General features: G+C 37.5%; 1 protein-coding gene across 1 annotated transcript; it reads right to left on the bottom strand.

Annotated features, from left to right (window-relative positions):
* Window positions 1-23,893: 23,893 nt before the first annotated feature.
* fgf5.S (fibroblast growth factor 5 S homeolog) lies at window positions 23,894-66,891 on the bottom strand. The gene is made up of 3 exons (XM_018243551.2): window positions 65,778-66,891; window positions 55,856-55,959; window positions 23,894-25,923 (listed from the first exon to the last, which is right to left on the bottom strand). The coding sequence occupies exons 1-3, from the start codon at window positions 66,079-66,081 to the stop codon at window positions 25,576-25,578; spliced, it is 756 nt and encodes a 251-aa protein (XP_018099040.1). The 5' UTR covers window positions 66,082-66,891; the 3' UTR covers window positions 23,894-25,575.
* Between the last annotated feature and the right edge of the window lie 5,198 nt (window positions 66,892-72,089).

Raw genomic sequence — 72,089 nt, 5'->3', positions numbered from 1 at the left:
ATATAAACATCCTGTAATAGAGGTATTCGTACAATCTAAAATTGTCTAAATACTTTTAAACAAATGTGTGTGATTGTATGTATGTCTATAACCTCGGGAGAATACCTATTATATTTTGTATTTATGATCCATATCTCAGGAATGAAAAAATATGCTGCAAAATTGTAATGAATAATAACCAAAAATCAACAAAATATTTTTTTTTTAACATATTTCACAATAAAACTTTACCAAGCTGATTATGTGTACTAGAGTTCCTTTTTTTCTGCACCATTTTTCATGTTTTTTTTGTTTTCCTGATTCTTCTTCATTCATTTAAAAATCTCAATAAAAAGTGAGATCAGTGTTCCATTCTATAAAGGGGAAAAATCTTGAAAATGGGAATTTAATATAAGCTTCGTCATATCGAAATAATACACTTTCTAAATACAATCAATTAAAAATTCTGTACCATTTCTGAAATAATCAATTTTATCTTCACTATCGCTCTCTCAGCATCTGTTTCTCTTCATTGTCTCTTCATGGGTATCAGATATTCATTGACAGTTAAATCCAATATATCTTATAGAGAAACTTTCTTTCCTAGTAGATGAATCAGAGCTCACTCAAATAACTGATTATAGTACAAACAAAGTATGCATTTAGAGCAGGGGTCCCCAACCTTTTTTTACCCGTGAGCCACATTCAAATGTAAAAAGAGTTGGAGAGCAACACAAGCATAAAATAGTCCCTTGGGGTGCCAAATAAGAGCTGTGATTGGCTCTTTGGTTGCCCCTATGTGGACTGGCAGCCTATAAGAGGCTCTACTTGGTACTATACTTTGTTTTTATGCAATTAAAACTTGCTTCCATGCCTGGAATTCAAAAATAAGCTTCTGCTTTGAGGACACAGAGAGCAACATCCAAGGGGTTGGAGAGCAACATGTTGCTCGCGAGCTACTGGTTGGGGATCACTGATTTAGAGAGACAGGATTTCTGGTGATTTTAATAGAGTGAGCTCTAATACATCTCCTAGTCAAAATGAGCCCCCCTATAAGATATATTGGATGTAACTGCCAATGAATATCTGACACCAAACTCCTGAATGAAGAGAGATGAAGATAAATAGATGCTAAGAGAGGAATAGTGAAGATGAACTTGATTATTTCAGAAACAGTACAACATTTTTAATTGTATTGTATTTAGAAAGTTTCTTATTTCAGTATGATGAAGCTTATATTACATTTTAATTTTCACGAAAGTTCCACTTTAAATTGCCATTAGTAACCATCTGTAGGAGGAGATGCTCATCAGTTTACTGACTGGCCCTTGACTCCTGGAAGCTTCTGTCATGATTTTTTTCTTTAATCCCAGCAATTTACTGTACCAAATTTAGATCACAACCTTTAAAGAGTCAATGCAGAATGATGACTTAAGTTAATATGATAAATAAAAATGAGCTAAATAAAGTACTGAACTATGCTGAAACATGCAATTCTTCTCCAATTTTGCAATCATTTTATAATATACAAATGTGGCATCTATTAAATAAAATGGCCTTTTTCTTGTATGCAGTACAGGCATGGGACCTGTAATCCAGAATGGTTGGCACCTGGGGTTTCCAGGATAATGGATCTTTCTGTAATTTGGATCTTCATACCTTAAGTCTACATTTAAATATTTAGATAAACCCATTAGGCTTGGTTTGCATCAAATAAGGATTCATTGTGAAGTGACCGGCATTAGAAACAATTTTCCAGAAATCCCATCCACAGGGACATCGCCAATTTATTAATAGGCGGAGAGGAAAACTCACTAGCAAAAAAGTTAGTCGATTGTGTATATTTGCACCCTATCGCCAGGCGACTTTTCACTCTGGCGAACGGTTGTTACTCTGTAAATTCACTAAGGTGCGAATTTTACTGAACATTACCTCTTTCACCAGAGTTTACTTCGCCACCTTAGACCAGGCAAACTGTATGCCGGAAATTCATTAAAGTTTTAAAAAACGCTGGAGACTTTTACTTTTTAAAACAGCATTGCCTTCAAAAGTTCAAACTATTAAAGTTTTTTGTGTTAACATTTTTTTCCAGACATTTGAGAGGCATTCCACATATGTTTTAGGTTGGGCTCATGTCTAGAGGATCTTTTATGTCTTTATTATGCTTCCTTCGATATTTGTAATAAAAAGTGGCCACTTCAAGTATTTACACCAACATCACTAAAAAGACACCCACACGGTTTTTATGTACCCGCCCTCTAGCGAACCTTTGCTAGGAAATGCTGACACTGGCAAATTAACTCTTGCGAAAATTCACCAGTGTTCAGGTGCTGAAACCAACTTCGCATTTTAGTTAATTAGCGTAGTGGTAACAAATTGCGCCTGGTGAAGTGGCTTGAAGTGTGGCAAAGCGGTCGCTGGCGAAAATTGGCCTTTTATGAATTTGCCCGATTATCTTTTATCTTGGATCAAGTGAAAGGTACTTTTTTGTTATTACAGAGAAAATGGAAACATATTTGAATATTTAAATAATTTGGATGAATTGAAGTCGACGTGAGACAGCCTTTTTGTAATTTGGAGCTTTCTGGATAACAAGTTTCCAGATAACAGATTCCACTAATACAAAAGATCTACAACAGAAGATCAAAAAATACCAATAGGCATCTTTGAAATGGAAACATATCTATGAAGGAGGGAATTGTAAAATGAGACATGTTTAATAACATTATACTCAGCTAAAAGTATAAATTAAGTTAAACAGGGAAAATGAAAGAAATAAACATTATCGTAAAGCAGCTTAATTTGTTATCAAAAGGCATGCTTAGTATCTGCAACAGATTTATTTTCTATGCAAAAGCACCTGTCATTTAAAAGATCTTAACGGAAAGCAAAACTCTGCCTTGCTGTGTTTCTGCTTTGAAATATTTGCAGTTTCTCCCTTGTGACCTTCATAGCTTAGGTCTCCCATTAGTGACCGTAACTGTGAACAATCTGCTGACAGCCCAACTGTGAGATTCTTTATTGCCACTTTGCTAACATGTGACAACTCAGGCAGTCTGTAAAAGCTACTAGTTACAAGACATATAATAAAGGAGGAAATAAAAATACAAACCCAGAAAACCAGAAAGCCATCATTCATATAGCAGGATGTTTGAAGCATAAATAAATACAATTGAATGAAGCTTTACGAACGTGGACTGAATTAAAAACTCACACAATAAAAACATGTATTGAAATATCTGCATGGATTTCCCCAAAGGGGGATATTTTTAAATCTTAGAAACATTAGCAGTTATATGTATGACATAAGAATCTTTTCTATTTATATATCACTAGCTGCCTGTACTAGGTGTATTTTAGCAGAAAGGATTTAATTGTGAAAATATTGTAATACATGACTGCTGCTTGACTCATGTTGACTCTGTTTTTTATTTACAAAACAGAGGGATGCAATTTACAAATGATTCCTATTAAACTCAAAATTCTTTATTTTTGATTGAATTTATTTTAGAAATAATATGGCAATGGTTTTAATATGGTGGTCCAGATTACAAAAAAATCCCTTAGCTGGAGGAAACTTTAGGCCCCGGTGCATCTTCCAAAACCTATTTAAATATTTGTAGAAAGTTGAGGCACTCACGGATCCAAGTTTTAATGAATTTATTGGATTATTCACATATTTCCCCCATCTACGCGTTTCAGTTCCTTTAGAACCGTCGTCAGGATTCTAAAGGATGTAAAGGAACCAAAACGAGTAGATGGGGGAAATATGTTAATAATATAATAAATTCATTAAGACTAGGATCCGTGAGTGCCTCCACTTTCTATAAATATATATATATATATATATATATATATATATATATTTATATATATATATATAAAGCAAAAAAACTTCCGTACACATAGGTCTTGATAAGTGAAAAAAAGCTGGTAGATTTATTTCAACGTTTCGGCTTACAAACTCAAGCCGTCATCAGGAAGAGCCTATATCAAGACCTATGTGTGCAGAAGTTTTTTTGCTTTATAGATATGAATTTTTGTTCCAGCACCTAGGCATCACCATGGCTATCTGAGTGCACCTATCTAGATATATATATATATATATATATATATATATATATATATATATATATATATATATATATATATATATATATATATATATATATACACAAAATTAAAAATGGTATTGTTACATAGTATGTACAACCATACTATACTATGTAACAATTTTTGATTTTGCAAGACCCTTGGTGCTGGTTTTTGAAACATACATTGATTTTCTGTGCAAGAGGGGCAGCTACAAGGTACCTTTATGGAAAGTGGTGCTGTCCTGTGTATTATATATATATATATATATATATATATATATATATATATATATATATATATATATATATATATATATATGTGTGTGTTTTTAAATTGTGCTTTACCTGACGCAAACCAATAATTGCGTTCTCCCACTTCTATACACTGCAAGAACAGATTGATGACTGGGTGAATGTATTCTCCCACAAGCCAGAGATATTTACAGCTTGTGGTCTGCCCTGGAAATAATCACTTTTCACTGTTGTTTCAGGTTGCAGGAATTTTACCTCCCACTGTGTTGCTTTTCTTAGTGGTAATACCAGTAGTTACTTCAGCTGACCTCATATTGTCATTGCAGTGATTTAAAAGCAACCATATGCGTTTTTCTCACTTGGCTACTTAGGGAGAACTAGTGCACAACAGGTTCAGAAAATGTGGCTTTTACATGTTTTAGGTGTGTACTTAAGTACTTAAGTGAAGAAATCCAACAGACTGAATGTATTAGTGTTTTCCCTATCAATCTATACAACTTTAATGCAGTATGTGTTATTTGTCTAATTGCATGAATTTGTATTATTGGAATCAACCACATGATTATTTTAGAATCTGTAGAACTGACCTGTCTCATTCCTTCCTTGACATACAGTTTTTTATCAGTAAAATTATGATCTATCTCAAAGAGGAATGTTTTCTAGATATAAATAAAGATTTCTAACATGCTTGTAATGAGTTTGTTATTATGATCAAATATATTATTATGTAATAACAATATGAAGAAAATCATATATGATTTTTAGAATGATTTATTGCTTAAGTCTTGGTATGGCCTGGGTATATTGCCATTGAGGCTATTGGCAAAACCTGTTTTTTTCTATAAAATATATAACTAAATACATAAACAAGTTGGAATCTAGTTTGCATTAAAACTGAAGGACATTAGTCGCAGAGTAATACAGCTCCCGTGTCCCCCCAGTCAGTGACCCCCGCGACTTCCAACACTGTGTTGCCAGAGGTGAGCAGACATGGTCGGGTGGAATATGAGGGGGATGTGGTGACGTCTGCAGATCTTTCTGAGCAGCTGGAGGGGCTATATGATAGACTCACCAAAATGATCACAGACAGCATAAAGTCTACTGTTACTGAATTACAGAAGGATATCAGGGACCTGGGGGAGCGTACAGATCAGGTTGAGAAAGCCTCTGATGCGCTGTTGCAGCCCCAAACTTTCCTTGAGGAGGAAAACGCTGAGTTCCGGGAGGAGGTTCATAAACTACAAAATATGCATGAGGATCTGGAAAATAGAGAACGGAGGCAAAATCTACGCATAAGAGAGATCCCAAATAATGTTTCTGCAGCTGATCTGAGGACATATCTAAGATCGCTCTTCTCTACGATTAATCCTGATCTACCCCCTGAGGCCTGGTGCATGGAAAGAGGGCAAGGATTTGACCAGGTGTAGTAACTATCGCCCTATTTCCCTACTTTATTCCGACTATAAAATTTTAACTAAAATTCTCTCACTATGGTTAAATAGCTTGCTCCCTAAACTAATCCATATGGATAAAGTGGGTTTTATAAAGGGCAGGAAGGCTGGGGATAATACACGGAGGGTCATAGATCTGGTTGATATAGCTAACAAAAGATGGGATTCCATGTTACTCCTGAGCCTAGACGCGGAGAAAGCGTTTGATCGCCTGGACTGGGATTTTATGTTTCTCACTTTACAGCGTATGGGTTTCTCGGGTGAATTTCTGGTAATTTTACACTCCCTCTATAAAGATTTAGGAACAAAACTTAAAATATTGGAGAGAGTGTCCCCGTCTATACCCATCACTAATGGTACGAGACAGGGCTGCCCTCTCTCCCCATTATTATTTGCGATTAGCATTGAACCGCTAGCTCAAAAAATTAGGGAAAACCCTGACATACACAGCCTAATGGTGAAGGGGACGCAATACAAAATTGCAATGTATGCCAATGACGTTATTCTCTCGATCACTCGTCCCCAGACATCCCTTCCAAATCTACATGTCACACTAGATGGGTATGGGAGGTTCTCTGGGTATAAAATCAACGAGTCCAAGTCAGAGACCCTACCTATTAATATTTCAGATCCACAGATTAAACTTATGAAATTGAACTTCCCGTATATTGGCAATTTAAATCCATCACATATTTAGGAATTAGATTGACCCCTACTCATAGTTCATTATATGCGGCCAATTACCCTAGGTTAATGGAGGTACTGAAAAAAGACCTACTTGAATGGAATCGGTACAATTTATCATGGTTTGGGCGTATTGCATCTGTTAAAATGAATTTGCTTCCCCGTCTATTGTACCTTTATGACAACTTACCTGAAGCAGTTCCTAGGTGGACCATATAGGATCTTCAAAGAGCAATCGCAAAATTTTTATGGAATCATAAAAGACACCGTGTGGGACAAAAAGTTTTGATGGCTCCTAAAACCATGGGGGGTTTATCACTGCCCAATCTATATAGCTACTATTTAGCGACTCAGGTAAAACAGGTAGCAGGGTGGTTCTCTGAGTTTCCTTTGACTACGTGGGCGGAAATTGAGAGGAATTATCTGCAAAAGGGGTCCCCCGCATGCACACTATGGACAAGATGTAAGCTGCTCATATTTTCCCCTTAGAATCCATGAAACAGACGGCCACCTGTTGGAGTAAGGTGACTTCCCACTTTGGATTCCAACCTCACAAATCTCCACAAATCCCGCTACTCGATAACCAAGACTTTCTACCGGGGATGACGCCTTCTACTAGGGGACAACTAATTTTGGCCAAAACTACCCATCTTTATTCCCTATTTAACACAACAGACGGTACCCTTTGCACCTATAGGGATATAATTGGGAGAGACGGTGGAGGCCTAATTTCTCCTTTTCTATATATACAGTTGAGACATTATGCATTAACCGTATTTCCAGCGGCACGACTTCCACAGAATCACCATGCTCTAGCACTATGCATACTCTTCCCTACACAAAAGGGTCTGATTACAAGGTGGTATCTGGCTCTTAGTGAACCGGATATCGAGAAGCATCCTCATAAGTATATGGCACGGTGGGAGCATATGCTGGGAACTGAGATCCCCCTCTCAACATGGGATAAAATTTGGGAAAATGCTAGGGCAACCTCGGTATGTGCTACCATTAAAGAAAACATATATAAAATTATAATGGGTTGGTATCATACCCCACAACTCTTACACAAACTGTTCCCTGATTCCACTGATTCTTGCTGCTGGAGGTGTGGGGATGTCGGGGGTTCGCTCCTACATATGTTTTGGACCTGTCACAAGCTGAAACGGTTTTGGGATATGGTCAGAGGTTGGGTTGAGAAGGTAACTATGATAGTAGTGCCTCTGGATCCCTTGGTGTATGTGCTGGGTAATAAAATCCCTAAAATACGGCATCCCACACAAAAAATGGTTAATTGCATACTCACGGCGGCTAGGGGATTAATAGCAAAAAATTGGAAGGCATTGGCTCCCCCATCAGAAAAGGAATTCCTGGAAAGAATCAGATATGTTCGGAGGATGGATTATCTAACGGCTCTCAAACATGATAAGGTGGATCAGTTTAATAAGATCTGGGGTAGTTGGGATGCTATTGAGGCCATGTCACACTTTTGAGCTATTGCTGGGGGATGATGTAAACCAGGTTGAGAGGGGATGTCAAATAAAGTCAATACAGATGCCTTGGTATGACGGTTGGGGGTATGATATGTCTGTATGATGGGGAAGGGCAGGATGGTGACTTGCTGGTATCACTGGGAAAAATATTTTGAAGTCATGCATAGGAAAAGTTTTGTTTTCTATGGGTTTGTATTGCTGAAATTCATCTCAAGCTGTTTCTTTTGTAACTGAAGAAAATGTCATGGCCCATTGAGGGCAAACTGTTTGCTGTCTATGTGAAACTTGAAACAATAATAAAAACTTTCTTACAAAAAAAATAAAAACTGAAGGGCATTTGTCATAAAAAGTTGAAAGTAATAACAGTAAAATAACAGTCTGAGTCGGTACAGTCTCCTTCATTTCAAAAATGCTACTTTTACTGAATACACAACTCGCTTGATAATTCCCATGTATTAAATAATCAACATCAAGTTAAAAAAGTACGTTCCCTGCCCAAAATACGTGGTAAGGAGGCCTCTTCTTCCAATGTAATATTGGATAAAAAAAACACATTTTTTCTGAGGACAGTTTGCCAATAACATTCAAACTACTCTGTAGCTGAACTCATTTTAAACTTTATACTGTACAGATTTGGCCTGTCTGTATGAGGATCAGCTACACAGACTTATCTTCACAGTACTATGAGGGTTAACATGTTCACATAGAGTTTCATTGTTAAAATGCTAAAGTTTAAATCTGTACAGACTTATCCTCCAAGTGTGAGGTTAATGTTGCGATAGTGGCAACCTGTCTTTGTGGATATTGGCTGCATAGACAGGTCTCAACACTGTCAACAGCCATTGTGTTCATTGTCACATAGGCTTTCATTGTTACTTATCCTTTCTGTGTTATGGCTAATGCTGTAATTAAACACAATAAATTGCCTGCAAACATTTCTTATTAGACATCATGGTGTACATTCTCAATATGGTACACAGTTAATAACATCATGCAGTGCAGGTAGGGACTACACCCACTTTGAACCATGAATACTGTTCAAAATCATAATGCACATATACCGGTAGTTTGCTCGCAATGATAGTGGGTTTTGTCAGCAGTGTTACATAAGTAGAGGAGGCCTCCTCACCACAGCACCATTTGTTTTTAGGGAAGGGAAAGTACGTTTGAATGTGAATATAATGTGGTTATATTTGTATTGATGTATGATGTTGGTTATTTAATATATGCAAATCAGTCCTTTTGTGTATTTAGTAAAAGTAGTATTTGATGATGGTCTGCCAATCTCCAGAATTGGCAACATAGGGCTTCAGCCACATGATAAAATGTATTAAATATACTTATGATGTACTTTATTATGTATATTGTGTATAATATTGTGAATAATGTATCCCCTATTGTAGATATTATAATTTCACTGAAAGCTGAGTGCTTTTATACAGGTCATAGAACTCCAAAGTGACTCATATTTTACAACAGGGGTATATTATTTATTATAAGAGACAACTTTCAGTAAGTCATGCAACAGAAATTTCCTCACCGAGCACTAATTATAACTGCTGACATCACTAAGCACAGTTACTATGAATACAATTTACAGGATTCATTGGTCTTGTGTATTATATGTATATTATTAAATTATTTGCCATATTCATTTAGGTGAAAATAATGTTTAGAATTCAAAACTTAGTCTTAATTGTCATTATTGGCCATTTGCATGCAAGACCTTACCTTACCTCTGCCTTTGTACATTCAGCTACCAATTTCTTTCAGCATTTCCTAGTGGGTATAGGACCTGTATTTTGTTAAAATTCCATGGTATATTTATTTAAACAACATGGTAGCAATTGTTATTCAGTTTTCCTTTATTTTCTAAAAAAAACTAAAAAAACCACATAATATTCAAAACTGTAGTATTCTTTCTTGATCAATATGGAAATAATTTCTGCAGTCTTTTCACAGTTCACAATACATATTGCAGTTGCATTGCCACATGACATTTGATATTGATACTCACCTTATTTTTAAAACAAGAATGAATTCTTTTACTTGCATTGTAAAATGGCCAAATGCCGTTTGAACAGATTTCCTTTCAGTAAAACCAGACTACAGCCTCCTGCTTTCATCTATCCTAAGTGATCTTTAAGAAACCAGATGTATACAATTTACAACTGTGTATAAAGATGCACATAATTCCTAAGACATCCACGCTGCACTGAATTGATGCCTTTTAATGTGTATTAAAGATGCTGTGTGGCTAAAATATCTCACAGATGTTTGTAGGGATACTTATGTCATGAACACTTAGGAATACACATTCAACCATATACTGTATCAGACAAATGCACAAAGCAATTATATAAATGTCACAAGTAAATTACCTCTTCATGACTTTGGCTGATGGCTTTAAGCTTTAAGCATAAAAAATGTAATTGTAATAAAAAGACATATTAGTTTTAAAAAACACCCTCACCATATACAGTAGACAATCATATGATATTATATTTTTCGTTTTAAAAAGATCTAATAAGTGGTATTTGTGTGTATGATGGTAGCAAATTCCAGGTTTGCCTTTATGCAGGGAAATACTAACTGTAGTTCCCTGTCTTCTAGAGGCTGGTTCCTCTCCTACTAAATGGGGATTGGCAATGAGAAAACAGCTATCAGGAGGTTGAACAGCTGACTGGTCCTACTATGTTTTTTTAGTTACACAGTGTAAAAGGTAACATTTAAAAGGCACTTTTTAGAGGTGTATAATGCAATGGAACATGCTAGTTCAGACCTCAAAGAATCCTGAACAAATTAAGTAAAGAGGTCTGGCAATCTGGCTAAGCTCATTTAGTACCCAGGGATGAGGTTTGTTTATCTTTACATGTTCAAGTCCCTTTTGAATTTCCTCCTTGGGTATATTAAAAAGGAAATCATTTAGGGGGGCCTGCCTGATTAAGTACCTATGTGGATGCACTTTCCAGGCGCTCACAGGGTCCCATCCACAATCTCCTGCCATCCAGGCCCATTGCTAAAGCACCTCAAGGAACCATCTGCTGTTGATTGGGCCCATAACTAGCATCCCAACCAAACCGGACTGGCAATCTGTGTGTTCGGGCAAATGCCTGGTGGGCCGTTCATCTCACAGTTAAAATGGGCTGGCTTGTTCACTAGTGGCTCTGCCTCCACTCTGATTGTATCTTCAGACTTCAGCTCCTGATCTGTCATTTCATTTGATTTAATTGCAAGTGCTGAAAGCATAGGCAGCCTTGCAGTGAGTATTTTTTTATTGCGCAGCCCGACAGACATATGGAGCTGCTGCTACACTAGGGGGGAGGGGGCATCCCTGATGCATTAGACCTCAGGTGCAAGTGCATGGAGTAAGTTTCTTTCTCAGAGGAGGGGGAGTGTGTGTGTCTGTCCGTGTGTGTGTGTCCATTCGCATGTGTGTCCATACAAACGCTTCTTGTGCCTGAGATGAATGGCAGGCATGCTGACTGGCACAGTCCCTGGGCTGCTACAGCAGGAGTAGGAAAAGTTCCTGCAGTCTGCTAGTTGCACTGGGACACCAAGGGGTTTCTTACACATATTGTGCTTCTTTATACGACTTTCAAGTGTTGCCATATAACCCTGGACAAACTCTTCCACCTGCTGGTTTCCTTAAGCAGTGACAGGATGCTGAGAGTTGTTGTTCATGTGGTAGCTGTGGTGCTAGTTGTTTGGAGTTGTAGTTCATGTGGTAGCTGTGGTGCTTGAAGTGGTTTCTCAGCAGGTCTGTCCATCGCATGGGGGATATAAATAACAACTAGGTTTTATCAGTGGAAGCTTCTGTTGCTTCTTCAAGTGACAGCCTTTGTACTCTTTGCAACTCTTTTGCCTGCATGCTGGCTCTTAGGGGGTCACCCGAGCTACCGGGGAGTCATTCCTGCAGGGTTTAGGAAGGGTGACAGGCTCTGATCCCTTGTCTGCTAGTTACGTTCTCTTTTCGGGCAGATGGAATGTGAAACAAAGGGGTGCAAAGGTGTATAAACCCCTTGGTGTTCATAAGGTGCATGCATGGCATTTAAGGTTCATCCTCCCATTCAAGTGTTTGCTGCTCTGCTATTCCCTACTTCTGCAAGGCTCCACAGCTGCCAGTCATTCAGTAGCCCAGTAGCCCAGTCACCCAACAAAAGGGGGTAATAAAGTAGTAAAGGTCCATGTGCACTCTGCTGCGTTACCTCTAGTCTGAGCGTTTGGACCCTTTCTGCTGCCTCCCACGCAGAGGAAATTCCCTCTCTTTGAGCAGTAAATGGAAGGAAAGGCCATCCTGACTGGTGCCCTAGCATATGTTGGGAGATGCAGGGAGTAGGTATCTGTAGCTGGAGAGACAGATGGTCAGGAATCAGCAATGTTTTTCTGGACCTTTGTCTCCAGAGAGTAGCTGTGTAGTCTTGTCTTGCACCGTACTGTGGTCCATTTTCCTTTTCATAGGTCTTTGCCAAACATAAGATGCTGATGCTGCTACAGTGTCAACTTTTTTTATCTGTGTGTTTTTGACTTGTTTTATGGAGCTGTCACATGATATTGCTGAAATTCTTATAATCATTATCATCATTGTTGTTATTTTTATTTGGGCTGGTGGGGTCCCATGAAGAGAAGGCATCTCTATTCTTGCTTGATCAGGCAGAGGCGGTGGCAAAGAAGGATGCAGAAAGTGAGAGCAGCAGCAGTACACATGGCGATTGTGCCTCTGCTCCCCAACCCAGAAGTGCAGCAGGTCGTAGCATCTACAACCTGTAGCACTTGAGTCCTTTTATCCACAGATCATAGATGCTACGATCTGTGGCACGTAAAGGGTTAACCCAATATATAGGTGTGGTTTTCATCGTATTTCCATGTGGGCTGCTTTGATTTTTTTGCCTGGGCTGCTTTTTACTCCCAGTCTGGCCATGATCCCAACACCTATTGAGACCCAAAACACAGTACGTCCTAGCAGTATGACCAAAGCTGTTTACTGACGTAGATCGTAGAGACGCAGCTTGACCAGAACTGTGATCCCAGCCAAAGTTGACCAAAACAATGGCAATTCAGCCCTCTGGAAGGCACAAATGGGCAACACAGCAGCAAGCAGACAATGCAGAAGATACAAAAAGGGATAAGTGACTTCTGGACCCTGGGGGCACCCCATATTAGTTGCAGAGCTGGCTGGCATCCACCTCAATAGTGCATAAAGACCCCTACCAGACTTATATCCCTATCCTCCACCAGACCAAGAACTCACAGGCCAGTCAGGTCACATAGTTTGACATGAAACCTGACCCTAAATTAAGGCCCTCTCTTAATGTGTTAAATAACTCCATACATTTGATTTATAGATATTCCATTACCTTTGCTTTTTAAACTCATACATATACAAGGGAAGTAGAACAAGTTATCAGTGGCCTCTCCCCCCCCCCCCCCGCAGACACACTTATTGGACTTGATACTAGTGAACCCCTCAACTGGTACTTTTTACATGTTACCCAAAATACATAAGGAAGGAAACCCAGGGCGACCCATCATCTCTGGTATTGGAACATTAACTAAGGGCATATCTGACTGGGTAGAAAGCATCCTAAGGCCAATTGTAAGAAAAAACACTCAGCTTCATAAAAGACACCACTGACATTTTAAACAAACTGACCAAGATAGGTCCACTTCCAGAGGGCACCATCCTAGCTATCATGACCTGAACCAGACTTCCTGACAACAATTTACTTAATGCCTGAGACCCTGGCTGCCTAGTGGAAGCAGATTTGGTGGGCCAGATTTCTCTCTCCCCCGCCAACTGTGGCTCCTGTGGCCCCCGTTACACAAATAACGTCAAACAGTAGGAAGATGCCACTACATTATGCATCAGAGTGTGCAAAAGTGGGAAACATCATTTCGGCTGGAGGGCAAGGCACTTCTGGGAAAATAATTCTCTTTGGTCCACAATGTCAAGGCCTTGTTCAGACCTTCCAGACTGTGTTGATGCCCCCAGTTGAGTTGCTTCTGCCTCATCTCATCTCCTGCAGATGCACCAAGGGAATTGGCAGCTGAGACTAATTGGAACAAAGAATTTTACATGGCTGTATTCTATCAGGGACTATATAACAAGCTTAAGAATTATCTTGTGTCTAGAGATCTCCCTGAACAGCTGGAGGTTCTGATTGACCTCAACATCAAGATAGACACTTGCCGATAAGGGTTTTGGCACCGCGTTTTAAAGGAACTTTTCTGAGCTCCCTGCCACAGTCTCCTTCCATCTCCAGGAACCCATGCAGTAGGGCAACTCTTTCTGAGCAGGAGAAACTCAGTAGACACTCCACTGGTCTGTGCTTGTACTGCGGGTGGTAAGTCTCACTTTACCTACAACTGCCCATTGGAGCAGGGAAACTCCAGCACTTTGGATTAAGATTGGGGAGTCTTATCTGGACAGCATTAAACTTTCTCCCCAAAAGAACACTCATAGATTTCTGCTTCCATTGCAGATCCGGCTGGCTTCTAGAACTGTCAATGTATGACGAATGGAAGGCAGCCTTTAACACCAGAGATGGGCACTATGAGTACCTGGTAAAGCTCTTTGGGCTCTGCAACTCCCCTGCTGTCTTCAAAAGATTTGCAAACAACATCTTGCAAACTGCATGCGCAGTAGGAGCATTTACCGGTACTGATCTAATGCGCATGCGCCGAAAGTCACAACTATCATGACTTTCAGTGCATGCCCAGTTGATCCGTACCGGTAAATGCTCCTACTGCGAATGTGCCAAAAACGCCGGTCAAAGCAGGAAGAAGACTGCTCGAGAGGAGATGGAGCCTGTGAACTCCGTGGACAGGACCTGCACAGAGGGGTGAGTAACAAGTTAGGGGCATTTGCTCGGGGGGACAGGTAGGCCAGGGGGGAGGAGGGAGGGGGGAAACACAGGGGAGGGGGATTTTTGCACCCAGGGGGTTTCCTTCTCCTTTAAAAGACTGAATCATCCACAGGCTCATTGGGCACTCTTCTTCACTCACTTTAACTTTGTCATCACTTTTCGTCCAGGCTCCAAGAACAGGAAAGCTGATGCTCTATCCTCCCTTAGGATCATCAAGGTGCGGGTAATGATCTGTTTATTCACCCTACAAAATTATTGCATTCCTGCTCCTGATTCAGTCAGCACATTCCTCTGCACCATCTGACACCCCAATTGGTATGGCATATATCCCTCCTAAACTTCATCAATCTGTATATCAAACTCTCTTTTCCAGGTAGGCTGGACATATAGGTATTAGGAAAACCATGGACTGTTGAGTCATATTATGTGGTGACCGTCTATGTGGAAAGACGCAAGAGACCTTGGGGCAGATTCACTAAAGTGCGAAGTGGCCGATGCTAGCGACAATCCACCAGAAATCTCATCTGCAGGGACATCACCAATTCAGGCATAGAAGACGATGCACTAGCAAACGAGACCATCGCTAGCATTAGTTCATACCCTAACGCCAGGCGACATTTCGCTCTGGAAAACGGCCTTTATGGGCAAATTTACTAAGATGCGAATTTTACTGAATGTTACCTCTTTCACCAGAGTTTACTTCACCACCTCAGACCAGGTGAACTGATAAAACCAAGCTACATCTTCCTCAATCTTATGTCAGTGACATTATATCCTGTATGCCGGAAATGTATTAAAGATGTAAAAAATGCTGGCGACTTTTCTTTTTTTAAAGCGTGTTGGCCGAACTATCAAAGATTTATGTGGGAACAATTTTTTAAAACTAATTTGAGGGGCATGCCACATTTGTTTAAGGGTGGGCTCATGTCTAAGGCATTAGAGGATCTCTTCTGTCTTTATTATTGCTCATTGCCCATGTGTTTGAAAAAGTGGCCACTTTAAGCGTTTGCACCAACATTGCTAACAAAGACTTCCATATGACTTTTTTTGACGTTTGGCTTTGTATCATCGCCTCTACTCAGGTGAAGCCCCTCCATGCCTATATGTACTCCCAAAAATACACAAGGAAGAAGCCCCTCTGAGGCCAATTGTCTGCAGAATTAACTTGGTGAATTACAACATCGTGTGGCCAACATCTTAGCCCCCTAAGTTGGCAACACAGTACACCACATTTAGAACTCCATGGACTTAGTCAACAAAGTGCACGAGGTAAAACTGCATACCAATGGGACTATGGTCTATACCAGTGATCCCCAACCAGTGGCTCATGAGCAACATGTTGCTCTCTGACCCCTTGGATGTTGCTCCCACTGACCTCAACGTAGGTGCTTGTTTTTTAAATCTAGGCAAGTTTTATTTGCATAAAAAATATTTGTACTTCCAAACAGAGTCTTTTGTATGCTGCAAGTCCATGTAGGAGCTACCAACAGTCAATAACAGCTCTTATTTGGCACCTCCAGGAACATTTTGCATGCTAGTGTTGCTCCCCAACTCTCTTTACATTTTGAATGTGGCTCACGGGTAAAAAAGGTTGGGGACCCCTGGTCTATACCCATATCCAAAGCAATTGGAACAGTGAGGAAATGACTGAAACAAGACACCACCCTCAGCAGCAGAACAAAGCTGAACCCAGGATAAGTTTGTTCCTTATTGCACCTATGCCTTAATACCACTCACTTCAAGCACAAGGATATTTTTACAGACAAAAACATTGCTTAACCATGGGTTCGCCTGTGTTTCCAATAGCGAACCTTTACATGGAAGAAGTGGAAAAGAAATCCCTGAATACCTTCAAGGGAACATCACTAAATCATTGCTTCAGATATGTGGATGACACCTGGGTCAAAATTAAAGCACATGAGGTTCCAGCTTTCACTCACTGCATAAACTTGGTGGACAAAAACATCAAGTTCCCTAGGGAAGATGTGAAAGATGGCAAACTGGCATATTTGGACAGTGCAATGGTTATCAATCAGAAGGGAAAGCTGGATATTGAAGGGAGTCAAGAGTGAGTTTATTGTCATTTCATCCATATACGTTTGTACAGTACACAGTGAAACAAATTCAGAGTTGCGAAAGGAAACCAGCGCTAATCCAGCATGAGGTATAGACAACAAGAGAATAATTCTCATATAGTGTAGTATTTTTGTATAAATGTAATACACCACTTTGTGAAATTAGAGTAATATAATAGTGCCCTTTATAGATTATACTGTTTGCCGTGCCACTTGTAAAAATTCACACAGTGAAGTGAATCTTATGTGAGGGTACTCACGAACGTTTAAACGAGGTTTTGGCGTTTAGAAAGATAGTGTAACAGTCCTCCTCTCACTGCTCTCCAGATTCTGTAGCTTTAAAACAATGCGCTGACATAGTGTAAAATCATCACTTTTTTAATCTCAAAATAGCATTAAAAACACACTCACAATGTGGATGTTAAAATATTCGCATAAAACAAAGTCACCACTTCGCCGTCTGTTGGAGTCACTAGGCAGCCAATGTAGATGGAATAGCCGGCGTCTCGGCCGCCTCGTGTGTCCCAGTGCGCTTGTGGATGACGTCACTGCCCGACGCGTTTCGTCTGCTGACTTCCTCAAGGGCTTCAAAGTTGTCATTGCGCATGTCACCTTATGAAGGAACGGCGGATCCGGTCGCGTGTTCCTCCCTTCCGCTTCCTTCGTTCTATTTGTTTACATGTTGCTATAGTAACATCTACCCAGCTCGGAGTCATCTTTACGTAGCAACAATACCTAACAAATAACTTCCATCATAGAGGGAGGATTTTAGCTACGCTCACCGATGGATCAGTAAATCTCTATGTCCAAAAAACTTTGCACCCACTTTTCCATAAACATATTTAGCAATAAAAAAAATTTTTTACATAACATAAACAGCATATATATAACTTTAGGACATTTGGACCATTTCATTAACATACTACTCCTTGTTGAACTTACATTATAAAAAAGCTCTCAGATTAATGTCTACATTAAGTCCTTTGGGTGCAAAGGTTTCTAGGCTATAAATCCAGCGGCTTTCGCACTGTAGGGTAGTTTTTACCAAATCTCCCCCTCTCCATCTATTCTTCACTTCTTCCACCCCCCAGTATTGTAGACAGGCAGGATTCATTCCATGAGCATCTTTAAAGTGTTTGGAGACACTATGTTTCTCATTACCTTTCTTGATGTTATTAACATGTTCCCTGATCCTGTCCCTCAATTTCCTATTTGTTTTCCCCACATATTGTAGTCCACATGAGCATTGTAAGCAATAGATCACATTTTTTGTTGTGCATCTGATGCTCTGTTTTATTTCAAATTCCCTTTTGTTTACTTCTGAGATAAATTTTTTCTTTTTTTTCCCATATCTACAGGCCGTGCACAAGGAACATGGGTAGAATCCAGCCCATGTGTGTCCCTTGTGAGTTTTTGTTTGCCCTTTTGTGGTACAGTGATTGTTGGTTAAAATTTGTTTCAAATTGTTCGCTCTCTTAAATACAACTTTGGGTTTGTCTGGGATAATTTTCTGCAATTCTGTATCACATTGTAGTACTCCCCAGTGTTTTTTAATAATTTTACCAATACCTTTAGCCAATGGATTATATGTGGTTGAGAATACTATCTCTTGTTTTGTCTCCCCTTTAATTTCCTTTTCTTTTCTTGTCAATAGGTCAGTTCTTATTATTTTGTCCACCTTTTCTCTGGATTCTTTTAAAATTTTTTCTTTATACCCTCTTTCACGAAATTTGTTGCTCATCTGGTCTAGTTGCTCCTCCAGCACTTTATCTTCACTACAGTTCTTTTTTATCCTGCACATTTGGCTGTAAGGGATACTTTTTACCCATTGTGGGTGGTGGTTACTGTATGGTAGTACATAATTATTCGCATCTACCTCTTTAAAAAAGGTCTTAAAGTGCAGTTGTGTGTCTTTTGAATATATCTCTAAATCTAAAAAATTGATTTTTTCATGACTATAGGTAAGTGATAGATCTATGTTCAGATCATTTTGATTTAGAGAGGCCACATAATCACATAATGAGCTTTCCGAACCCCTCCAGACAAGCACTATGTCATCTATGTAGCGACGCCATAGGACAAGGTTAGCCCCCAGTTTTAGGTATGGGAGGATATGACATTCCTCCCAATACCCCATGTGCAAATTTGCATAACTGGGCGCGAACCTCGTTCCCATGGCTGTCCCACATGTCTGCAGATAGTACCTGTCCTGAAACCAAAAGAAATTGTGTTCCAGAATGAATTCAATTCCTTTTAGAATGAACTCCTTCTGGAGGGGTGGAATTAGTTCATCTTTCCCTAAAAAATGCGCTGTAGCTTTAAGTCCCTGGTTATGTCTGATTGAAGTGTAGAGAGATTTGACATCCAGTGTTGCCAGCAACATGTCTGGCATCCATTCCAGACTTTGTAATGTACGTATAACCTCAGCAGGGAGCGGACTACCAAATCCTTTGATATCCTTTTACTACTGTGTGTATACACAGTGAAACAAAACAACGTTCCTCTAGGACCATGGTGCTACACACAACATAGATGTACCGGACAACAGACAAAAAGTGCAAGTGCAAAAATATGCAACTCCTGCAAGACAGGACAGCATAGTGCAGGGACAGGACAAGACAGTGCACACTCAGTAGATGTAATATGTTAAGTGAATAATGCTAAACGTCAGACATGATGGGTGTATCATTGTGTTATGATAGTAGTAAGAACATGATAAAGAATATGCAGATATGCTCATAGAGAACAATTGTATCCAATGGCTATTTATTTATACAATGGCGTACAGTGGCTGTGTAATGTTGTGGTATATAGTAAGGTCAGATGGAGTGTGTGTGTGTGAGAGAGAGATCTGTCCGGTCCTTGAGTATTCAGGAGGCCTATGGCATGGGGGAAGAAACTATTACACAGTCTGGTAGTGAGGGCCCTAATGCTTTGGTACCTTTTTCCAGATGGCAGGAGTGTGAACAGTGAGTGTGAGGGGTGTGTTGGATCAGCCACGGATGCAGCGAGTGGGGTATATGTCCGTGATGGAAGGAAGAGAGACACCTATGATCTTCTCTGCTGTCACAAGAAACCCACTCACACCAATCAGTATTTGTTGTTTGATTCCCACCACCCTCTTAAACATAAACTATGGGTTATAAGGACTTTACACCATTATGCTGAAACTGTGACAATCAGTGCAGAAGTGAATGAGAAAGAATAAAAACATGTGAAAGGAGCTCTGAAAACCTGTGGATACCTGGACTGGGCCTTTATCAAAATAAAATAAAAGCTAAGCAAAAAGACCAAGAAATATAGGGTAGGAGCATAGCAGGCAAACCAGCATAGTCATCCCATATGTGGCCGGAACATCAGAAAAAATTAGGAGAAAGTTCAAGAAACATCACATTTCTGTATATTTTAAAACTAGCAATATCCTAAGATAGAAGTTGGTGCAACACCAAAGCACATGAAGAGCAATGTTATCTATGCTGTCCAGTGTAGTGAAGCGCGCTCTCTATACATTGGGGGGCCAAAACAAGGGGCTAGAAGGGCTAACTCCTCAGGACTAGACTCAGCAGTCTATCTGCATCTCATCCTTTGAGGCGATAGAGAGGAAAGATGGTTTGAAAGAGGGGTGAAAGAGGCCATTTATGCCAAAGTGGAAAAACCATCCCTGAACAGAGGATTGGCCTCCGACACCGCTTGTCATCAAGTACAATGCTGCTTTGAAACCTTACCCTGGGGGCTTCACAACAATTCACACTTCCAGTCATGTACATTGAAAGAGTAACACCTGCTTCAATGAAAATCATGTTACCATTATGACTGGATAACACTTCTGTGAGTTTCAGCCAACACCTTACTGAAGTTCAATGGAACCATTGTGATTGGATAGCGGCGACTTTACTACCTGTAAGGGTATAAATGCTGGGGAATTCCCTACCATTTCAGTTGAACTGAAGAAGTCACTCAGATGAGTGGTGAAACGTGCTCAAGAAAAAAACTCTACATGTCCAGTTGCCTTTGAATTAATTCTACTAGATACTGTGATGTGAAAGTATTCTCCTACCTGTACAAACCTGCACTTGACCCAACATCAATTTAATACCATTCTACTAGATACGGTATTGTATTTTGTCCATTTTGCATTTGTTGTTAAAATTAATAAAACTTACTTTTTAAAAAAAGGAAACCCTCAAAGCTGGTTCCTCAGTTGTGCAGACAGATGAAATAACAGAATCTCTGCCTTTTCCCTGTTCTCATAGACCAACTGACTCCATCAGATAATAAGGGTCAATTCCTTCTTTATCTTTTACTATTTACATATTTATAGAATAATTTTGGATTCATTTCACTCCTTGCTGTGAAACCCTTTTCCATCTATATTTTAGTTTGTCTGATCACTTTTTTTTGCATGCATTATTGGCTTTCTTGTACATGATTAAACTTTCAGCTGTCCAGCTAACTTGAATGCATTAAAAGCAAGTTTTTTGTTACCAACACCAACACTTCACAAACGTTTTGCTTTGAGACAACATTCATTGTTTGCAAGTGGAATATACTGCCATGTATATTTATTAAGCAGCATTTCTTTCCAGAGATGCCCTACACTTGTAAAGTTTGTATCTTTAAAATTTCATGTTTTAGTTACTCTCATATAGAGTTGTGTCTGCAACATAATCTCAAAGGAGACCATGTTATGATCACTATTACCTTAATGTTCACCCACGCAAATGCTAGAGATGAGATTGGTATAATTAATTATTTTCAGGTCCCATAGAGAATAATTTCTAGTAGAATCTGGAACTACCTGAAAAGCTGTCATCTAGCATATATACAAACTTGCTAGATTTTTCTGAATTCACAACCCCATTACCCCAAAATCTGTATAACTGAAGTCACCCTTACTAAAAATTTTACTTACCGTAGTTATGGAGACATCTCCATTTGTAATAGTAACTGGGCTTCAGTCTCCTTACTCATACTGGGTGCTTTGTAGCATACATCAATGATAACATTTTGCCCAGCTGAAATCTTTACCCAAAGGGATCCTATACCATCCTGATTGCTATCCATGATAATTTCTTTAAAGCATGGCTTTAATTCTGACTTAAAGGACCAGTAACATCAAAAAAAAATTCTTTAAAATTGCACAGCCTTTATTAAGAAATAACTTAGCGAAACTCCACTTACACTCCTCTTCAGAAAAGGCGATCCGGCGATTCATCGTGCGGCGCTCGATTTCTCCTCCCGGCCTTCCTTATAGGAGATAGTCAGGGAGGAGAAATTGAGCGCCGCACGATGGATCGCCTTGTCGCCTTTTCTGAAGAGGAGCGCAAGCAGAGTTTTGGTAAGTTATTTCTTAATAAAGGCTGTGCTATTTTAAAGATTAATTAGTCGTGGTATACTAACAAATTTGTTTTACAATTTTTTTGATGTTACCGGTCTTTTAACATGAAGACAAAATCATCCACCCTTTTTAAACCCTCTGTCCCTCCTAAAAACAGGGGTTTATCGCTTAAATTCACAGTCCAGTCACATTTAATACCACCAGGTCTCAGTAATTATTTCGTAATATTCAGTACATTTAGCATAATATTTAGCAATTAACACCAGCTCTACAATTTTACCTGAAAAACTGGCATTTGCCAACATACAGTGGTAACTACTTTTCTCCTTTGACATTTACATTAAATAATGAAGAGTTACTGTAGATCCAAGGTTACTATTAGACTGTGTTCTTTGTAACACAGGGATCCCCTTAGCTAGTAAACTGTATGCCCCTGCCCAGTCTACCCTAGGTTCCCCTAGAGGACCCCCTTCCATTTAAGGTAGATAGATAGTACCCCAAGGAATAATCAGCGCATTGCTCTAGTCCCAAACCTCTCTTTCCTACAGCAAGACTTTAGCCACACATTTAGCTCCCTACCCTCTGCTGTATTCATAAACTTGCACATGGCACAAGAAAAATTTCACAAAAAATCATACCTTCCCTTAATCTTAGAGACGAGATCTCTGAACTCACATTTTATGGTCCTCCATCTACTATTGATTTTGTCATTAGTATTAATATATACCAAGACAGTTGGGCCATGCCCAGCTTTATCCAATAATCTGCCTACTTGATCAACCTCATGCTGAATACTTACACCAGGAAATTGTTCAGTTGTAGTGATGGGCAAATTTATTCGCCAGATGCAAATTCACTGCCAATTTGCCTGTTTCCCCGCAGGTGAATAAATTTGCGAATTTGTCGCTGAAAATCCCAGTCCCCTAATTTAGATGCCCATTGACTTTAATAGGCACCGGTGTCAACTTTGACTTTTTTGCGAATTGTTGCCAGCGTCAAAATCTCAGTTTTGCGGCGAAGCGAAACGGGACAAATTTGCCCATCACTATTCACTTGTAGTGATCTAGATAGAGGAATCTGAATACCGACTTTCTTTCATCAAGAGCTGTATTTATATACTTTTTATAATGCTTTTTATAATGCTTGTCTTGCGTGTTGTTTTCACTCAATGAATCTTAAAACTTCTAACGCTAAATAAATATGTTTTGCTACTCTATAACACTATTTGATAGCATTTCAGACTTCCTTTGTGTAAAACTTAAAATAAGTAAATGATCCATTAAAAAAAAGTAAGATGTATATTTCATGAATGCGCATTATTGATTTTTTTTGTTGTGTGCTTTTTAAGAAATGATCACAACAAAAGTCAAACTATAAATAAACTATATTTAGAGCAATACTATTATTGAATTATAACCATTAAAAGTTTCTGACCTGGCTATAAATGTAATTTAAACTGTTAACACAGTTAAAAAAACCCAATAAAATATGCTTGACATTTCAGTTTTTATAAAATAATAAAAAAATGTAATAATATTAAGGCAATCCTATTTTTTCAGGTAAACAATATAATATAATTCACACAAGCCAAAATATGAGAAAAGAGATGCAGTGCATATAAAAGCAATCATTTAATAAAATAAATATTCTTCAAAAACGTACACACTAATAAGCAATATGAAATCATTTCAGGTTACTCATTGGGTAGGTGTAAAAAAGATTTGCCGTTTCTGAACTAAAATTGTAAAAATATGATTATCAATATTTGCCTGAACAATTATCATTGTCACAGTGTGATCAGATTTGCATAATGAAGTTAATACATATATTAATACAATATTATTACAGACAGATCAGGTATTAAAGGACCAGTAACACAGGAATTAAAACTAAAAAAAACATATATATATATCTATGGGCATATTTATTAACCTGGAAGAAATCAGAGCAGAAATACATGTTACATTATTCTTGCAACATGACGAGAGTATATATGTTGTACTACACTGAGCTATAATGCACCATTAATACGTGCTTGACCTGTAAAACATTTTTACCAATATTATTCACTAATGTTACAGTATTGATGTCATCCCAAAACAAATTGTTTTACAGTGCTGTCAGTTATACATAACTGGTTAAAAAAATAAAAGAGGCAATAAATATTCCTTTTAAATAGAGATTATAATGTGTTTGTATCATTTATAAAAAAATAACAGATATCTTTTGTTATAAAATATTTTATTAAACAACACTTTTCACTTCTAATGCAAATTAGATATGGTTTTAAATTTCTAGGTAGAATTTCCTTGGTTGCACTGTATGAAAGTATTTGCTTTCAGCCTCATCTACTGTGTGACATGGGCGTTATTGGCAGAAGAATTGCCAGGGAATAAATTACTCAGAGGTTGCTACCTTAAAAAAATAAAAGTATTATATCACTTATGATTCATAAGTGATATAATACTTTTATTTTTTTAAGTTTTTTTTGTTAAAACAGACAAGGGTATTGAATTCAGCCACTCCATTGAGTCTATGGCTGATATTTAACTGGTTGCTCTAAAATGGAGCAGTATGGCTACTCCCATTGATATGATTGAGGACTGTCCAGCTGATTGCCTTGATATTAGACTTGCCTCTCTTAGAGATTCTGACTTGTAGTATATTCATGCCATATTTAACGATTTTAATATAATCTCACTCTCCAATGTGGTATTTCAGGTAGTCAATGAAATACATGAGAAATGTTGGAAAACAGATTTATATAGCTCTTTATAGAATTAAAGTGTTGCTAAGCCAGACATAACCTATTAACATCTATTAAGCTTAATGCTTTCTTTCTTTCTTTCTTTCTTTCTTTCTTTCTTTCTTTCTTTCTTTCTTTCTTTTTTCTTGCATAGTGGGATCATTAAAAATGGAAACTCATGGGGAATACAATTTCAACTGTGCAGCCAAGTACCAGTCCCTTGTCAAAATAAAATAGCCTATTACAAGAAGTTTAATCAGTCAGTAACATGAGATGAACCCTATCCCTCATATGAATACTCAATTAATTATTGCTTTTGCTTATTTGTAGAGATTATGGCAGTAGTATTTACCATAATATCAGTTTATTGAAGGATATAAAATAGTGAGAGCACCTTTTTTTTTGGCTTCTGGAACTTAATTGAATCTCCATCACTCAGTGAAAAAGTTGCGTAAACAAAGCTAAACTCTTCCTCAAACAATATCAAATTGGAACTTTGCTTCGTTCATGGATTGATGAACGTCTCAACATGGTTAATACCTTTTGTGAAGTTAATTAATCTCATAACATGAATGTCAGTATCAGTACAGACAGATCTCTTCATCCAAAACGAAACTTCAACCTGTATCTTACAGGGCTGCTGTTCTTCTTAGATGCTGATAAAGTCTTTGTTTTTGAAGGAGAAACCACCACTTTTTTCTTTTCTGGAACTGTGACAGTAAATGAGAGTTCTGGTGGCTCCTGTTGTGTGATCCTGGGAAGAAAATGTGTGGATATGTGTTGAGGCTTTACTGTCGGGCTGCATCCTCTTTTTGCTTTACCTCTTTTGTTTAATGCTACATACCACATTCTCCCTGTTTTTTCAGTTCTGTAAGCAGCTGAGGCATATGTGTTATAGCTGTTCTCCTGGTACCTCTCCAGGAATTTGCATTCTTCTGAAAACATTGGCTGTAAAACAAAAATAGTTTATTTAGCAATTTGGTATATAGTAAAAAAGATGAGTACCTAAAGGGGAAAACACTCCATTTTTATGAGCTCATTCAGTTTGGCTTATATAAAAAGGTGATAAACACTTCACCATACCATTTATAGGAAAAAAATTATGTGAGGGTGTGACCACAAATCATCTGCACTCAACCATATCAATATTTTTAATAAGTTTTAATAAGTTGCAGATAAATCTTAGTCCCTGTGGAAATGCCTAAAGAAATGCTAGAATTCTTAATGAATCAGATGAAAGAGCATGTAGGATTGACATGATTAAGACATGCTACAGTTTGCCAGTTTGAATATATTGCACTATATGGACAAACAATCCCTTTTTGCTTAAAGGAGAGGGCATTTTTTGAGTAGCTATATGCACAAAATGTTCAGACTGTTTCAGATATTATTTTTCATAGTAATTATCTGAAAAACTTGAATTTTTAGAGGTTTTGTTGTTTTATTAAAGTTATTGTTCAGGATTTTTTTCCATTCACTCTTTTTACATCTGGATCTTTTAATAACTTTAATGGCATTTGTAGCTTTAGAGAGTTTAAATGTGGTTTCAAAAATCTCTGAAACCACTAAAATTCGACCTTCAATAAATAGGCCACCTCATTGCTAAAATGCTTACATATACTGATATTGTGAGAGCAGAGGATTTATTTCCTTTCCTTGTAGGATGCTTGACAAAGGGGTTTTATTCCCCGAAACGTTGCATCGCACTCCGCATTGAAATACATTTTTGAAGATTTCTCACAGTCCTGTGTGCTGTTGGAATTCCTTTGCTGTATTTTGCTTGTAGGAGCCATATCCTATTTTAATTTTCATTCAACCCCTCCTTCACATTTTGACAATTTAAGATACCTTTTGTGATTTGAAGTCCATCTGGTTTTCATAGTGAGCAGTGCACAGACAAGCAGAGAAATGTAATAATTCAAAAATGGAATGGAAGAAATCCTACCAAATCATATTAGGACAACAACTCTTTTAATGAGGTTAAGTTAATATTTTATTCATGTCTTTGGAAAGATTGTAACTAACTAAAAAAACAAATAAAGCAATGTGATTTTTGTTGGCACAAGTCATAGCTAAAAGCATTGTTCTACTATAAGTCTGGGCAAAAGATCTGACCTGTCAAAACAGCGTGGAAAAGGCAATGCCACTAAAGCATGTCTAAATGTAAATTTCCATTTGTAACAACATTCACCTTTCTTTCTCTATGAAGGTGAAAGTCACATCATTATTTTCACATGTGGTAGATAGCTTTAAAAGTCTGGGTTCTGTTTTGATGAATAAAACATAAGATAACTCTTATTATAGACATTGTCAAAAGCTGCTCCAGGTACTGATCCTATTGTACTTGTTTTTTTCTGTAAAACTGTTGGACCCAGTCAGTCCACATCTATAATACAAGGCCAAATAGCTGGCGTTATTTATTGAAATATGAGATCTCTATATAAATCTCTGCACATTTATGACATCATGGATGCATTTCTTGAAAAAGTTTGGTATATGCTCTCTGTTTTTTTTTAACAGAGAGTCAAGAGGTGTAAAACTTTGCATCTCCATTACAAGAGGGTGATGGGCTGGAAACGGCATTGATTCAGAATACAGAAGTAATGGTAGAAAATATAGATGGAATAGAATAGATAGAATGGCATGGACATACATTTATATACATTTATATACTGTATATATCACAAAAAGTGACCTATTAAATAATCTTTCCAAATTGGAATACATATATTGGTAAATATTGGCCTTTAACATAGTTTTCCTTGAACTGCCATTTTGTGATGGTCTGTGCGCTGCCACAGAGATCACCTGACAGGAAATAATGCTTCTCTAACTGTACCCAGGAGCGATCCTGGGCCTTTTGCCACCCGGACCCCTCCCCACGGCCAGAGGGGGTCGGGGACTGTCTACGTCGCTAGTGCAGTTGTGCGCTCTGCACTACAAGAGCCGAATTTCCTGGTTTAAAAACAGAAATTCGGCTCTCAGTTACCAGGAGCAGCATTTTTGCCACCCTGGCAACCAGGGGGTGCTGCAGCCTGAGGCGAGCGTCTCAGCTCACCTCATTGGTGGAACGTCCGCGACTGCACCAGGAAGAAGAGTGGATGTAAAAGACAGATTTCTGTCAATGCACTGGCCAATGTAACCTAGAATTTATTCTTGGTTTGTTTACGTGACCTGTAATTCGTACGAGCCCGGGGATGGCCCTTAGCACATAAAATATTCTATTTTATTCTATTTAATTTTCTATTTATTCTATTTATGATTATTCAATGACACATACTGCTAGAAAAGTATAATTTAATAAAAACATACGAAGCAAGGTTTTATGTGCTATATTTTATAGAGCCAGGGGTAAAGTTTTCCTTTAAGCAAATGTTAAGCAATTTGCACAATTTTGGAAGTTAATAACATGAAAAGAACATTTTACAACTTCTAAATATTTTCAAATATGGATTATTTCTTTCATAAATATGAGTTCTCGACTGTGACAGTTCTATGACACAATGCACCTTTTTTATTTAACTAATATCACTTAAAAAGTATATATTGCAATAACCAGATTCATAAGTAAATATATAATATATAATATTAAACTGATCACTAAACATTATGTTGTAGGTTGTTACTAAACATGCATAGTGTTTGAAAGTTAAAACTGGCATATTAAAAATGGCACCAATCCAAGGCATATATGCAAAGACAACAGTAGAACTCGAGTCTTTTATCTGCAACCTCTATTTTATCCTAGAAATTTCTGGGGTTTTTTCTATTTTGTATGCTTGATAACTGTACAGCATACAATAGTACAAATTTTAATTTTGTTTCCTGTCGACCATCTGTCTACACTACTGTATATAAGCATTGTGTTCCTTTGTCACATATGTTTTGGTTCCTCATGACAGGAGAGAGATTTACAAAAGCTGTCAAAACTTGCTTGTCTGATAAAAGATCTTGTTACATAGTAAGTTTAATTAATATGTTGTTATTGCTGATGACTTGACAGGTTCAGGGTTTTCATAATATTTAAACTTTGTGTCTAACCCCTTCTAATATATGCACAGTTAATCTGCCTTAAATAAACAGAGAACAGAATAATCATCTACAAATGGTCTGCAAATATTTTCAAAATTAACCATATGGATTTGCTGTCTCTAAGGTCAGTTGATGTTAGGAAAGCAGCACATACACATCCTCACTAGTGATGGGCGAATTTATTCGCCAGGCGCGAATTCGCGAAAGGCCCGCGAAAATTCGCCGAAAAAATTCGCCGGCGTCAAAAAATTTTTCTCGAAAAAACGGACGCCGGCGTCAAAAACGGGCGCCGGAGTCAAAAACGAGACGCCGGCGCCGTTTCGCGAATTTTTCGCCGTTTCGCGAATTTCGCGCCCATCACTAATCCTCACTATGTAGTTTAGCAAAAGTCAGAGATTGATGGGATAAACACAGCAAACTTGAAACACTTATAGAAGAAAATGGATTGGAAAAACTTATATCAACTTACTTATATTAACTAAAATTTATTACAAAATATACATTTCAAAGTTTGGATGGGTTATGCAGTTTTTATCTTTCATTATCTTAAGGTGTCCTTAAGTTGTCCATCCATGAACCCTACAGACCAAAAAAAAACCATATTGGTCAATGTGTGAGGCCCATGAGTGGGTCTGCTACAAATCTTTGCAAATTTGTAATATCTTTTTGTTAAGTAATCAAATTTGCAAAGTTTGCTCCAGGTCTAGTACACCATTGCAAACAGTTAGCAGGAAGTATGATTGGTTGCTAGGGGTTAGGTGCAAAATGTGTGAATTTTTCTTTAAGCTGATTGTATTTACAAGGCTTGTACAAGATACAATTGTCTGATTGTCTGTTTCCAACTTCGCAATCAGTGTCTTACTGAGCCCTGAACTGAAATCAGTGAGGGAGGTTCCAAACACCAAGCCAGTTAGGCTGACTTGGTTAGGAGTGACCAGGAGTCACCAAAACTCAGCAGCTAACATAATTGACCGATGTATGGAGAAGCCACACAATAGCATACTGCTTCTACAGTTCAGATGTTTTTAATTCACAATTAGAAGTTAAAGTACGAACTTTATTCTCTATACCCTTCCTGACATATTTATTCATATTCCCATTGCCTATTGTGAAAATCTATTTTACAGCAGGCATAGTTCCATCAAAAAGGTGTCAGGCACATATGGCTTTATCATAATTTGGCAAACTTGTTTTACAACACTGACAATGTTTCTGTAATGTTTCTATTTAAAGGTTTGCAGAACAGACATATTAGATATGCAGTTGATAAAAGCAAAGGGAAATTGATTATTGGGGTAAGTCAACAAAATGCAGTTCCTCTACACTTTGGCCAGACACATCTCTTCTGCAGGAAAAAAATGTGTAGAAAGCTGTGTAAAATAAATGGCGAGTTTATCAAGGTGTGTGTAATTTACGCCTTGCGAATGCCAGATTTGATGCAGTTATTTTACATTGCTTCTAGTGGAAGTCATTCTAAGAAAAAACTGTTTTTTACATGCCAAAGCCTGGTGATGTGTAGTGTATTGTACCACTGTTTTTACACAGCATAATAAATATGCCCCTTAAAGTTAAAGGTAATGGTATTGACCAGTATTATAAGAAGAAGAAAGCAAGCACATACTTGAGCTTGCAATGGCTAAAATAAGAATTCATTTTCTCTTCTCTTATCTTCTCTTTCTATCAAATTATCACCACAATAAAATAGGGGAACTCTCCTGATTTGCAATTATCTTTCTGCAGAAAAAATGTATATCCTTGTTTCTCTTAGAATGCATTATGTTATTGTTCTATCCTAATTTTGGCACATTTAGGGGCATATTTATCAAGGGTCGAATTTCGAATTCAAATTCAAAAAGACCAACCGAAATTAAGTCAACGTTTTTTTAGCAGGTCCCCCATAGGCTAGAACAGCAATTTGGCAGGTTTTAGATCACGAATAGTCAAAGTTGAATTTTAAAGAGACAGTACATGATAAATTTTGATATTCTAATTTTTTTTCAAATTTGAATCGAATTTGGACTATTCCCTAGTCGAAGTACACAAAAAATAGCTTGAAATTTGAATTTTTTTCATTTGAAAATTCACCTCGACCTTTGATAAATCTGCCCCTTAAAGTAATCAAAAGGACATAGTATTGAGCAATTCTGATGTTGCAAGTGGTTTTCTTTAATGAGCACAACAGAGCTACTTGCACATTTAGTGGCAATTTGTTCCAAAGTAAATGATCCTCGTTTTTTCATGATAAACTGTACACAAGGGGCAGATTTATCAAGGGTTGAATTTCAAAGTAATGGGAGAAATTTGAATAAAAAAAGACCAACCAAAATTTATTAAAAAAATCAAAGTTTTTTTTGTGGGTGAATAGGTGTAAGATCATATTTGATCGAATTGGATTCGAAGTATTTTCAAAAAAAAACTTTGATTTTTCAAAGTCTACTAATTGACTCCAAATATGTTCTAGGAGGTCCCACATAGGCTAAAACATCAATTTGGCAGGTTTTAGATGGCTAATGGTCGAAATCGAATTTTTTAAGAGACAGTACTTGATAACCTTCAATATTCGAATTTTCAATTTTTTTCAAATTTAAATAGAATTTGGACTATTCCCTAGTCTAAGCCTAAGTACACGAAAATAGCCCGAAATTATATTTTTTTTACTTTGAATTTTCAATTCGATCCTTGATAAATCTGCCCCTAATTAGACACTTCATTGTATCTATGGATAGTAATTGTCTGGTTAGAAGAGGCATGTAGATAAATAGTAGATAGATAGATAGATAGATAGATAGATAGATAGATAGATAGATAGATAGATAGATAGATAGATAGATAGATAGCTCTTTATTTGTATGAATATTTATAAAAAAAATATAAAACATCTCAGTAATTTAAAATCTTGTGATGGAGGCAATAAGTTCTTATAACATCAACTTCTGCTAGACATATTTGAGAAGTGTTAAATGTGTGGATTTTCACACTGGGTTTAAGATGCTTAATAATGAAAATAAAGAGTCACATATGCTGTAATATGCAATGCGATACTTTCTCTAATTTGAGATTGTTAAAAAAAAACATAACATGCTTTGCAATATCATCCATATCACATTGCTTTTTGAACATTCTGTGGCTCACTGCCAAACTAGATTTGACTTTTTGATACTCAACAATACTAATGCCCATAAAGCCGCACTAGATTCATCAGCCTTCTCCCAAACACTCATTAAAAGTAATACCAGCCATTGATTTCTTGAAAATAAAATCATAGTTTTAGCTTCATGCTGCATTTTATTAAGACATATAATATGCCAAAGTAGATCTTATTTTTCTTCTTCTTCTTCTTCTTCAATACTGATCTTACACAACTGAAGTTAAAAATAAGAATGGGACAAAAATACAAAGTACTACATATGATTGATCACAGTTGGTAAGTGCTGCCTCGTTAGGTGGACTGTTATTATACAGAGAGTCATATTTTTGCATTGTACAATATAGGCACTAATATTTCCACTGTTGAAAAATACAGGAAATGAATGGTCATTTTAGTAGTATAGTATTTTTTAAGGAGGGGTATACTTTAAAATATACTATATAAAGATATGTGTGTATATATATATACAGTATAATATGCATGTTTCAGTGAGCCATGTGACAAAAAACACCATCACTAAGCACTGTGTATACTGCAACTGATGACATCATTAAGCATATTATCATAATATATTTACAGACTCAATGCTCTTGTGTATTACATTGTAATAACTATCAGACTGTAGTAATTAAGTCTAAACTGCTGTCTCTTACATTATTAATATCACATAGGGTAACATTTAAAAGACCATGGGGCAGATTCACTAAAAGGCGAAGCGTTTGCACCCTATCGCCAGGTGACTTTTCTCTCTGGTGAACAGTAGGGATGTAGCGAACGGCGGAAAAAATGTTCGCGAACATATTCGCGAACTTGCGTCCAAAAATGCGAACGGTTCGCGAACGTCGCGAACCCCATAGACTTCAATGGGAAGGCGAATTTTAAAAGCTAGAAAAGACATTTCTGGCCAGAAAAATGATTTTAAAGTTGTTTAAAGGGTGCAACGACCTGGACAGTGGCATGCCAGAGGGGGATCAAGGGCAAAAATGTATCTGAAAAATACATTGTTGACACAGCGCTGCGTTTTGTGCTGTAAAGGGCAGAAATCACACTACGTCACTCAGGTGATGTTTCTGGACACGGAATGTGAAAAAGCTCACACAGCTAGGTGGCACTTGGTTAAAGACTGGGCAAACAATGCCTGCAAGGGCAACGTATACAGTAGTTGATACGGAATATATTATTGCTGCTGTAAAAACATCACTCAGGTGATGTTTACGGACACGGAATTATTATTGTTATTTAGACAGAATGTGAAAAAGCTCACACAGCTAGGTGGCACTTGCATACCTTCCAACTGTCCCTCTTTTGACCACTCAACCCCCTGTCCCTCTTTTTTACTGGAAAGTCCCTCTTTTCTCTGCACTGAACAGCCAGAAAAAAAACAGTTTCTAACTTAATTAGCTTTTGGCAGAGAGCTCAGAACAGCTAACAAGTGCAAATAAGATACTTTGTAACAATTTTGACTCTGGTTGGTGCTGGTGGTGGTGAACTACTAGGAGGAGCAGCACACCAGTCCCTCTTTTCTCTGCACTGAACAGCCAGAAAAAAAACAGTTTCTAACTTAATTAGCTTTTGGCAGAGAGCTCAGAACAGCTAACAGTTGCAAATAAGATACTTTGTAACAATTTTGACTCTGGTTGGTGCTGGTAGTGGTGAACTACTTACTAGGAGGAGCAGCACACCAGTCCCTCTTTTCTCTGCACTGAACAGCCAGAAAAAAAAACAGTTTCTAACTTAATTAGCTTTTGGCAGAGAGCTCAGAACAGCTAACAGGTGCAAATAAGATACTTTGTAACAATTTTGACTCTGGTTGGTGCTGGTAGTGGTGAACTACTAGGAGGAGCAGCACACCAGTCCCACTCCCCAACACAGCTAGACTAATAGCACTGGGCTCTTATAGTAGCAAAGTAAAAAAAACAAAAAAGAAAATAAAAGCAGTCCTTACAAGGACTATTGGGTTATTACAGCAGTCAGCAGATGAGATCAGAAGCAGTGCCCACAGCAGCTACATACAGAGCACTGCAGTAGAAGGTAGATTACTAGTCAGCAAAGCTAACTAACCTAAACTCACTGTCCCTCAAATCCCTGCAGAGTTCTGTCCCTACAATACAGAGCAGTATCAAGTAGATTACTAGCCAGCAAAGTTACTATCAACTGTCCCTCAAATCACTAAACAGCTCTCTCCCTACACTAGCTCTTCCAAGCACACACAGGCAGAATGAAAAAACGCTGCAGGGCTTCAGTTTATATATGGAAGGGGAGTGGTCCAGGGGGTGTGGGGGTGGTCCAGGAGGGAGAGCTTCCTGATTGGCTGCCATGTATCTGCTGGTCTGGGGTGAGAGGTCAAAAATAAGTGCCAGCTAAGGCGAACCCAAATTGGCGAACGTCGCGCGACGTTCGCGAACATTCGGCGGACGCGAACAGCCGATGTTCGCGCGAATTAGTTCGCGGGCGAACAGTCCGCGACATCCCTAGTGAACAGTCGTTTCTTCGCAAATTCACTATTATGCAAATTTTACTGAATGTTACCTCTTTCGCCAGAGTTTATTTCGTCACCTCAGACCAGACAAACTGATCAAACAGGGAAATCATATCCTGTATGCCAGAAATGCATTAAAGTTGTAAAAAAATGCTGGTAATCTTTTTTTGAAGCAGGATTGCCTTCAAGTCCAAACTATTAAATATTTATGTGTGAAGAATTTTTTAAAACTAATTTGAGAGGCATGCCAAATTTGTTTAAGGGTGAGCTCAAGTCTAGGGCAATAGAGGATCTCCTCTGTCTTTATTATGGCTCATTGGACGTGTTTGAAAAAGTGGGCACTTAAAGCATTTGCACCAACATTAGTATTAAAGACATTATCCATTCTACTTTTAGGTACCCGGTCCTATTCAAATTAACCTAAGCGCAAAAGTGCAAGCAAAGTTTCGCTAGCCAGAAATGAACGCTAGCAAAAATTCGCTATGAAATGCTCGCCCCAGCAAGTAACGATAGCGAGAATTTGCCAGTGTTCAGCTGCTGAGACGCAACTTTGCATATTAGTGAATTAGCATAATGGTAACAGATTTGTGCCTTGAGAAGTGGTGCGAAAATTTGCCCCTATGACTGTGATTTTCAGCATTCACTTGCTATTATCCCCTAACAGGAAATTACAATTAGAACAGTCATGAATATGAAGTTAATTTTGAATACACAATGGGAAGACAGAGCACCGTGTATAAAGTTTAAAGAAAGTGGCTGGGGATGACACATAGGCATCCCCCTCCCACCCTGTACCCATCCCCTAACCTGCAGGTGATTCAGATGCGAAAATTGGTGCAAGTTGATAACCTTGCTTCAGGCAGCATTTTACTACAGCTGGCGAAAAAATGCTCCTGGTAGTTTATAACTGTTTATTTAAACTGGGATTTCAGCTCATAGGTATGATAAGTGCAGTTGAACTCTCCACTACAGATCCCAGCTTCCATGCTTCCATACTAGAAGAAAAAAAATGAATAGAAGACTTTCCATTGGAAAGAACCTAGTTTTATATAAATATATGGTAGTTAAACTATATTTAGGTTTAAGATATTTGTTATATCTTGAATATTTAGGATTTTATATGTCCCAAATGATAAAAATAACAAGTAGTAGTCAACTTTAGTGTTATTTCAAATTTTTTACAGGGGATTACGTTTTTAATGTTAAACAAAGGCACTGATCCAAACTATGGACTATAGCAAACACAGGACATACCTCTTAGATCACAAAATGAATAGCAACCTGATCCTTTTAATAACATATCTTATTACAGTTCATAAATGCTGCACAAACCTCACATTCATTAAAGGACTCAAAATGTTGGCAGCATAACTGTAAAGCATATGTATACCACATGTATATGTAGCCGTTACATCCTAAAAAATTAAGTTTTAATCACAAATGTTTAAAAATCTATCCTGCGTGCCTTGTTGTTGAAAATAATAAGACTGATAACCAAAGTAGACAGGTGCAGAGAAATATAAATAGCAGTGACCAGGCACAGATTATTTTCAGGGCACACAGATATCTAACTCTTGCTTTAAAGGAACAGTTACACCAAAAAATGAAAGTGTTTTAAAGGAATGACAATATAATCTACTGTTGCTGTCAACTCTTAAAACTGGTGTGTTTGCTATAGAAGTACAACTATAGTTTATATAAATAAACTGCTCTGTAGCCATGGGGGGCAGCCATTCAAGCACAGGATACACAATAGATTGCAGATAACTTCTGGAGAATCCCATTGTATACTACACAGCTTTATCTGTTTTCTTCTGTGTATCCTGCTCCTTTTCTCCTTTTTCAATTTTGAATGGCTGCCCCTTTGGCTACAAAGCAGCTTGTTAATAGTGATGGGCGAATAAATTTGGCAGGCACAAATTTGCGGCAAATTCACGCATTTCGCCGCCGGCGAATAAATTCTCGAATCTCTCGTGAAAATTCGCTGGTGAAAATTCGCCTGTGGCAATTTCCGACTTTCACCATTTTTTCGTTAAAACTTTCGAAAATGCTTGATTTTTTTCGTGAAAAGGTTCGAATTGCTCCATTTTGCGTGAAAACGCCCGAATTTCACACATTTTTCATGAAAACGTCAGAATTTCACAATTTTTTTGTGAAAACGGCGGAAGTTCACAAATTTTTCATGAAAACGGCAGAAGTTCACAAATTTTTCGTGAACTTTCCATTTCTGCAAATTTTTTGCCGTTTCGCAAATTCTGCTGGAAATTTGTGAATTTTTTGGCGAATCGAAAGGGGAGAGATTCGACCCATCACTACTTGTTAATTTAAACTAAAGTAATATTTCTGAAGCAAACACAGCAGGTGTACCAGTGCAGTACAACAGTACATTATATATGAGTTACTTCAAACCACTTCATTGTTTGTACTTCATCAAATCATTGTTTGATGTTAATGTTGTTTCAATGGTTATACAATAGCTAGGCAATTGCTAATGTATGAATCAATACAGTCGAGCACCCATAATTCTTTGAACTACTATTGCAAACTTTATGTACTGTTCCTCACAAAATAACAAAATAAATTACAATATGGTTTTATAAAACTGTAAAAAAGTGATTTTGACAATTTGTCATCTTTTCCAGTGCATAAAACTAAAATAAAAACAAAAATGCTAACCAATCTAGTAAATCTAGAATTCAAATATGAATGCACTGATCATGTAAATATGTTACTATATATTAATTTTACATACATTTTTCCTGTCAATTATTGTTTTTCCTCACAAGACATGAGGGTTTTTAGATTCCATGTAGCTAAAGAGCAATGTGATCGGTCATGCTATATTTCTGCAAATTCAAGCGCATTGCAAAAAAATTAGATATTACCAAAATAAGAAAGACCCCATATGCAGTCAAATAGTAGTAAACTGTTACCTATTTTATGTTGGCAATAAAATAATTGTATATACACAGTAAAATATAATGTTTTTATTGTGTATAACTTATTGTTATTAATTTCTGGTTAGACAGAAAACTGGGTTTATACCCTGACAATAGGTTGCTGATCCCCTGCAAATATAAGTGGGGTGAATAGAAGGAAACAAAGCAGAGCTGACACAGTGGAAAGAGTTACACTGAGCTTTATTCCATTTTAAAATTGTCGGGAGAAAATGTTGTTAGAAATTTATTGATTTCTGTTGTATATGTAGATTGTATTTACACCACTTTTAAAACCACTTTTACACCAAAAAAATGCTTCCTCCACTTATGTGAATTCCCCCACTTTATTTATGAAGAGACTAAGGGAGGATTCTCTCTGGAGAAATTCAGGAATGGCATTCCAAATGTAAGAACTAAGAAGCAGCAAGCAGTTTAAGGTGGGAAACATAACTGTTAGTAGATTGGTAGTGCTTCATATTTATGTCAGTAGGAAGTGATCTGTGGAAGAAAGCAGCACTTTAAGGGGCAGATTTATCAAGGGTTGAATTTCGAAGTAATGAGTTTTTCTGAACTCCCATAACTTCGAAATTTGAATAAAAAAAGACCAACTGAAATGGACTAAAAAAAGTTGTTTTTTTGCGCGTGAATAGGCTGTATTCGATTGTTCGAATTGAAGTAAGATCGGATTAAAAAAACAAAAAACCTTTGAATTTTCAAAGTCCACCAATTGACTCCAATTAGGTTCTAGGAGGTCCCCCATAGGCTAATACAGCAGTTTGGCAGGTTTTAGGTGGTGAATGGTCGAAGTCGATATTTTAAAGATGCCTTTAAGAGATGATATGTTCCCTTGTGGAAGGTACAACCAATGTAATTCGCACAAATGCATTTGCACATCCACATACATGGATCGAATCAGCCAACATAAATCCACGATAAGAAAAGAGGTACTGAGTCTATTGCCCCCCCCACGTGACTACTGTAACTCCAGAAAAGGGAGAATTTCTGGATACACACACTGCAAACATTGCACCCAAAGGGACTCAATAGAGAATATGACTTATATTCTTTTATTTGAATGAAGAGACGCTATACAACATTCTAATAGGGGTGGGAGTGGGACTATTATAACATGACATATCCTATATACTGATAAATTCTGGCTGTTATAATACTTACTTTGACCAATATGCTAAAAGGGATTTTTCAATATTATATTTATGTTCCTGTTATGTATGTAAGACACAGGTTGTCTATTTGCATATGTATATGTAACATTGAATTTGCATATTAATAGACGACCCACTTTTGGGTGTGATTACTACCTATGGCTTTAAATAGGATGTGATGTCATTGGATTCATAAATGCTTGATAAAGAAGCTGGAGCTTCGAAATGTTGCATAAGTACTTGCTTTATAAAAACCTTTTTTGTTACACAAGCAAGTTGTCTGGACTTTTTTGTTCACTATACAGGTATGGGACCTGTTATCCAGAATGCTCGGGACCTGGGGTTTTCCGGATAACATATCTTTCCATAATTTGGATCTTCATACCTTAAATCTACTAGAATATCATGTAAACATTAAATAAGCCCAATAGGCTGGTTTTGCTTCCAATAAAGATTAATTATATCCTAGTTGGGCTCAAGTACAAGCCACTGTTTTATTATTTACAGAGGAAAAGGTAATCTTTTTTAAAAATTTGGATTATTTGATTATAATGGTGTCTATGGGAGAAAATCTTTCCGTAGTTCGGAGCTTTCTGGATAATGAGTTTCCAGATAACGGATGCCATACCTGTATATATATATATATATATATATATATATATATATATATATATATATAACTTTGCATAATCAAATGTATATACATATAACAGCATCCTAAACATTAACTATTTTTCAAGATACTGAAAATGATTGACTTAAATCAGTTCTAGATTCCCTTAATCAACTTCAATGGCGTTTTCATAAAACAAACTGGGAGGAAATTTGCTCTAGCCAAAGGGCAGATGTAATTTTTTAAGGAAAAAATCTAAAATAATATCTACATTCTTATAAGGCCAGAATTAAAATAAAATGTTTCTCATCTCTCACTGAATTGAATTAGGAGATTTTTTTAATAAACTAAATTTGGCACTTCTACATTGTGGGGAGACAAAAAGCAACTAAAGAGTATGTTAATGTGCAGACTGTTTAGTCTAACTTTTACTTTCTTTTCAATTTTCTATTTTAAATGTTTTAAAAGATACCAGCTTTTGGCACCTACTGTTCAGCATCTCTCAGAGCTGCAGGGTTGTAAGTACAAGATTTTATTGAGTATCCATTGAGAAACTCCAGGTCAGGTAACAGGCACAGTAAAATAATGTACTGTTATACTACATAAGTAAACACTGAAGTTATTATATTTAGCCAAAGTGGCTGCTCTTCAGTTTTCAATACAGCTGCAACACATAACAGATAACAGATAAGCTCTGTAGAATAAAATGGTTTTAGTACTTAGAGTTAAATATGGGACAGGCATCTTTCATAGTTCTCTACACACTTGATGAAAACGTTTGATAAATAAAATAAGTTTGTTGCTGCCCCTTTAAATGCCATCATGCCTTAAAATTTCATCATGGTCATGTTCCCACTGGCTTAAGCAGTTATGTGAAACAGGAAATATAAAGATCAAAGTCATCGAGTCCTGGTATGGTCTAGATTCTCTTTCAAGAATTTGTTTCTGACAGAGTATTGAATTAGGAATTAGGAATCAGCAACTACAGTATTTCCTTTGGGTATCTCATTGCTGCAAGCATATTGAGTATCACAAGGTCAGCATCTTGTATGTGATATTATAATGCTTGTGTCTATCATTGCCATATTCTTTCATAAATTATTTTATTCTGGTTAAGTTCAAAACACTTCTGGTACTTACATGTTTGATATTATCTTGATCATTTCATTTTATATGTTCAATTAGAAACTGGACTTTGTAGCAATTATTCCTACATTGCTGCAGCCCCTTTCTGAGTGAGAGTCAGGCCTACTGTCATTTTATAGTTTATTCATAATGCCGATCAGATACATTACACATGATTGGAACTTTGAAACTGATAGCAGTTAAGCTGAAGGAATCATTTTATAATGGTTGGATAGTATTTCAGTGATCAAAAGATTTCACTTCTACAAACTACATCAATTGTGCTACATTGTTTGCACATTTTTCTAAAAACTGTGATTATAAAATAACCGAGATTTTTCAGCTTTTAAAAGCTGGCATATCAGAACACATCTGTTTTAGACTGTACTTTCTGTAAATTATTTTACACATTACTGGACACAGGTCCAGATTCAGTTTAATAATATCATAGATTATCAAATGAAAACACAATTAAAGTTTATAGGGAAGAGTAGAACTAAATTGGGTGATACGTATTTCACACTGCAAAGTAAAAGTGGCCATAGATTGTTTTCAAAAGCAGCCGACCAAAATTTTCTGACCTCGCCGATGGACGAGCCAACCAATATCCAAGTCTCGCACCATACAAGCACCAAATGTTGTACATAACTTTGTTTCGTATGGTAATATGTGTGCATGTATGACCACCTAGTGTGGCCCATTATATCCCATGTCTAAATCATGAATTGGTTGAATGGAGTTTCTGCGTATAGATAAATGTTGTCCTAGACCACAGAGTCATACATCATTTAAGCCCAAAATTAAAATAATCAATGGGTTCCTATTTTCTTAAAGTGGAAATACTGTATACACTAAAATTTTGATTCTCATGTACATATACCCTATATACAAACAGCAACGATCAAAACAAGTTTGACTAAAGCACAAGTCTGGGTTAGATATAAATAAAATATCCCAAACTCTGAACAAAACCCAAAGAAAGCATATGAAATAACTGCAACTCTGACTCTGACTCTCAAAACTGGAGAGGAAGGAAATACCAATGAGATAAATAACACTCTACACTAGGTTAATATAGTCCAATCCTTCCACAAAATTGAGCTGTATGGAAGAGTGGGGAGAAAAAAGTAAGTTGCGGGAAAAAACTATATTAGTGACTGTTTGGAGTTTGCCAAAAGTGTGTTCACTAGTCGTCTTGTGTCAAAAGAATGACAGATTATATCCACAAATTACACTTATCGAGCACAATGCATGGATCTCCTAGCTGCAAACACATGACCAATAAAGGTATAATTAGGTGACCAATAAAGGTATAATTAGCAGCTACATTCTTCTTTTCTTGTTATACATATACATATGAGTATGAGTATATTTTTACTAGCTTACTGTTGCGATTGGTATCCCAAACCCAGAACAATCCCCAATTTTCCACCTATAACCTAACCACCTTTCACTTTGGGAGGAGCCCACCAGTACTTGGGTGCCGCCAGCGTGAGAGGACCAGGGAGAGAGTTCTGGGCAGGCAGGGAACCACACGTCGTACAGGAACAGAGAACAAGAAGGGACATGGGTGAGGGACAGGTCGAATCAAATATCAAACAGAAGAAGCGGTACAGATTCAGGAGACGTAAGGATAGTTGGGGTCACAGGCCGAACCAAACACCACGAAGCACAGAGCAGGATCCAAGGGAGAAGTGATTATACAGGCTAGGGTCAGGGCAGGCAGCAAACTAGGCAATATCAGGAACAGGCAGGGTCAATAACAAATCAAGAATAAAGGAAAATAGCACCCAGGAACTAAGAATCTTTACATTGGACAAGGTACAATTGGCGCCTTTATATATTTGAATCTCACACCAAAACGCGATGACGTCCGCCTCTTCAAACCCAGAAGCAAGCAACATGGTTATCCCTTCAGAACACGCATTGGCACGCACAAGGAAGGACGTGGAAGGCGTCTACGCCATGGGTGCAACGGGCATCCCCGTCACATCCCCACTAGACCACTAGAGTTCTCACCCCCCCTCTAGAGGGGGCCACTGGACCCCTAGGTTTATCAGGAAACCTAGCATGAAATAGCTTTTTAAGGTGGTCTGCATGAACATCAGAGGCCAGGACCCAAGACCTCTCCTCAGGACCATAGCTCTTTCAATGTACCAAAACCCTAGTCTGTCCCTCTTCCCTGAGCCCTCTCCCCTGTCTCCCTCCCCTTCATTGCAAAATGGGGAGGCACATTTATCAAGGGTCGAATTTTGAATTCATGTGAATTTTTTAAACTCACATGAATTAAATTTTACTCAAAATTAGATTGGGGAACATTTATTAAAAAATCGAATATGTCCAACTCAGATGAATTTTACCAACCTGAAAACTTGAATCAAACTCAGAAAAAAACTCGAATGTCAGGAAGGCTACAAACACCTCCGAATTGGTCACTGGACCTCTCCCATTCACTTATACAGTAATTCAGAAGGCTTTAGGTGGCAAATAGTCGAATACGAATTCTTAAAGAGCAAGAGTATGATAAATCTAAAAAATTTAATTTGAATTTTTAAAAAAACTCGAATCGAGTTTGGATAATTCCATAGTCAAAACTGACAATTTTGACCATTAAAAAAGATTGAAACCCTACTTTTTCAGTTAAGCTTTACTTCTCCTTTTTTTCTTTTAAAAGCTGAGCACCAGTGAGTAAAAGTAACCACAAAAAAATGTAACCACGTCCCAGTGAACTTAAAAAATATTATAAAGAAAACAAAGCTAATAAAGGTGGCCATACATGGATCCACATGTTATTAATATGATCAGTGTGATAAATAACATGTTGGTTTATGACTTGCTTTTTACCATTTATCATCTAAAAATACCTTCTATACCTTCATTTTAATTACAACTCATTTCTGTGTGTACTGGAAATCTCGTTAAGAAATGTAGTAAACTATTACTATTAAAACTGTTACATGAAAAGGAAATAAAACAAGGCTTTTTCAAAGCTCAGAGTCTGTACCTCTGTAAGTCACTTTACTGTTTAGAAATAATTAGACCATGAAATAACTTGCTGAAAAACCAAAGAACAGATTTTATTTTTGCTTTATCCTGTTGTTTAGGCCAACAATAATGAAACATTTTGGTCAAGTTTCTCCATTGTTTTTATTGCTTCTGTTCAACAGAGAAATCACATTTCTTAACCTTGGACTGTAACCTGTCTAATTGGAGTCCACTTACAGCACTATGCATTCTGTAGCTATTAACCAGAAGGTGGATGGTTTCATCTAATTTTTCTTAGTGCCCTTGGCAGAAATCATTCTGAAATGCATAATTAAGATTTTTTTTAAATAGACTGGCTGCTTCTCAAGTGAGAAAGACAGACATAATTTTGTAAATACCGTAAAAGAAAGCCCTGGAGCTATAAACACAGGGGCTGCATGACAAGGAATCTGAATGACCAGCAGCCAAATTACACTGGTTTATATTTAAAGACTGGCAAAATCAGATGTAGCTGTGAGTGGGTAAAAAGGAATGAGTTAAGGCAGGGAAATGCCAGGCTGGAGGGTGGAGAAAGACAGGGATGTGATGTCAGGGGAAGAAGTAGTTCACTTCCTTATCTTCTGAGCAGGTAAAAACATCCCCTTTTTTGCATATTTTGTGAAATGTCAGGAGTTTCTCTTTATGTTGTCATATTATCTATTAATAAGCAAATGTGGATGTATTCCTGCATGTATTGTTATATACAGGCACATTTCAGGGGCCGATGCCGTCGCCCTCTCGCTCCGCAATTCTAACTTGTAGGGGCACATTTACTTAGTTCGAGTGAAGGAATAGAATAAAAAAAACTCTGAATTACGATTTTTTTTTGGCTACTTTGACCATCGAATTGGCTACTTCGACCTTCGACTATAACTTAGAATCAAACGATTCGAACTAAAAATCATTCCACTATTCGACCATTCGATAATCGAAGTACTGTCTGACCCCATACTTTGCCAAGTAAAACCTACCGAACCTCAATGTTAGCCTATGGGAAAGGTCATAGAAAAATCGTTCGATCGATGGATTAAAATCCTTTGAATCGTTCGATTCGAATGATTTACATAGGGTCGAATATCGAGGGATTTTTGTTCGATCTAACTAATTTCGAAGTCGAAGGATTTACCGCAATTAGTTTGATCGAACGAAAAATCCCTCGATATTCGACCCTATGTAAATCTGCCCCGTAGTGTCAGACGGGTCGAGAAGGAGCTCAATTTCCATTTAAAAGATGGAAATTCGGCTCTTAAAGTTACCAGAGGCGACTTTTTGCCGCCCCTGGTAACTGGCTAATCCGTGTTGCCTGAGGCAAGATTCTCACCTTGCCTCATGGCCAGAGCAGTCCTGGTTTCAGTACAGTTATACAGTATAAACGTGAGAGTTTGCATGTTATTATTCGTGTTTAATGAATGTCAAATGCTTGATCTAGGGAATGTTTCTGATCACCATTGGGGTCAGGAAGAAATTTTTGAGGCATAATTGGCAGTGGTTTCAGGCAGGGTTTTTGCCTTCCTTTGGATCAAAACAGTGGATATATGATAATGTATTTTAAGTTTTATTTGTCACAGCAGCGGTAGTACTGCACAGGTAATTTTAGAAGAGGGAAAAAGGAGGTTCTGTCCTGTGACTGCACAGTGGGTTATTGATACCGACGCTACTACTGCTTGTGCTAGGCGACAGCCTGCTTAGATTTCCAATCATCAACACACTGCAGATTCCGGACCGACAGCAGAGCTGTTGAACTTCTTACATTGTGGGAGATGCAGCTCCTGCTCTTAACAGAGTTTGGGGCCATCCTCTCTGTAGGTAGAGGCAGCCTAATACTCAGTGGTGGATATAATGGCATAGTTCTGATCTCAAGTGAGGAGTGGCAGAGCATAGTATCGATCCCTTATGGAATTCTGGCTTTGAATATTGCCTTGGGGTGATGCTGGCAAGGTCCTATTTATTTGATAAAATGTTTATAAATGCTGTGGCCATTTTCACCATTTCTGGCTCCTGGTGTTTCATTACGGTATGTAACAATGGAGTTCAATGGGATAGCTGAAGGTGAAGGATCAATTGAGGAGACCCCTTTTCATGCATGACTTGCTTCTTATGTTGCATAGGGGAGGGAGCAGTGTGGTGTGAAAGATCTTACTTCAGGATAAATTCTACATCAGTGTTATTCTCATAGCCATGTAAATAACAGCTTGGTTATTAATTTCAACTGTGCTTTTACCCTTTCAAACATATAATACATGACTTTTTATTTTGTGTCTATAGTGTCTGCTGATATGTAAATACACAGTCTTGTGTAAGAAAATACCTGCAGCTAAAGAACAAGATTCAATCTGTTTAATGTGTGTCTCTTTATTATAGAGTGACATAGATTGTATTTAAAAAAAGAGTTTTTCCATGGGGCTTACTTATAGGCGTTTCATCTGAAACAGAAAATTTCTAAAAATGTGTGGTTTTTCTGTATTTTTTAAAATTCTAAAAATGTGTAAATAGTGATGGGCGAACTTATTCGCCAGGCGTGAATTCGCGGCGAATTCCAGCGATTCGCCACAGGCAAATAAATTCGCAAAACAGCTGTGAAAATTCGCCAGCGAAAATTCATCGGCATCAAAAAAAATGGACGCCAGCTTAAAAAAGAACGGACGCCGGCGTCGAAAATTCACCCATCACTATGTGTAAAGCAAAAAAACTGCATAAAACTCTAATACAAAAATTTGCCAGGTAAAAGCTGTAGCAGTCCAATAGAAGTCAGTGAGAGCTGCTCTGATGCTATTGGACCATTTTTAATCAATTTGGACTTCTAGAGGTTTTAGAGATATATTTTTTCAATTCCTTCAGTGCTTTTTTCCATATGTACTTTTTATATTCAGAACTTTTAATAACTTTTAAGGCATTTGTGAACTTAGAGAAAAACCATGGTTTCAAAAATCTCTAAAACCACTAAAATTTGATCTTTGATAAGTGGGCCTCTAACTTTTGTTCAAAGTCTCAACATACACAGGCCCGGATTTGCGGCGAGGCAGCAAAGGCCCAGGCCTAGGGCGGCAAAAGATTTGGGGCGGCATGCCGCCCAGCTGCATTATGGGGACCTGTGCATCCACATTCAACGGCGCCATTCGCCGCTTTTGTGCATGTGCTCACATCGGGGGTTGCGGGCGGGCGATCGGGCCGCACGGCCTAGGGGTGAATCCGGCCCTGAACATACAGGCAGTTGAAATAAAAATTTGCAGTCAGTAATTTCTCTATTTTTATAGTGCTGACTTGTTACAAAGTATTTACAAAGATTGTTCTTCATTCATCAGTTGCAGTTCCTAATGGAACTTAAAATATAAATACCCGACCCAGAGCTGTCAACTTTTAGGTAGCATAGATAGGGGGACTGACCAAAAAACTTCTGTGTTTGTGACATAGGTGGAATTGACGTAGGTGAAATTGAGCGATGTAAGTGGAAGTTACATTATGGGCATGCGCAGAACCTCTCCTAACGCATGCGCACATCACTCTGCTGACATCAATGAAAGGGTCTGCGAATGTGCACATATTTGCCTACAAATCGGCCAAAATCATCTCAAGTCATCAGAAATTGGTGGAATGCGTTAAATGGGAGACAAATAGGGGGAGTTGACAGCTCTGCCTTCCATGCATACACACACACACATCAGTCTGTTTCCTTCAGTTGTCTACTGGTCTTCCTGTATTCTTGAAGAATGAGAGGAAACCTACACATGCATAAAAAACTCAAACTCCTTGCAGACAGTGTGCATGTTATAATTAAACTCAGGTCTAGAGCACTGCAAGGTAGGAGTGTTGTCCATTGATTAAGTACAATAGCTATATGAAGTTCTTTAAAAATTAGTGATTTCAAACCAGAACCAACCAGCTAGACTACTTGAAGACATTAGTTGGCCCTAGACATAGTTCCCTGACCCCACTCCCCGAGCCCAATAAACAAATTTGCAGCCGTACTATTGTACTTATCACACACAATTGTATGTGCTGTCCAAATAGGGCTCTTGCCTATTCATTAAAGTAGTCCTTCCAACTAGTTGCTGAACTGAACTACAATAACAAGGATTTTGTGGGAAGGGGAAGTCAAAGGAAATAGGTTCAGGTTCCTTCATGCTCTTCCATCCAATCCCTCTTTGTGGTCTCCAACCACTTCAATGACTTACAATTAATTGTGGATCCACATATTTAAACTGCTGTATTTCATATTTCATCTATTGCAGTGAATATTATATTCAGTTGCTATGTTATATGATCAGGCTAAAAGTACAGTATGTTGCTTAAAGCAATTTTTGAAATAGTCATAAATAGATGTAATTTATATGAAAATCATAAAAAATAATATGTAGGCTTGCCTAACTAGTAGATGTGTGTAGATTGAGTTGTATAGATTCAGCCCTCTGTGTTTTGAATTTGCCATTCTTTGTCTATAGGGTAAATGAAAGTTTTGAAACTCCTATGCTTTCCTTGGCAGAATCACCTGGACTGGACCGCAGTAAGTATATCGAGTGGAGAAACCTTCAATAGATATTTATGCAGTTATTGGACCAGTTATGCAGAATGCACAAGACCTGGGGTTTTTCAAATAATGGATCTTTTCATAATTTTAATTTCTATACCTTAAGTCTACTTAAAACTAATTTAAAAGTTCAATAAACCCAAAAGGATTGTTTTGCCTCCAGTAAACATAATTTGTACTTTAGTTGTGATCGAATACAAGGTTTGTACTTGATCCCATAATTTTCAGTTATTTGATTATAATGGAGTCTATGAGAGATGGCCTTTCCATATTTTGGAACATTCTGGATAACGGATCTTCAGATAGCATAATAATGTATTACTGTACAGTAGTTAAATACAGTATGTATATGAGGGGGAATAGGTTGCATGGAGTGAGAATCCTGTAGACAATTCTGCAAATGGCAGAGTTCTCATATCGAATATTTTCTCCTTTCATTTAACTTGCGTCTAAAATCTTTAGCTTTGGCCAGTGATCAGGGTTAAACTTTGTTCTCAGATGTTATCACAGATGTTGACTCATAACAGCTGTATAAAATTTAGGTCTAGTAATGCAACAAAAGAACTAAAGGTGAGTTCCAATACAAATACAACATCAAGGCATTCCATACTGTAAAAAACTTACTTTCACAAAACAGCTAGCATGTAATGAATTAATCACATATTACACATGCATATCATTATAACTAAGGCCTTTCTTTGTTAATATAATTTTTAAAATAATGTACAAAATAATAAAATATTATAAAATATTATTTTTAAATAACTAGAACGTGTTCGCACTGAACCCACAACAATCATATAACCTGATCAACTACTGCCATATTGCATATTTTTCATGTTTTTAATATTATTGTATGTGCTTTAGGTAGTAGCAGAAGCTGCACACAACCAGATGGTTGCTTTCATTAAAGGAATGCTTAACTTTTAGTATGTTATAAAATGGCCAATTCTAAGCAATTTTTCATTTGGTCTTTATTAATTATATATATATATGTGTATACAAAAATTGGGATATCGGCACTCACGAAAAATTAGTTATACAGATGCCTGGGTGCAGTCTTCAAATATCAAACATAAAACTTAACAAAGCCGCACAACTCAGGACTTATAAAAAATGTTTACGTACACTTTGAAAAAGACTGCAGCAGCAGTCGAAACGTCATTCAGTGTCCAATAAAAGTGTAAGTAAAACATTTTTATACAGTAAGTCCTGAGTTGTGTGGCTTTGTTGAGTTTTATATATATATTTTTTTTTAGTTTTGTCCTTTCCTTCTGACTCTTTCCTGTTTTTGAATGGGGGTCACTAATCCCATCTAAAAAACAAAAGCTCTGTAAGGATACAGGTGTACTGCTATTACTACTTGTTATTATTCATCTTTCTGTTCAGGCATCTCATATTCATATTCCAGTCTCTTATTCAAATCAATGCATGGTGGTTAGGGTAATTTGGACCCTAGCAATCAGATTTCTTAAATTGCAACTGAAGAGTTGCTGAGTAAGCTAAATAACTCAAAAAATGCAAAGAATACAAAATGAAAACTGTAAATTGTCTCAGAAAATCTCTACATCATATTAAAAGTTAATTTCAAAGTGAACAACCCCTTTAATCTAACTACACAAATACAAGTAAAACAAATAACTACAACCTGGCTTCTATATGTGGTCAATGGACTGCAACTCCTTCAGTTTTCTCAGCAAGCAGCAGTTTGATCATGTAACTGACAGATCATTCTGCCATAATGTCAGACCCTATGTGAACCCCTACAGACAAAGTCAGATTCCCTTTTTGATCATTTTAATCAATATGCTTGTAGATACAATAGATAGATCCTTTTACTAATTCAAACCTATAAAAGGGCTTAACAATTAAAGGGGTAATCTAACTCTATTATGATTACTAAAATTAATACAACTATTTTTTAGATTGTTTACTTTTTATGCACACCAAATAAGCTCTGTCCAGTTTTTATTTTTAATAAACAGTGTTGTAATGTTACTGGGCTTAACTGCAAAATCCTTCTGCTAATTCAAAAGTGAAAGGATGATTACTTGCTTTGAACAATATTAAATATATAAATATATTTTGCCAAAATAGTTGCACACCAGTGGTGCAAAGGTCCAAATAGGTACATTTGCAAAAAGAAATTCAGTGCATTGGGTAATTCTGCTCATCTTATATAAAAACCTATATGCAGTATTTTATATTTCAATTATGAAAATAATGTTTTATTTAATTTCTTAAATCATTTGATTTAAGATATTTAAAACATTGTCACACCAGATACAATACATCCAGTTGGGAAAACTCATCATCCGAGCACCAAATTAGTGGTCTACTGTGACTACATACAGAAAATCTCTTTCTACCATTATCAATGGCCATACATTCTCATCCCCCTTTTTTCCATTTATGTAAGGAAACATCCTTCAGGTCTTGGTATTATTGATGCATGTTTTCCGATTGTGCTTTATCAAGATTGCTATTGTGCAATTGGAATGATCCTAACTGGGCTTACTCAAGGAATTTTGAACTCTTAGGACCACAGTCATAATGCATAACATTACAGCTGTGATAAAAGTGTCCTTATCCTAATTCACTCTCAACATTTGACATTTTTCCCTCTATAAACTTGGTACATATGGAGATTCTGAAATTACTTACCCTGCAACAGGGGTGCAGTGCAGGATACTTGAGCTAAATGTGCTAAACATGTAACTATATTAGTCACACAATTAATAAGTATCACAAACATGTACAATAGCACAACATTGTTATAGATTTCCATCTTGTTCATCCTTAATGATTTCACAATCCACCACAAAGATTGTTACATGTAAACACATATATTTCTTTCTTTCTATTCACTGTATTTTTTTCGCAGCCTGCATAATAACTTACTCCACTTTCAACAAAAAAGATAACAGTGGTATGTCTTTCATTTCCCAGGAACATCTGAGTATTGTTTTCTGAACAAAGATTTTTAGTGAAGCAGTATTCAGTTGTATGTAATTAAATCAAATGTGAAAAACTGGCTGTGCAAAAATTTGGGTACCCTTGTAATTTTGCTAATTTGAATGTATGTAACTGCTCAATACTGATTACTGGCAAAACATTGGTTGGATTAGCTCATTAAGCCTTGAACTTCATAGGCAGGTGTGTCCAATAATGAGAAAAGATATTTAAAGTGGCCAATCGCAAGTTGTGCTTCTGTTCGACTCTCCTCTGAAGAGCGACAGCATGGGATCCTCAAAGCAACTCTCAAAACATCTGAAAACAAAGATTGTTCAGTATCAAGGTTTAGAGCAGTGATCCCCAACCAGTAGCTGGTGAGCAACATGTTGCTCTCCAACCCCTTGGATGTTGATCCCAGTGGCCTCAAAGCAGTTGCTTATTTTTGAATTCCAGGCTTGGAGGCAAGTTTTGGCTGCATAAAAACCAGGTGCACTGCCAAACAGAGCCTCAGTGTAGCTTGACAATCCACATAGGGGCTACTAAATGGCCAATCACAGCCCTTATTTGGCACCCCAGGAACATTTTTCATGTAGTGCTTCTCCCCAACTCCTTTTATTTCTGAATGTTGGGGATCCCTGGTTTAGGGGAAGGTTACAAAAAGCTATCTCAGAGGTTTAAACTGTCAGTTTCAACTTTAAGAAATATATTCAGGAAATGGAAGGCAACAGGCACAGTTGCTGTGAAACCCCGGTTTGGCAGGCCAAGAAAAATACAGGAGCGGCATATACAGAGGATTGTAAGAAAGGTTACAGATCACCCAAAGATCACCTCCAAAGTCCTGCAAGAACATCTTGTTGCAGATGGTGTATCTGTACATCGTTCTACAATTCAGTGCAATTTGCACAAAGAACATCTGTATGGCAGGGTGATGAGAAAGAAGCCCTTTCTGCACTCATGCCACAAACAGAGTCGCTTGTTGAATGCAAAAGCTAATTTAGACAAGCCACGGTCATTTTGGAACAAAGTTCTTTGGACTGATGAGACAAAAATTAGTTATTTGGTCATAACAGAAAGTGCTTTGCATGGCTGAAGAAGACCATATTCGAAGAAAAATGCTTGCTACCTACTGTCAAATTTGGTGGAGGTTCCATCATCCTGTGGGGCTATGAGGCTAATTCAAGGACTGGGGCCCTTGTTAAAGTCAAGGGTCAGATGAATTCAACCCAATATCAACAAATTCTTCAGGATAATGTTTAAGCATCAGTCAGTCGAAGTTACGCAGGGGTTGGATATTCCAAAAAGACAATGACCCTTAACACACTTCGAAATCTACAAAGGCATTTATGCAGAGGGAGAAGTACAATATTCTGGAATGGCCTTCACAGTCCCCGACTTGAATATCATCAAAATTCATCAAAAATCTATGAGGTGATTTGAAGAAGGCTGTCCATCGGCCACCATTAAATTTAACTGAACTGGTGAAATTCCATAACTTTTATTCAGCACATAAGACATCTTAGGAACAGACCAAAACACTGACCCTCTTTTTTTGAAAATGTGTTGAATAAATGTTAAGAAATTTTAAATGGGAGGTTATTTATGAAAAAACTTGAACGTCTAATATTTGATCAAATAGTCCCGACCCAAAAATTTGAATCGAATTAGAATTGAGATTTTCTTAGGAAAAAAACTTGAATGTGAGGAAGGCAATTAACATATTCAAATGGTTCAACTGACCTCTGCCATCAACTTTTAGAACTGTTTCCATGGTCGAGGTGTGATATAGTTGGTGCTATTAAATTTGAATTTGTGAGTTTGGACACAAAGAAATCGAAAATTTACAATTTACAATTCGATAATGTGAACAAAAGCTTTTAAAATAATACAGACACCTATCATTTTATGGAGCCTTCTGCTCTATCTAGAAACAATTTTTAACCATTCCTATATTTATTTTTTGATTCAACACCTTCCTTTTAATGGTAGTATATAACCCCATTCCAGAAACCTGATATTCATATCTTAAGCAACAAACAAAAATTTAGAAACCAGTGGAGCTTTTCTTATTTGTAAATGATTTAAGTACACGTAAATGTACAAGTAAAGACGTTATATATATTTATATTTATATATGTTAACAGTGATACTTTAACCTTGCATTGTGTGTATTCAAAAAGTACAAATTATCTTTAATTGTACTCAGGGCAAAGCAGTAATGGTCTTAATCTTATAGTCTATGGCTTAAAATATTTAATGCCTATGAATAAATGCTATTAAATATATACTGTGTACTAATCTAATATACATTTAACATGGCTTTCAGCCTGAGCCAGTGTTGATACATGTGTGAACAGATCACGTTATTTTTTTTGTTTATTGTTAATTTTTCTAGTGCAGACTTTCTTTGTATCTTTCTCAACCCTTCTCCGCATAGAAAAAATTGACAAAAAGGTCAGATGATATAGACTTAAAAGAAGTTGAACCTAGAATTGTTTGTATTCCGTCTACATGTAAATGTGACATTCATCCATTAAGTTCCAAAGCATCAGCCAACAGATGTGAAAATACAAGAGAAATGCAATTAACAAATATAGAGTGCATGTGAAAGGAACACAAGACAAACTGGACATATGACCTCAATATATAAAAAAAAAATTATGTAACATATTTCTTAGTAGAAATTTGAGCTGAGATATTACTTTTGTGCCACAGACTTCAAGTAAGTTATCTTCTACATCAACTTGAGCATTTTTAGAGGTAAAATATAACCTGAAAATACTTTGGTTTGTGCTACTGCCACATAACAAAAAGTGTCTATGGTACCACTCAGCAAATAAATGTTAAATGAGTAAAGATACAAAAATATATAATAGAAGAAATAATAAGGAGAAAACACTCACAGTTCACCTCAGTCCCAAGGTGCAAAAACCAAAAACACTGTATCCAAAAGGATGTGAGGATCTCCAAAAATAAAGAGACAAATATAAAAAGTAGAAAAATTTATTAGGACATGAAGACCTAACGCGTTTCGTGCCTATAGGGGCACTTACTCCTATGAGTAAGTGCCCCTATAGGCACGAAACGCGTTAGGTCTTCATGTCCTAATAAATTTTTCTACTTTTTTTATTTGTCTCTTTATTTTTGGAGATCCTCACATCCTTTTGGATACAGTAAAATATAACCCCCTTTTTTAATGAGCTCATTCAGTTTGGCTTATATAGAAAAGGTGCATAGACATTATCCAAAATTCCAAATAGAGATAGAAATATATTTATACATTTTTTCACACAGACATACTTGATTTCGGAGAATCTGAGTCCCAGAATTTATTGCAGCATCCATCTTTTAAAATTTACTTTTACATTATGTTGAATTTAATTGTAATTCTATTGTAAGCAGGGCTGCTCCTGCAACAGCGAGCGGCCAGTTAAAAGGGGCGACAAAAGGAGTTGAATTTCCGGATTCCAACCTGGGAATTTGGCTCTGCTAGTGCAGAGAGCACTACTTTTGTGCTCATTGAACTTGTGGCCCCCATCTGACCAGCATTGACGCTGATAATCTATGTGCGGAGCAGAAGGGGACAGCATCGGACCCATCGCTTGGAGTTTTAGGCAGCTAGATTCAGCTAAACTTGGCTGTGTTCACTTCCTGTAAAATTTGACTTGCTTGACAAAAACAAAAGAATGTAAACACTTCAGGGCCACTTTAATAAATAGACATAGGGGCTATAATGTTCGCTAGAAGCTGCTCCCAGAAATTAGTTTCTACTGCTACAATTTCCTTCAGTCCCACAAATGAGATCACAAATACCAGGTGGGCCCTGGTCCTGCAGCTCGCTCCCTCCATGATGGTTCACTCTCTGTCACCATGTTGGGCCCTTTACCTCCCTCGCTCTTACACTGTAGGGCCATACTATAGGAAATATGTTGATATCTTCTGTCCCGTAGGCCCATCTATCACCCTGCCCCCCCCCCGGTGCCTGCCTGCCCATCACCCTGCTGGCCCCCCCACTGCTCCCCCCTAGATCCTGCTGGGCCACCTTCCATCCTCCCCATCACCGTGCTGGAGCCCTGCAGACCTCCTACCTTTGGAAGGAGATGGCCACTCTTCCATCTTTAATATTTCTGCAGGAGGCAGAGTGGGGCAAGGAGCATGGGAGAGATACTGAAGAAGAAGGAAAGTTGGTGGAATTTTGCAAATGGAAAAGTAGGTGAGGTAATGCTTTCAATCTGTTATTGATCTTAATAACAGATCTTAATCGGCTTATCTCGGCTTAATATGTACATTTCTGACATATCTGAAATTCTTACTGGAATATCTGGAGTTAATATGCTCATTGTCCACATTTTACTTGCATGTCTGTGCTTATTGGTCCTTTCAGCAGTGATCTCACTTGCATGTCTGGTAATTATGGGCGCAGGGTGTAGCCTAAAAATGTTGGCAACGCCCTAAACACAGTGCATTTTTGAGGCCCAAAGCTTCACTTTCACTTTAGGTCCCATGTTCTTTTGAGACACCCCTGTTGTGTGTGTACATAGTGGGGGGTGGTTAAAACTGTGATGGGATTGGGTGGCAACAGCGGTTGCAGCAGCAGATGTGATGCTTATGTGTTTGGTGGGCCCCAGGTATCCCAGACACTGTTTGAGAACAATTACCTTGATAACTTAAAGCAATGGCACAATGCATATGCTCTAGATCAAAAACTCCCTGTGCAGGAAAACAATTATTGCTGACTCCACTTTATAACAATGAAGACAATAATTACTAGAGGAGGGAATTTCAATATATAACAGAAAGAGCATTTCCAGTTATGTCTGTAGCAGTATTAAAGTATGTAACAAGAAAAGACAAGTGTTTTAAAGTTTTTTACTTACTGTTGCATGAAGTTTCCCTTTTTTTGACATGGCTAAAAACGTGTTGCTGAAAACTCCTCTTATGCCAACAATCCCCTGAGATACAGCAAATATTTCTAAAATACCTAGAACGATAGAAAAAAATAAAACAGTGCTTCCATGGCAAAAGCAGAGAAAGAGAATGAATAACAGCACCTATTTTTCTGTATTTGTATGATTTTCTTATGAATACAGCTTTGCCCGCATTGGATTGCGATACTGTATATTAATGAGGGAAGTGCTGGGGTGGAACATAGGCCAATCCCCGACCAATATCCTTATTTGCCTGTAACATCTATTCTGGAGTGAATGGTATTTTATAACCTCATGTCATCATTTCCCCTGATGGTCTATTATGGAAAAGCAAAACTGTGGAAAATAGATGAATGTGTCAAATTACTGCTAATTCACAGAACTGAATTAACAATAATTGAGTGCATGACCTGTGGACTTCTTTGTAAAATATTGGCTTTTAATGTGAACTGTGATGCTGTGAATGGATTTATCTTCAAAAAATGTACCATAGGATTTTTTATTGGCTTGCATTGTTATATATCTGTAGACATTGCCGTGTTTGGAGCTGTGATGGATGTTTGGATATTTAGGGAGCACAAATTACATCTGAGCCAAAGTAACATGTTCCTGTGTTATTGTTTGATGATTCAGTATTTTAAGATTAGTACTGTATATAGGGCGTCTATACATTGAACTCAAACAACTGAATAACAAGTGGCTCGAATTTTGAGTTTTTCAAGTATTTTGTGCTTCATAAATCTCAGACATCAGATTTTCTGAAGTTCAAATTTAAATACACCATTTATTCTGCAAAATATTTCAAACTTTGGTAGAAACTCAAATTTGAATGTTAATAAATGACCCCCTGTTTGTAATTGATAGGTGGAATTACGATTCAGCTATTAAAGGACCTACAATAAATCACTCTAGTAAAGGTTTAGTGTCCCGTTCAGACCTTATGCTACCTGTAATTCCTTCTTTGTGGTCTACTTTTTGAAATGCCCGTGTGGATTTGGTTATGTAGTTCAGACCATATGGGAAGTAAAATTGAAGATTCAGGAATATTAGGAATTTTAAAGCCAATACACCCACAGACACTTAGAAATGTCTAACTGGTTTTGTTCAAATACAGGTATATACGGTACACTAATTGGATTATGATATTGGACTTTGTCTACGGACACAACAGATTTTGGCACTTTATAAAGGACTGCATGCATATAATCGACATACATTATTTTAAACTTGGTAAAAGCTGGTACAATGATGGACACATCAGCCTGTACATAGGATAACATATATGATGGGTTGTACTGTGTCTTTAAATGTTCACAAGTTACCTGTATATGCACACTTGATAAAGGGCACATAGGGGGCCCAAAATATGTAATGTAATGTAAGGCACTTAATAAACAGCATTTCTGCAATAAAATTGCCTATTCTGTGCTCCCCCGCATGTTCCTTTTTATGTAGTACTGATATGGAGCTCTGCTATTTGGAGTTTGACGCATACAGTCTGCAAGGCTGTGAACCTATCTGATCGACCAATCAGCTGTGCCAAGAGCAAATCTGTAGCAATGATTTAGCAATTCATTTTATTTTGTTGACCATCATGTATTTTCAAATAATTTTAATAAAAGACAAAATATTAGTAAAGCACAATACATTAAAAACAATAAAAGTTTAACAAACCGATTCATTTTTTGATTATGTTGAAGGGGCATGACAAGACCAAATATCCCTCATGGGAGTTTCTTCTTTCCATTATTCTTTTAAAGGGGTCATTCAATTTTTGAACTGGCCTTTTTTTTTTTTTTTATAGATTTTTAATTATATGCCATCTTGACATTTTCTAGCATTCAATCAGATAAAAAAAACTATTGCTCTGTGAGGTTTCAGTTTTATAGTAAAAAGGTGTGGATGCTTTTTAGAGTGAGTTGATTTAAAGACTGATCAAATTGCCTTCTTAGACTCAAGAAGGAATGTTCTTTCTGCTTAGAGGCAAAGAGGAAAGGCTTCAGATGGGTTGTTTCATGTTCCATTGAATCAACAAGCTGTTAGGCAGGTTTTACTTACAAAACAACCATGAAATTAATGGGCAAGTCTTAAAGGTGAATTGCTCATTGTTGATGCTCTTCATCTTAAACCCCCATCCACACTATATGAAGTAGCTGGAATAACAACAACTTTGATTTGGTCAAACACATTAAATGATTAATTGCATGGTTGATTGTGTCCCCCCTATCACCCTTAGATAGCCTTCCCAATTCTGAGAACTCTGTGCGTTCATAGTTCCAGTTGGTGACTAATTGATAGATATGCATAGCAAGGATAAAATAAGCCCTTTACATAGATGATAAGAGTTTTGATCAAAGATGTGCAGTTTTTAAAGTATGTTTTAAAAATTAAATAGATTGTTACATATGAGGAGGTTTGTTTTTAGCTGTGACTGAATATTTCCTTCTGTGTAACAAAAAAAATTGTAAATCAACAAATGCATGCTGGTTAATGAATGCTAACCAAAACAGACAAAACATCAGTGTATACATACAGAAAGAATCACTCAACAACTTTTTTACCACTCAATATGTTTGTCAATGTCACCTTTTATTTTAATACACACTATGTTTCAAGCCTAATTTCTTCATTGCTCTATGCCACTAAGACTTGTTAATATCTAAAGGGGTTGTTCCCCTTCCAAACAATTTTTTCCAGTTTAGTTGTTTTCAGATTGTTCACCATAAACAAAGACTTTTTTCAATTGCTTTCCTTCTTTTTACCTGTTTCCCAATATTTACGTTTAAAGTTTAATGTTCATGTCTAGTGTTTCAGTCTGGCAGCTCAGTGACATTCAGAACTGATGCAATTTGCTACATTTAGTTAATACAATTAGTTGATACATTTCTTAGCAGTATCTGTGGAACATTAGCAATTATTGTATCAATTCTAACTTTTGCTTTTAATGAAACGTGTGGATTCTGCTCAGTAGGGACAAAAATAAGAAATGTATTAACTAAATGTATCAATTTAGAACAGTTAAAAAGTCAACAACCCCCAATTTGAGAGCTGCTTTAGAAGGTGAAAAATGAAACTTTACACTTCAATTATAGAAAAACATACAGATCATATATAGAAAATAGAAAGTAATTGGAAAAATACATTATATCTGGTGAACTATCTGACACCAACTGAACTGAAAAAAGTGAAGGTGAACAACCCCTTTAACTTAGATAACTAATGTCTATGTAAAGTCTCAAAAAACCCTAAATTTACCGATTTATTTTATTATTTTAGATTTAACATAAGCAATGGGACCACTGTCCTTTTAAGATTTAACCACATATACAATGACTATAGCAAAACTGTCAAACAGATAATAGCAAAATGCTTGACCACTCGTCACTAGCGATGTAGCGAACGTCGGAAAAAAAGTTCGCGAACATATTCGCGAACTTGCGCAAAAACGCGAGCGGTTCGCGAACGGTTCGCGAACCCCATAGACTTCAATGGGAAGGCGAACTTTAACATCTAGAAAAGACATTTCTGGCCAGAAAAATGATTTTAAAGTTGTTTAAAGGGTGCAACGACCTGGACAGTGGCATGCCAGAGGGGGATCAAGGGCAAAAATGTATCTGAAAAATCTGCCTGTGTGTGCTTGGAAGAGATAGTGTAGGGGGAGAGCTGTTAGTGATTTCAGGGACAGATGATAGTAAGTTTGCTGGCTAGTAATCTGCTTGATACTGCTCTGTATTGGAGGGACAGAAGTCTGCAGGGATTTGAGGGACATTTTAGCTTAGGTAGCTTTGCTGGCTAGTAATCTACTGTTCTCTTTAAACAACTGCCATACGTTGACCTTGTAGGCATTGTTTGCCCAGTTTTTTTGGACGCAGCCACTGAAGCACAGTTGCCATAAAAAATATGCCATATAAATGCTGAAAATAGTCATTTTTCGCCATACGTTGACCTTGTAGACATTGTTTGCCCAGTTTTTTTGGTTGCAGCCACTGAAGCACAGTTGCCAGAAAAAATATGCCATATAAATGCTGAAAATAGTCATTTTTTGCCATACGTTGACCTTGTAGGCATTGTTTGCCCAGTTTTTTTGGTCGCAGCCACTGAAGCACAGTTGCCAGAAAAAATATGCCATATAAATGCTGAAAATAGTCATTTTTTGCCATATACGTTGAGTCAACGTATGGCAAAAAATTACTATTTTCAGCATTTATATGGCATATTTTTTCTGGCCTCTGTGCTTCAGTGGCTGCGGCCAAAAAAACTGGGCAAACAATGCCTACAAGGTCAACGTATACACTACTACAGCGGTGGATACGGATTACGTAAAATATATGAATGCTGCTTGAAAAAAAGTAACTCAAGTGGTTTTTCTAGAGACGATAATATTATCAATATTTAGACAAAATGTGAACAAGCTCACACAGCTAGATGGCGGGTTGAAGAAAACACTGTGCAAATAATGCCTACAAGGTCAACGTATACACTACTACAGCGGTGGATACGGATTACGTAAAATATATTATGGCTGCTTGAAAAAAGTCACTCCGGTGTTTTTTCTGGAGACGGTAATATTATGGATATTTAGACAGAATGTGAACAAGGTCACACAGCTAGATGGCGGGTTGAAGAAAACAGTGTGCAAATAATGCCTACAGGGCAAATAATGCCTAAAAGGTCAACTTATACACTACTACAGCGGTAGTAAAATAAAAAAAGTAAAATAAAAAAAAAATGAATATTAAAAAAAAAAATTAAAGTTGGTGCTGCTGAACTACTAGGAGCAGCAGATTAGCACACCAGTCCCACTCCCCAACACTGCTAGACTAATAGCACTGGGCTCTTATAGTAGTAGTAGTAGTAGTAGTAAAACAACAAAAAAATAAATAAAAGCAGTCCTTACAAGGACTACTGTTATTGCAGCAGTCAGCAGATGAGATCAGAAGCAGGACAGCTGCCCACTGCAGCTACATACAGAGCACTGCAGTAGAAGGTAGATTACTAGCCAGCAAAGCTACCTAAGCTTAAATGTCCCTCAAACCCCTGCAGACTTCTGTCCCTCCAATAACAGAGCAGTATCAAAACGATTACTAGCCAGCAAACTTTCAACTGTCCCTGAAATCACTAACAGGCAGCAGCTCTCTCCCTACACTATCTCTTCAGCACACACAGGCAGAGTGAAAAAACGCTGCAGGGCTTCGGTTTTTATAGGGAAGGGGAGTGGTCCAGGGGAGAGCTTCCTGATTGGCTGCCATGTACCTGCTGGTCTGGGGTGAGAGGGCAAAAAAAAGCGCCAACAATGGCGAACCCAAAATGGCGAACGTCGCGCGACGTTCGCGAACTTCCGGCGAGCGCGAACACCCGATGTTCGCGCGAACAAGTTCGCCGGCGAACAGTTCGCGACATCTCTACTCGTCACCATGTAACGAGTGAGCACAAGAGCACAGGAGGGAGAGGGCAAGTTGGCCAGCCAGGATGCCTAGGGTGCCCAGCTGGCTTGGTCTGATTGTCAGAAATTTCCTCTATTGATCTAAATACAGTAAAACAAATGGAGGTAATGGCTTAGTAGTTAATATACATGGCAGGTATGTAAAGTGAATTATGCCAAATTAATTAATTAGTAAACTTACAAATGTGCAAAGAAAATTATCAAGGGGAACTGATGCAAAGCTAAGTCCCACAAAACATTTCCACTACAATATTCCCATTAATGAGAGAAATCCAGGCAATATTACTAAAAAGAACCATGATCATGGCCATTTGTTTTTATTAAATAGGGGTAACATGATCCTACCATGGGCTGGTTTGCTGTATTCCAGTCTATAATAGGATTGTGCCACCTCCAGCAGAACGTGACTGACATATGAGGTGCTCTAAGAACTACACAGCATTTTAGGGGTTCTGAGTCCAAGGCTAACTATCGGTGTGATACTTACACAATCATAATTATTAACAGGTAAGTAGCAATGCTTTTTAAGTGAACCCTGAAACCTTACAGTGTAAAACATCTGTTATTTTATCATTGTTATATTACTTTACTATCCACTAACAATGTTATCACCAAGTGTAAACAGATGTTGCAGACATTACCTTCTCTCCCTATTTTTGAATGCTGTGCAAATATGGTTATGGTTTTCGTTATGTAATGCTTTACTATAGGCAACTATCTACTTTCCCCCTGTTATTAAAGGAGATTTGATCAAAAGTATAGTAGTCCATAATAGTTTTCATTATTAATAGCTCTCAGAAGGTACTCCGTGTGACTCTTATGATATAGAGATAATGAATCCTAATTAATGCAATTTACACAATTGTATGATCTTGCAGAAGCATTTAATCCATATATATATATATATATATATATATATATATATATATATATATATATATATATATATATATATACAGTCATATGAAAAAGTTTTGGAACTCCTCTTAATTCTTTGGAGTTATCTTTATCATTGGCTAAACTTTTAAAGTAGCAACTTATTTTTAATATATAGAATGCCTTATGGAAACAGTAGTATTTCAGCAGTGGCATAAAGTTTATTGGATTAACAAAAAATATGCATTATAACAAAATTAGACAGGTGCATAAATTTGGGTACCCCAACAAAGATATTACATCAATACTTAGTTGCAACTGTAACAGCCTCTAGGCGCCTCCTATAGCCTTTGATGAGTGTCTGGATTCTAAATGGTGGTATTTTTGACCATTCGTCCATACAAAATCTCTCCAGTTCAGTTAAATTTGATGGCTGCCGAGCATGGACAGCCTGCTTCAAATCATGCCATAGATTTTGATATTCAAGTCGGGGGACTGTGACGGCCATTCCAAAATATTGTACTTCTCCCTCTGCATAAATGCCTTTGTAGATTTCGAAGTAGTCATTGTCTTGTTGGAATATCCAACCACTGCGTAAATTCAACTTTGTGACTGATGCTTGAACATTATCCTGAAGAATTTGTTGATATTGGGTTGAATTCATCTAACCCTTGACTTTAACAAGGGCCCCAGTCCCTGAACTAGCCACACAGCCCCACAGCATGATGGAACCTCCACCAAATTTGACAGTAGGTAGCAGGTGTTTTTCTTGGAATGTGGTGTTCTTCTTCCACCAAATAACTAAATTTTTGTCTCATCAGTCCAAAGCACTTTGTTCCAAAATTACCGTGGCTTGTCTAAATTAGCTTTTGTATACAACGAGTGACTCTGTTTGTGGCACGAGTGCAGAAAGGGCTTCTTTCTCATTACCCTGACATACACATGTTCTTTGTGCAAACTGCACTGAAATGTAGAATGATGTACAGATACACCATATGCAGCAAGATGGTCTTTAGAGATGATCTTTGGGTTGTCTGTAACCATTCTCACAATACTCCACATATGCCACTCCTGTATTTTACTTGGCATACCAGACCTGGGTTTTACAGAGACTGTGCCTGCGACCTTCCATTTCCTGATGACATTTCTTACAGTTGAAACTGACAGTTTAAACCTCTGAGATAGCTTTTTGTAGCCTTCCCCTAAACCATGATACTGAACAATCTTTGTTTCCAGATCTTTTGAGAGTTGCTTTGAGGATCCCATGCTGTCACTCTTCAGAGGATAGTATAATAAAAGCACAACTTGCAATTGGCCACCGTAAATACCTTTTTTCATGATTGGACACACCTGCCTATGAAGTTCAAGGCTTAACGAGCTAATCCAACCAATTTGGTGTTGCCAGTAATCAGTATTGAGTAGTTACATGCATTCAAATGATCAAAATCACAAGGGTACCCACATTTTTGCACAGCCAATTTTTCACATTTGATTTAGTTTGATACAACTGAATACTGCTTCACTAAAAATCTTTGTTCATCTTTGTTCATGATATACATGATATTCAGCACAAAGCAAACTAATCAAAAAATAAACGAAAAAACTATCCAACGTTTCGTCACATACTGAGACCTTCCTTAGGGAAAAGTTGTTTTTTTCCCTGATGAAGGTCACATTATGTGACTGAACTGAAACACTGGTTCATTTTAATTATTGATAAGCACTTGTTACCGTATGTGCACAATTGAAGACATTTTATATGAACAATATATTCATATGTTTCTATGTCCATGTGCATCACAGAGAAAATAATGTATTAACCAATTGCAGTGAAAGATTATTCAGTTGTAAAATAAAAAAAGTAATTAACATTGTCTTCCATAATTTGATTTAGTTTTCTTTAAACGCCTTGGAAAATCACTATAGCGCCAGAAAGTTTAAATAAATTGAATAAGACAGCACTCCGTTTGCTGAAGCTGAATTATGCCTAGAAATCAAAAGAAGCACTTTGTATTACTTTGTATTAATGAGAAAACAGCACTCCTGTACAACACTGTAGGCGCAAGCAACAGAAACATAAATGTGCGAAATATCTTACAAGAAGATACCGGTAAAAGCGCATAGTAAGGACATACTTTATAAGTGAAGAGAAAGTTACATAAATTTCCCTGAATGGGATGAATGCAGACTATGAAGCATTGGTAGATAGGATCGCGTGTATCAAGTAAGATTTTTTTTTATCAATTTAGAAAGTAAATCACTCTCACTCTGCAAAAAAGTAAAATGAAATGTTGCATCAACCGGTTAAAAATTTACACAATTTCCGCTAAACTCTGAAATGCAAAGTAAAAATGATCAAAATAGGAAACTTTGAAGGGTGTAACAAATTGCCCGTAATAAGATATAATATAATATTAGAATTATATCGCAGCAGATTTAGCGAGGGCAGACACCCAGGCTAGTGAAGAAGTAAAGTGCAGATAAAAGGAAAGATTTCACGAGTGCAATGGAGTGAATAATCTCTATTGTGCAGAGTGTTCCACGTTAAGGAGAAGAGCTTTAATAATTAATATGCTTTTAAACGTTATGCTTCAGCTAGTAGAGCAAGTAAAGGGATGTACTTATATGGGTCATTAGGGGTTTATTAAAATGTTTTTAATCGTCAGTTAGATTTTATTATTCAAGATCATGAACTCAAGCTTCCGGATTTCCAAATGTCACTGACACGTAAAAGAAGTTTAAGATGTGATATTCCTCATCTGCTTATCTCTAACTTATGCAAAGCGCTTGATGCGCAAAATCGAGTTAATTGTAACCTCACTTGTTACATTGTCGGGCAAGAAAACGTGGCACTGTGTGTGTCGGAAGAAATCTGTTTATAAGACGGTGGCTGCCTGCGGGGAGATACACGTACTGAATAGGGGGGCAGAATTTTGGATTCAGATCTGCACTAGACTCAAGGGACGCTGGGAACATAAACACATATACATTGGGCAGAATTTTGGAATCAGATATTTACAAGAGGTTTCTGTAGATGGGGCAGACTTTGACGATCAGTTCTTTACAATGCAAGGTTAAAGGGGGAACTGGGATATCTATTTTGTACAGGTTTGTACAAGGGTTATGGGGTTTGGGGGACATGTTAATGTGCATGGGGCCGATTGTACCTGGCATGAGTTGTTTGAAGCGTTCATCAGACAAGAATTTAGTTGTAAGAGGGATTTGGATGCAGGTCTGGACTTAGAATCAAAATAGGCCCTTGCATTTCAAGTACCCAGAGGTCCCCACAGGCCACATAGAGGCCCAAACAGCATCCCACTAGCCCCCTAAATAGTGACTTTCTATGGCATCTTACAGCAGCCCCTCTGGCTTTTGCCAGAACCCACTGTTTGGAAGAATACCTCTAAACCAGGGCATGGGGCGAACAAACCTTAGCATGGGGCAGGGGCAACTTGTAATAATGCAGGAGTGTTGGTGCATGGGGCCCGTTGCCCGTAACGGGTGTACACTGTGTATTGTGTTATAGAAATAATAAACTCCTCTACCACTCACTTAAATGGTTGGCTTCGTGTGAACCGTTGACTTTGCCATCCGGGTGGATCTGGAGATGAAAGCCAATGCCCACCCTACAGTATAAACTGCCAGTCGTGCGCCCCGCAGTGCCCCAAAGTGACCCGCTGTCCTCTAATCCTAGTGAAGCAGAAGAGGAAGATTTCAAGCTTTGTTTTTTCCCGTTGATGGAGCCTTTGCCAGGACCACCCTTGGCTTTCTTCTTGGGTGCTGCTGAGGCTGAACTTGAGAGGCTGAATAAGGAGAGAAGAAGGAGTGCGCAGGAACAGAGGAGAGGCAATCTCATTCTTCCAACGGTGGGTGTCCCCGGTGCATTTTGCTGTGCCAGTGCCCCCCGCAGCAGCAGTCAGTGTGTCAGTGGATATGATGAGGGGCTGTGCTTGTATCTGTGCGTGCGAAACTAGGAGACATTGCTCATCGCTAGAGAGAGCCCCAACCTGAGATATTTATAACACCAGTGAGCTCACAGCTAGGAGCCTCTCTCCGGCCACATCAAGGAGGTTTCCTTCCAGATGCTGCTGCTCTCTGAGTAACGTCTCCTCGGCAAGTGCTCCGGCCGGGTTTCTCTGCTTTGAGCTGAGATCTGTGGTGGGTACTGAGCCACTGATGGGAGACTCTTCTTCTAAATATGAACGCATGACAGGGAGAGGGTCCCCAGCTGGGCACACATGTAACATATCTTATTTTAGCATAAGCCATTCTCTTCTCCTTCTCACGGCTCTTTCCTGCTGAGTCGCTGGGGAATACTCTGATCCGCACCGCGCAGCGATCATTGGAATAAACTGTCACCAGAGCTGCCTGGGTACAGACTCCCTCCAGCCCCTCTGGGCTACTGGGTCCCCTGACAGCGATCGGTTTCACTTTCATAGGCATGATGTCAATCCTGTCATTGTTAATTGAACTGCTTATCTTTATTGGCGTGTCATTCATTTGTAGCTGCCTTTCAGTGTGATGGCTTTAAATCTATGCGACTCCACTTGACAATTAAAATTGAAAAGACTCTTTAAGTGTTTTTCCCTCACCCTGCACAGTAGAGAAGCTCAGCAATCTCCTCTGGCAAATTCATCTTTGTCATTCAGCAATCCCAGATACTGCTGCAAGAGTATGCAGCGGCTGTATTATTCACACAATTTGATTTTGTCGGTCCAGAGTAGGGATGTAGCGAACTGTTCGCTGGCGAACTTCGACCGTTCGCGTCCGCCGAATGTTCGTGAACGTCGCGCGACGTTCGCATTTTGCGTTCGCGTTCGATTCGAATACAAATCGTTCAACCATTCGACCATTCGAATTCCTTCGACCGCTAAAAATCGAACGATTTCCATTCGTTCGAACGATTGTAAGCATTCGATCGAATGAAAAGCATTTGATCGAATGCTTCGATCGTTCGATTCGAATGAAAATCGTTCGATCGAACTATTAAAATCCTTCGATCGTTCGAATCGAACGATTTTAGCGGGTGTTCGAAGTTCGCAAACTGTTCGCGAACGTTCGCATTTTTTGCCGGCGTTCGCGAACACCAAATCGGCAGTTCGCTACATCCCTAGTCCAGAGGTTCCCATTCTTATTGTTTCTTTGCAAGTGTATCATATATAGGAATAGACATAGACATGTCTTTTCCGATCTGTTTAGGAACCTTTCTAATAGACAAACTGTAGTCCAGATCTGCACCTTTACACTTGAGAAGTTCTCTTTCATATTCATTTGGTCAATTTGTAATACCGTAGTAGTTACTGTATGTACACACACACACACACACACCTATTAACGTGTGAAAGTTTAATCAATCCACACGATTACATGAGAACCTATTGCAAGGAGATTTTTTTCCCCTGCCTTCTCTGAAATTATTTGCCATGGTTTAAATTTGCAGAACGAATGAGTTGCAGCCTGTCCTCTGAGCAGGTTTGCTGTATGAAGGACTCCACTAAATGATTAATGATGCCCAGCTCTGGTACAGGATTCAGTCTAAGAAACCTGAGAGTAGAGATTTTCCTTCAATTCAAGAAAAATGATCATTTAGCAGAGACATAAACTCAAGTAACATTCTTGGAATAGTCCTGAAGTGAATAGAATATTATTTTCAGAACCATATTATTCTATCACTCTGTCCAACCTTTACCAATCTCTCTCTATAGATATACAATCATATCCCAAAATGTTATATTGTATGATGTCTTTAAAGGTATACTGCAATATAGCTTTTAATATTTGTCTTAAAGCATGTAACTATAAATAGGGACAATTTGTAACTGTGGTTGTAAAAATATCCGTTTGAATTTGGAGAGCTCTGGTCTCCTTTTCCATATGCAGTAATCAATATTTCTTGGCAGTCAGATGATTGCTACTTTTTTCCTTTCAGAAGCAGCAGCAGAAGCTCAAGAGTGCTGAATGGTTGGGCCTTAACCCAACCATAAACATAATAAAAGGCACTGGGCTCATTTATCAAAACTGTGGTGAATTTGCCCATGGGCAGTTACCTATAGCAACCAATTAGTGATTAGCTTTTTAAAGCCAGCTGTAAGTAGAACAATAAATCCAGCATTTTGATTGGTTGTCATGGGTTACTGCCCATGGGCAAATTTGTGCAACATTGATAAATGACCCCCAACTGTGTTTGCCCAGGAGCAGTAACTCATAGCAACCAATCAGCAGGAAGAATCTACTGGTCACTTGTTTAAGAGCAAACATCTTATTTGTTACTATGGGCAAACTTTGGGGCATATTTATTATGCTGAGTAAAAAATGGCTGGATAACAAGTTCAATTTTTTATACTGTTTTTCTTAGAGTGACTTCTGCCAGAACCAATGCAAAAAAGAACACTCATTGACTTTAATACGTTTTGCATATTTTCGCTGCAAATTTTTAGGACAGAATCACTCATCACTACTAATGAACCATAACTCTGTATTTAAGAAAATACTTAATCATCAATGTAATTTTTCCTTTGTGAAACAGAAATACTGTTACAAAACTAACTGAAGGACACTGCCCAAAGCCTTTTTAAAGATACAAGGGTTTTGTAAATGTTAAAAAACCGGGAGAAAACTTATAAAACATAACTTGTAAATATATTTTTACATAAAAACTATCTTATATGTTTCAGAACATGAAATAGTACGGTTTGTACAGTAGAGTTACATAATAAGTTATGTAATAAAATGTGCAAAGTTTGCTACAGGTCTAATCACATTAGTAAGAAATCTGTAGGTAGCATTTACAGGTACCTTGTTTAAAGGAGAACTAAACCCTAATAATGAATATTGTCATATTTCTTATATTGAACTTAATGAACCAGGATAAAGATTCAGCATATCTATAGCTATAATGATATAGATCATCTTCAAAAGCAAACATCTTATTACTTACTTTATCCCCCCACTTCCTACTTTGTGCCCCTTTTATTATTACCTCAGACACAATGAACTGAAGATTTAGGGGATGGTTTCTTTAGTATACGAAGCCTGGTAGTAAGACCACTTACAGAGACACAGTTCGAACTTGACTGAAATGGGCACTTTTATGCAGATGTAAATATCCATAATACAAAGTATCTAATGAATGCAAGGCAAGTCTGTCTCTCACATACTGTGTCATAGGTTACCTATAGTCTGCACCGGTTTATCATGTTGTTAAGTTTACTGCAATGTTGTGGTGAATGCATAATGATTCCAAACATGATTTATTTGATTTTGTAGTTCTTATTAACATTCCTAATATAAATTCTTTTACTTCTGAAGACAAATTTGTAGACGGCCTTCAGAATGTACCAAATGAGCAACTGTTGAAATAACAATCTGATTAGGGTGAAGAACTGTAAAACCTAGTTATCCAATCCGATCACATGGAAGAGTAAACATGCTTAGTGTAACAGCTGTTGGACTAGTCATTTTCCCAATCAACCAGGCTTTCCTGGCTCTTCTGTCATATGTTTTAAAAATCTCAAAAGCTAACAATTGGTTGATATAATTTTTATGGTGATGATATAGTGATAAATTACCCCTTTCTTGATATGTCAATCCTACCTTTTAAATTAATTCCTCCTGAAATTAGCCCCCTGTGGTGCTCATTTATAAACTTCCCACAGTGCACAATGATTCGCACAGTGAACATATTTGCCTTGAGCATGGTTATATTTATAAAGCTGAATAACAGTGACATATTTAATGTGCAAACAGAATTGCCAATTTTTATTCACTGCAAATGTCCATAAGAGCTTTTTAAATATGGTATTATCACAAATTGTGAATATTTATGATCACAATCTGCATTTGAGTTACTCCATGACTTTGGTGGTCGAGAAAATATTCACAAAACAGGTTTCACAAATTGCAAATTGAAACCTTCAATGCTATTTTTGCACACAACAACCTCACACAGTGTCCACACTCATGCAAACACCCGTCTCATTTGCGAGCCATTTGACAATATTTGTGCTCAATGGAAATTTGCAAAAAATGCAAAAATGGGCACAGCAATACAATATTTCAGCATTTAGGAAAAAACATGAGCAAAACAACCATTTATGAATAAACAGTTTGCACTGTGAAAACTTTAGAAATGACCCTCTGTCTATCTTAAAGCTCTGGAAAACTGTCCTCGCCAATTTTTACTGACACAGAGGGGCATATATATTAACATCGGACACAAACATAAACAGCGATGTTTCCCAGAGCAACCAATTAGATCTTTGGTTTTGTTTTATAAATTGTTTGTTCCTTAAAGGGCATGTAAAGTCTAAAATAGAATAAGGCTAGAAATGCTGTATTTTGTATACTAAATATAAACATGAACTTACTACACCACAAGCCTAATCAAACAAATAACTTATGCTTTCAAAGTTGGCTTCAGGGGGTCACCATCTTGTAACTTTGTTAAACATCTTTGCAAGACTAAGACTGTGCACATGCTCAGTGTGGTCTGGGCTGCTTAGGGATCATCATAAACAAAGCTGCTTGAGTTCTGCATGGCTGGTAGGTAAGGCGGGGCTCACCCTGATGTTCATAAGTATGATTGTTTCCCTGCAGAGCAGCTAGGGACCGTCTGACAATTCCTATCCACAGCAGTAAATGAAGGGAGAATTTCACTGCATACAGTCAGGTTTCTTATAAAAACGGTACACATTTTTTAATTAAAGTATATTGGAGATAGGTTTCTTTTTCATTAAAGAAGGTAAAAATGGGATTTTATTTTTTTGCCTTTGCATGCCCTTTAAATCTAATTATATCTCATTGCTAGTTACATTGGGCAACATCACTAGTGATATTTGTCTCAAATGTTAAATGTAAGCATATTTTTCATAAGGTTAGCACTATGGTGTATCACAAAGAATGTGCAGGAAATTATGTGTTACATACAAGCTCATGTTTTTAGGGGAATACTTATAGGGCAGTTGTGCAGCTTAATGCGTAATGGCAATATGGATGAGGATTTCCTAATGAAAGTCTGTGACCTCAGAGTTCAATTTTTAACTAGAAGTACAAGATCTGGAGAAGGCTTTTAAAGTACCATTACAAAAAAAAGATCAGGCAGCACAAGTGAGAGGGGACTGACGGACAAATGAAGAATCACTGCTAAAGTGAAACTTTTTTGCAACCCACACAAGTTTGCAGCGATTCTACACTTGTCCTTCTGTCCCCCTCAACTGCGTTACCTGTTGGATTATTTGGTGCCTAAGACGGTGCACCAGTGGGATAAATAGAGGACACATCATTTCCTGTCTCCTAGTGAATAACCCTAGTGTGAAAGAAAAAGATCAGAAGAGGAGAAAGGAAGTCAATAAACCTATATTTATTACCTGTTATAGTTGACTATTTGGTTCAATTAGAGTCAAGTCATAAAAACATGTTCCACTATCTTACAATGATGAGAAATGAAAAGATGTACTTAGAGATGGTTTGCGAGTTTGCGAATCATTAAGCACCATCCCTAGGATGTATCTTGTCCTTGAGTGAATTTAAATGTGATAAACTGAAGGTATGTTTCATTGTAGAGCATTCTGATGTGTGGCATGTTTACATGCACACATATCAAAAACATTCAATAGTACTAAGACTGGAAAGGAGTATAAAATTAATTGTTTTATTAATTGTAATACTACATACAGTATGTTCTGTACTTGTTAATAATCATACGCTGTAAGATTCATATGTAGGATGCACAACACCCCCACTTAAAAATCAGATATGTGAACATAGGAGCCAAACAGCTACAAAAAGGTAAGGGGACAACTGTCTCAAGATATTTCACAAAATGCAATGGAGGAGATGTATCATGTTTATGTATTCAGGATATAG

The sequence above is a fragment of the Xenopus laevis genome, chromosome 1S, assembly GCF_017654675.1.
Source record: "Xenopus laevis strain J_2021 chromosome 1S, Xenopus_laevis_v10.1, whole genome shotgun sequence".
NCBI classification, from domain to species: Eukaryota; Metazoa; Chordata; class Amphibia; order Anura; family Pipidae; genus Xenopus; species Xenopus laevis.
This window is presented reverse-complemented; position numbering and strand designations above follow the sequence as displayed.

Bases quoted from the DNA above. Each gene is read 5' to 3' on its own strand.
- fgf5.S (XM_018243551.2), bottom strand. From the start codon at position 66,081: ATGAGATTGCCTCTCCTCTGTTCCTGCGCACTCCTTCTTCTCTCCTTA. The intron at 55,960-65,777 runs GTGAGTGGTAGA...CTATCGTTCTAG, and splicing joins ACACGAAGCCAACCATTTAA to GTATTTTAGAAATATTTGCT. The intron at 25,924-55,855 runs GTAAGTAAAAAA...TTTGTTTTACAG, and splicing joins AAGGGAAACTTCATGCAACA to CCAATGTTTTCAGAAGAATG.